The 72,089-nt window shown below is 46.3% G+C and overlaps 2 protein-coding genes across 2 annotated transcripts; both read left to right on the top strand.

Moving 5' to 3' along the window:
• Positions 1-33,986: 33,986 nt before the first annotated feature.
• On the top strand, positions 33,987-41,809 carry LOC105687860 (homeobox protein Hox-A5-like). The gene is made up of 2 exons (XM_012403771.2): positions 33,987-38,565; positions 38,703-41,809. The coding sequence occupies exons 1-2, from the start codon at positions 37,869-37,871 to the stop codon at positions 39,356-39,358; spliced, it is 1,353 nt and encodes a 450-aa protein (XP_012259194.2). The 5' UTR covers positions 33,987-37,868; the 3' UTR covers positions 39,359-41,809.
• A 5,205-nt stretch (positions 41,810-47,014) lies between these two features.
• LOC105687886 (homeotic protein Sex combs reduced) lies at positions 47,015-67,133 on the top strand. Its single transcript, XM_012403828.2, has 2 exons — positions 47,015-50,427; positions 65,261-67,133. The coding sequence occupies exons 1-2, from the start codon at positions 49,611-49,613 to the stop codon at positions 65,563-65,565; spliced, it is 1,122 nt and encodes a 373-aa protein (XP_012259251.2). The 5' UTR covers positions 47,015-49,610; the 3' UTR covers positions 65,566-67,133.
• The last annotated feature ends 4,956 nt before the right edge of the window (positions 67,134-72,089 follow it).

Here is a 72,089-nt window from a genome sequence, read left to right as displayed (position 1 = left end):
GGAGGAGGGGCCGGTGTGCCGCGGGGCGGAGGAGGAGGGAGAGAGCGAGGGCGAGAGAGAAAGAGAGGAGAGGAGAGGAGAGGAGAGCGGGTAACGAGCCGCGGCAATTAATATCACCAGGTTTCCACAATGCGCTTGCAAATGAAAGGCCTTTGTGACGTGTGATTGCGTTACCCAGTGAATAGTTGAGTAATGGCGGTCGGTGAGGCTGCCTCCGCCGCCGAACCGCGGACCTCCGAGTTTAACGTAGAGAGAGAGATGTGTATACACAGTTGTGTGCGTAATATAAACCAGCTCTGTATTATACGTGAATGTTGCGTATAACAACGTTGTGCGCCGGGATCTCTACGCAAAGGTTTTGCGGGCGAACGCGATAGATCGGTTGTACGGTATATACGGAGCCTATAGTAATAGTACAATATACCTGTTCTCCTACCTACCCCCTTCCGAAAGCTTTTTACCACCTCGAAACCCTCGCCGATGCGACCTTGTGCGACCCGCCTGGGTTTTTGTTGGCTAATAGAATTTATGCATGCATACATGTATATATAAATACGCGCGTATTATAACCGTATCGGAGAGGCGTTTTTTTTTTTTCAAAATTTTTTTTTTTCATTCAAAATTCTGCGGATGTAATGCTGGTGTAAAATCCATTTTGCTATTTGCCTCGACTTTCGCTTGAATTTTCGTAAAAGCCGCGCGTTACACGTGTGACATTGGGTGTGTACGCGGTACATGAGATAAAAATGAAAATCCAGCTGTCACGCACCTGACGCCGGTGCATCGGTGTTATACGCTGGCGCTGGCGTTGCAGCGGCGAACGACGCGACGTGACGCTGAGCAAACGTGGCTATACTGCAGTCAGCGGCATCAGTTTCTATATACGTATATACACACGAAGGTATACCGTATATTTTATCGGATTTTGAAGACAGGTGTGAAACGCATAGATTTTCATATTAAAAGCTGTACAAATGAAAAGCTGTAGCATACCGTGGATCCCTCGTCTAGCCCGCGGCTCTGCATTCGTTATTACGAATGCATTCGCGTGTGTGTGCGTGTGTACACACACAGCGTGGGAGGGGGGGAGGGGGTGTTATTCCAGTGTACTTTCACGCGTATACATGGAGATTTGATCGGGCGTTCGATGTTTTAGGGATTTTCGAAAATCCATCAATATTATACCTACACAAATTATAAATAGAGGGAGGGAGGGGGAGGGGGGCCCTCCGACATTATCCAAATAGAAATATGAATAAATAATGTCGGTACACTAGCCTCCCCGCCGATGCCTGTACTCGTACGTAGCGAAGGTATCGCATGTAGCCCGCGCGCGCATCGCGACGCGAGTAGCAGAGGCAGCAGAGGCAGCGGAGGCAGCAGCAGCAGCAACAGCGAACCTCGCGGACTATGAGTAATATCGCCGGGGTTTTCCACCCCCCGAACCACCCCTGGGCCACCCCAGGGAGGGGCCGCCGATCCATCAGCGTCCCACCACCCTCGCCTTTCCGCCACTCTCATTTTTCTCCGCAGCCCGCGCTCCATCATTCCGCGTCACATCCGCCTCTCCCTTTTCCACCCTTGAGCCGCCCCTGAACCGCCCTCTAACCGCCCCTGGCTCGCTACTGATTGCACTTTCCAAATTCATTACACCGCCGGAGTTCTCGGTGAGAGAGAGAGAGCGCCTCCCTTACACGTATTTCCTTCTCGCCGTTCCTTCCTTACTTAATTCATATGTATATATATATACACACTTGAGAATCGCCGGTGTTGAAGTTTAACGGAAAATGTTTCACCCCGTGACTTCCTTCGTAATGGCGATGGAGGATTTCGAAAAAATCAGAAATCACTTTCATCGCATCTGCGCGCTCGTGAATCTAGTTATTTTTTTTTTTTTTCTTCATTTTCTACAAATTTTTCACGAGTTCACATTTTTATTCGCGCCGCCGTTGATCGAGATGTTTCGGACAGAGAGTTAATTTCATCGATTTTACTCGGGATAAAGATCAACGACGTATTGTCGGATTATATTTATCGAGGTTGAACTTTCGAACGAGTCTGTACGGAAGAGATGTTGAAATTCAACCGGGAGTGGGGCCACTCTCGGTTTGCTTCAACTTTTAATCATTTAGAGCCAGCTTATAATTGTAAGCAATTAAATTAATAACCGAGGGCATTTGTCAATAAAATTTTGAATAACGCGCACCATCTATTCTGAGCAGCTACTGAATTGAATGTATGCAACGGTACAGCGTACGCCTTTTATACATGATATAAAATATCGATACTTCACGTTTTCATTTCGCTCTTCGCCTACCTACGGTAACATGTCCAAATAAACTCGAGTTATACCTCGCCTAACCGCTTGAACGCCGTGCGCGAATTAATTTCAAAAGAAAGTAACGCGTTCAATTAAATAATCACACAACCGTTAATCAAAGTCCTTCGATCGTTTATTCATCCTAATTGAATAAAAGAATTACAAATTATTTCTTTCTGCAGTTGTTTTCTCAAAATCAAATTGCACGTATATGTATAGGTATGTACTTAACATAAATTTATTATCACATTGGTACGCTGAGAAGTGGATGTTCTCGCTCGGGTACGACGAACAATCTATAGTAGGTAGCCGAGCTGGCTAACTAACTATAATCAAGCGAGCATCATCATCATCATTAGGTGGCGGCGGAGTGCCGCAAGCTCAACTATTAGCACCACGGACCTGACAACGGGCGCCATGATTCCCGCGGGCTGTTGGTACTATCGGCAGAAACGCGCGTATATGTATACCATCTACGAGTTTGCAACAATTAATTTCAGGGGCCCTACTTTCGGAATTTAGTCAGCAGCTAACGGAAGTCACCGCCGTTTAGCGAGCCGTGCCCTCTCACCCCGCGGTAGGGGTGTGTCGCGAGCGGGTGTATATCTTCGTCCTCGTAAAATTGACCCGTGGGTCACCGTCCGCACTCGCTGAAATTGGGATGTAATTCGATCATCATCGCGCAGACCAGACGATCGTCGTCGGACCGTTGCAATTATGAAGCGGCGATGACGTTTGATCGGTGCAACGGTGAGGATATACATATGTACATCGACTCTATGGAATTCGTTTTACGCGATCCGGTAATGATGATGTGGGTATATTTTTTTTTCATTTTATCACCCGCTTACCTTCGTGGCGGATGGTGATTTTGGCGTTTATCTTTTCTAGGTTTTAGGCGCGGGTAAATTCTAGGCAATTTCGTCAGAATTCGTCGTCCGATTGACGCGTTTGATTTATAGTAATTGTCGTCGGAGTATCTGACAGGTGGAGCTGAGCAGCTACACCGATTTCCCTGGAATCGTTGGGGATACGACGTTCGTTCGCGTACGCTCTCTTCGATATGGATGGATCGGAAGTGTTGTACGAAAATATGAGACATTGGATCGGCCGTACGTCGGTTGAAACGGCGAGCCGTGACCGATAAATTTCCCAAAATATTCCATTACTCTGTTTACTTTATTACCGGCAAAGAACTTAGCGATCGCCGCTACCTACCCCAGAAAATATAATACACCATTATTCATTGTCCGTTACATTTCGACTTCGCCTAAATCTTTGACCCGCGCAGCTTCGAATCGTATATGCGACTATCGTTTTACCGAGGAAAGTGTCGGTGAAATATAAGCTCGTAAATAATATAGTCAGACTTTCCCCCCCATGATTTTCTATCCGTGTATCGAAGTGGATAAACAAAATTTCGGGAACGTAGATCGCAGGCTAAAACCCCCGAGCGATCAAATCTGATCGTGTCAAAAGCTGCGTCATTCCTATTCGAAAAAGGTTGAGAGGGCAAAAGTTTTTTCAAAATATTTTTCGATCTTGAAACTTTTTCAAAGGTTATGGTTTTTTTAATTGAATTGAAAATTGTCAAGCTAAGAATTAGAACATTTTTTGTCCATGGTTTTCCTTGGTGTTCTTAGTTTTCTTAATCTCAGAAATCCGAATCGATCTGTCCAGAAAATTGATCGAGTCATCGCGAATTTTCCGATCCAAAAAATAACAAACCAAGAATATCTCGATGGGATTAATTTTGAATTTAATTCAATCAACGCCCATCTCACGCTTTGTTAACGAATAGGGCTTATTTTTTTCGTCCATATATAAAATATGCGGCCAGCTTCACGAGGCTGGTCAACGGTTGGTCGGATCTTCTGACTTGGGTATTTCAGACGTGCAATCAAATACGCATTACCCTATTTCAACCCCTCCTAAAAACCGGACTTTTCGTAGCCGTGCCTCCGCCGCACCCGACCTTAGGCGGTAGACAACGCGACTGTTTGCACAGAGACGTGTAGTACCTACATCAAATCGGAGCTAGGGCGACACGTACGTTTTCACGTGTGTATTCGAGGTATTCAGGTATACGCGTATATACTATACATAACGTTCCATACGATATTTGTATTTGGCGGACACGTCGGTCTTTTCGAAAGGGGTTGCGGTAACGTCGAAGTACACCGCCGCATACCGAGACACGCAACCCGGCAATCAGCGGGTTTTCTCGAGACGCTGGGGGTTACGGGCCGGTAAGGAGTATAGGACCACCTCCGGGTTTCTCGTTCTTGCGGATCCTCGAGAAACTACCGAGAGCTTCTTTGCGGTGCCCCCGGGCACTCGTGGGTTGCGCACACCGAGTGAAAAATTTGCTGATCGCTACTCGTCTCTTTGTACCACACTGCGCGGTCGTGTACGGAAGAAAAAAAAAAAAGAAAACAAAAAAAGAAGGGAACTCGATCCGACCGCTATGCACGTTGCACTGCTAGGCAAAAACTACGCGGTCGCTTTACTGCACCGAACTTCTTTCGGACACCTATGGAAAAGCTTTAGCCGCGGTTATCGGACCCGCAGACTGCCGACGTACTTTTTGATGGATTTCAATACAGACGTAGATATATCTCGAACGATTTTTCACCCATTCTTGCTAGCGTTATTACATTCTCACGCGGTGGGACATTAGGTGCCCGGCAAGCGGTTAGTTTTCGTTACCACGTTTACATTATATCGGTACATCTATTTGGGTGAACTTGTATTATTAGTAACGGTCAGCGGTTGTTCATTTATCTGTGTTTTCTCACACGCGATTTTCGTCTATATTTTTTGAGCCGGTGGAGAGAGATTGCTTTACCGGTCGACCGGCGACCCCTATTGTTGCCGTGAAAGTAAAGGGTAAGTGGAGTTGCTTGTAGTCGTGCTGGAAAAAGCGTAAAAAGTAGGAAATTTTTTTGCTCACTCCTCCAGATTTCAAAATCCCCCCTCCCCCCTCCCCCCATCCCCCACTTTCTTCTGACAACTTTATTAATCATTGCTCTCAAAATAATTTATCAAATATACCGCTCGGCCGATGAAGATATATCAAAATATATAATTTATCACTCTTTATTCGAGGATACCCTATAATGGAATGTTGTAGTAATTTTGTTTCTTTCCCAAATTTACAACGTCGCGCAACACACACGTGTCGTAGCACGCAGCTAATCAGCCCGTAATCCGATAAATATTAATCTCGCAAAAATTTCATTTCCATTTCTCCTTCGATTCAATTTTTTTTTTTTTTTTTCTTTGCTCTTTCACCCTCACGATCCCACGCGCATAACCTCGGCTACGGGTCGTCGTTCCTGAGCGAGGTTTAGCGGACGGTCGGACGAAAATCTGTGTAATCTTCGAGTAAAATATAACCATCCCGATTCCGTGCAGGACACGGAGCATTGATCTCCAGCTTTCGGATTTCAACGCGATCTCGTCGAAGATCATGGTGGAGATTTTTGTCTATCGTTGGACGATTTTTCCACCCATCGTTGATGTGAGAGAAAAAAAGGAAAAAAAAAAAAAAAAAAATGGGGAACCAGAATCGAAACGAGAGTGAGTTAGACGTGGAACGAGCGAGAGTAACAGGAAGAGAGGGACGAAGAGAGGTAATAGAAAAAGAGGGAGGGCTACAGCGAGAGCCGAGGGAATGAGAGGGGGTGTTATTAATCTGGTGTCGAGTTGAGCAACAAAGTTATATAGGAGCTCAGGAAATGAAACACGAGAAACCTCCCTGCTCCGACCTACCTCTCCCTCTCCCTCTGCCGCCGCCGCCGCCGCCGCCGCCGCTGCCCGGCCCCTGCAATTCTATATCCAAGTTTGAATGTATCGCCCCGGCAACCCTTCCTCCACCTCCGGTCAGATGAAGATATAACAATCGCCGGCTACTCCGCGCACCGGCCCGACCGTGAGACATGCATATTTATACCGTGTCCATTCTGTTCCTGTGTCACGCTCGTCCATGCTCCAAACAAAACGACGATATTCGAGTCCGATTTTTAAATACCTGGACGTACCTTTGTACCGGAGCACAATGTTCGTCGATTTGTGGGGGGGGAATTACGGGTCGACTCCGTTGAGAATTTATTTTTCATCGTCGTCAAAGATCGCAATCTCCTCACCCTAGCGCCGCGCGTTCGAATATCACGGGGAGCGCGAGGGAGGGAGACGTAAGGGAATTCGAGAAATGCGCTCTAAATCCCGTCGGCCATTACTTCGTGATTTCTCGATGGCGAGCGAACTACGTTACACCAACACCACGTTCGAATTAATTAGCCCTACACTTACGGAGGAAGGGGAGGGGGGGGGGGGGGCGCGAGCGAAAGGGGTTGGTCATCTCCCCGTGTACACGTACACAGTCGGGCGGAGGTGTACGTACAACAGAAGAAGGGAGGGTCACGGGTGACGGGGTGGCGGGGTGGCGGGAATCAGGGGGAGGAGGAAAGGGCTCGGGCCACGATTAAAATCGCATCAACCGCCGGTAGATTCTTGATGCACGAAATGCCCCGCTTGGTGTATTATTGTATATATATGTATATATCGTGTGTATCGTGTACCACGGTATTCCCTGGTTCCCTGCCAACATCCTTATACAACAGCGTTCTTTCACCCTGTTTGTTCCTTTACCCGTGAGCCGGTCCTTCCTCGTCCACGCGCGTGGCAAAAACGCGTTCCTGTTGTTACCGCCGCCGCCGCCGCCGCCGCCGCCGCCGCAGAGCTCCGCGGTTCGCCATATCCCTGATGGACTTATAATTGCGAGAATACCGATGCGGGTTGTGCGCTGCGTGCGAGTAGCTCGTTCCTGCCTCATTCTCATCTCGCGCACACGTTCCTCCTACGAGACGTAACTTGTTTTTTTAGTTATTTTTCTTCGACAAAATATGAAATTCGATGATGGTACAATTTCGCTTGTTTGAAAATATCTATCCGGTCACCCACGTGGTGGTGGTGAGTAGTAGGTAGGTGGTTTCGCGGGAGGGAATAAAAAGACGGTGGTAGCTATAGTGAATGAGGCGAGCGATAATACGGAGGAATAAGAAGCAAGGAGAACGAACAGAAGAAAGACGAATGTGGGGGGGGGGGGGCCATCAGGGTGCGGAGCCATTTCTGCCTCATTGTGGACTCCATTTGCGACTCTTAGATTGCCGGTGAAATATCTGCCGCGGTGATGGAAAAATCGCTAACGTAGGGAACTGGCAAAATAAAAGTAGCAACATTTTTCAACCGGAGTCTTGGCGCCCCGGGCCGCGCGGGGTTTCGTTGGTACAAAAACCGAAAAGCGATAGAGTGCCTCCGGGTCTCCGTCCCGAATATAGCCGAGCACCATCGCCGCCAAAAAGAAGAGCCGACCGAAAGAAACTCGGCGACGTTGATGGAGGCCCGGAGTGTTTGCTTTGCCCTCGCGACAAATGTGCCCCGATTGCCGCCTCGTTCTTTCCAACGTACCCACTTGCATCTCGCCACGCGGATACCCCCGGTGATCGCCGTGATCGCAGCGTTTCGCCGCTACTTCGTTCGACGAATTCATACGACCCCCTCGTATCCCCTCGACTCACAAAAAACTTTTACACCGAGGCGTTCGCGCATCTGATCCAGTCGAAGGGCGTCCGAGTCATTTTTTCCCCATCTCATCGCTTCGTCATTTTTGTAATGTATAAAGTATATCCGCAGGTCTCGAGTCTTTGTTCTACGATTCGAAAAACTAAGTGGAAACGCGCGTCAGTCGACGGAGGTTCAACTTTTTAGGAAGTAGTTTTTCGGATCGGTTTCGGGGGCGCCTCTTTATCACCGATACGTAGCAACCCTCACGACCGAGCGGTGGAAGTATATAGCGGAAAGCTCGACGTCGCGGTCCAAAAACAAATGCCATTTTTCCTCCCTTTATATAGAAGGATTTTTTCGCCCGAGATGGATCACTCGCAACCGGAGTGCCACCGCGGCAGGGAAGAAGAGGGTTTAAGGAAGCGGGGGTATGGAAAAAAAAAAAAGGCCGAAAGAGGAAAGAGAGAAAGAAAGAAAAAAAAAAAAAAGCAGCAGAAAAAGAGCTCGGTAGAAAGGAGCGTAGAAGAAATAAAGCACGCGCGAGCGAGCGAGCGAAGATCTCCGGAGGGACGCCTGCCGCCAGAACGCCGCGGCGTCATTAGGCCGAGCGAGAAGAGCTTCGAGAGCGGAGGAAGAAGCCCGAAGGCGAGCTAATGCACCGGTTCTCTCGGTCGGGTTCGACTGTCGAGGTTCGAACCTGCACGGCAAAAAACTGTATGAAAGATATCCGCCGCGTTTTGAAAAAAAAAAAGAAAAAAACACAAAAAAACACAAAAATCGATCTACGTCGGAAATGAATTATTTCACATGTTGCGAGCGATCCTTGGAAAAATTGTGTTTTCACGCCGGAGATTTCGCGTAGGCTCGCTTGATCACTGAAACCAATAAAATTGTCCGTTTTGAGACACCGGAAAAGTAAGAAATTCAACTCCGAGAGTTCTCATCCCACCGAACTGTCCATGTCTTTTTGGATACGGGTCGTGGGAGACTGCGGGTGCGAATTCTCCTGCCGTACAGTGTAGAGAACGATCCATCGCCATTCGCGTTTCGCCGGTATATATATTCGATCCCGCCCAATTTTCGGCTACCCTTTTTCTCGCTATTCCACAAGTTTTTTCTGAAAACTGCTTTCCTTGGAACGTTGAAAGAGAAAAAAAAAAAAAAAAATCGTCCCGCATTTATCCGCTACAGACACTCGAGTAATTCGCGATCGTTGCAAAGTTTCAATTACAAGTTTGAGCCAATTCTGGTTGACCGCTGCTGATCCAGCCAGATAAAAACTGTATATTCATACTCTCCGTTTGGAAAACGCACGTACCTACTTTTCAAACTAATTTCCAAAGTTTAAAGTGGAAATTAGTTTCAGTCGCAGGAGTATACGTATAAGAGTTCAAGAAAATAGCCTTGTTCTCGTCTAGATGCAAAAGCTGGACGCAAAAAGCATCTGGCAAAATTTCGCATCAGCGGTTCGCGAATCGCTGATGAGTCTTAGGGGTCGAAAGAAATCGCACGTTCGGTTCGCAGGTACGCGCGCCTCGGATCGCGTGACTCTCGCACTGGGTGAGTCGCAAAATTATCGGGTTTGATAAATCTCGTGCGTAACGGAGTGGCAGCTCTCAGAATCGAACCGTTCGCTCATATTTCGTATAGCCGGTCGTCTCCGAGCGAGTGCGTGTGTGTTTTTCCGTACATCGTACACAGGTATAGAGTTAGGTATGGCGTTCCTCCGCGCTTTATACGTAGGGAAAAGAAAAGAAGCTCGCGTATAGAGAGGTACGTACGCGTATACCTATGTTGTATACATACACGCGAAGCTTTGCGAGGGCGCAGGGCGGGGCGAGTTGTTGGAAAAGGAGGTAGAGCGGGGAGTGTAATCCCAGGCGATCAGTGTGCGGCAGATTCGGCCTTAATGAGCTCCGCAATGATAAATGACTTCGCGGGAGGCGCACCTCTATCTCTTTCTCCCTCCGTCTCTTCTCCGCCCCCGTCTCACCGACGCGCGAGCTCTTCCACCCCCCTCTCGCTCTCCCTCTCTCTCTCTCTCTCCCTCTTTCACGGCGCGCTTATCCTCCCCGAGAAGGAAGTGGCTGGCCGGGTATATAGGTATATACCTATGCGTATATAGATGTATGTATGTATATATGTGTATATACTCTCGCTTCTTCTGCCACCCCCTTTTTCCTCGCTTCGTCTCGACTCACGTCGACATTGACGTTGACGTCGCTTTCCAGCATCACCTACATTATACATAGCTATAGCTAGGGAGGGTACACACGTGGATGTATGTACGGTTGGTAGCTCATACGCACGTGTGCGATAAAGGATTTCTCGAGGTGCTCGCTGGTACCTATATAGGTGGGCGACGCCAGACTCCCGCGACGCTGCAGAGCTTTCATCTCCGCCTACGATTCCTCAAACTCGAACCGGCTGTCCGTCGGAGGAATTCAAAATGGCGACCTTCTAGGCCTTCGTAAGTGACACTCGTACATAATTCCTCGGGAGATACGTTTCAATCCCGCGTCGTCTCGTTCTCGGACAAGGGCCACGCGAGTCGAACCGACATCGATCAGAACGACGCAGAGACTCGACCGGAATCGCGAGTTTTGAAATGAAATTAATGAAAGCGAGCGAACGGTCATTTTTAATCATTCGTTATTTCGGGGGATCGTTTACGGCCACCTGTAACCGATCCGTTAACGATCGGTCTGCTTCGGATCGAATTGAGATGTCTTTGACGTGAGAAGTCAATTCGGTATAGTAATTTATTTGTTTAGCTTCTGGTTTAATGACTGCAGTATACGCGCGGCTTCTCCTTCGAAATGTGACTTATGGTATTTCTATTTTACTCGATTTTCTGCTTCCAATAGCTGTATAAACCTTCCGTCTCGTCAGCTATTCCAAACGTGATTGAGAACTGTCGGTCGGACCGAAATAAACGAGCGTCTCTCCCGAAGACGTTTCAATCGTTGCCAGCTAGCTCTAGCTACCTTGTTCTCGGGGTGTTCTCGAACCGCTTGCCGAGATATGAATCGATCGTCCATCGGGTGGAAGGAGTCGTGGATTTCAAGGGCGGGATAGACGACCAAAGGCCGAACAGCTCCGGTTCGGAAAACCCCGATTTTCAGGGCTGTGCTTCGAGTGGCGGGTCAAGAGGACGATGATCATTGCACCCTCTTGCGCTGTCGTAAGAAAACGATAAAAGAAATCATTATATCGGAAGAGTTCGTTGGCGGGCCAACCCTTCTATTGACCGATGTCATTTCCCACGTCGAGATATGAAAAATAAAATATGAGAAAAAAGAATCGCGGAGGGGGTGAATCGCAGTCGCGATACTCGGTCGCTGCTACCTGCCTCGTACCGTCAGTAACACGGCGTTCTTCTGGTCGCTGACGCATTGCGTTATTAATGAGGGTTTCGGAATTATTTGGGGAAATGAAAGAAGCGGCTCGAGGTTACCTCTCGGCCGAAATGACAAATGCAAGGAAACGGGGGGGCAATTTGTACGCGCCACGCTCAAGGTATAACCTCCCTCTCGTTCCTCTCTTTCCTTCCCCAAAACCTCGAACCCCTACCACCTCACCACCCTCGGTATAAAACCTCCGCGTTCCACGAGCAAACACCCCCCCCCGAGAAACTCTGACTCGCTTTCCTCGAACTAACGACTCGCCGTTACATTACCTGATCACCTGTACACGCACCCGTAAAATCTGATTCCCCTTAATTCGATGCAAAAATTCGTTGAGACGTATGCATGCGAAACGCGTTGTTCGTTTTATTGAATTTTTTTCCCCCGGCTTTCGCAGTCCGGACAATGGTGCGTTACGTGGATCTACGTACGTACGTACGTATATAGCTATAGGATGCGTATACGTCGGTAATACTCGGGAATGATCCAGTGTTGTATGGCACGGAGTACCGTGTGGCAGTGAATGCTGAACATCCATCAGACACCCCGGGTGCTCGACGTCTCAATCCCTTTGGCCCACGCACAGTTTCCTTACCTCGGCACTACCGCGTATCGTTCTCGAGGTTTTACAATACCGACCGCTAAACATCCTCGGAGACTGAGTAATTTTATTACGAGTGTCACGAGTGCGATTGGCCGATAAATAATAACGTATTCTTTTTACATTCGGCGCGACGCCGCTGCCATTCGTACAAGCGCATACACGCACGGAGACGAATGTATTTCCCTTTTTTCAGGTACGTGGTTTTTGGTCGCTATGCGTTTTTCGAAGTCTCCGCGCCAACTTTGTGTTCGACTCGCGCAAATCACCTGGTAAAATGCAACTTTGAACATTCCATGCCGAAGGGTCGAGAGTACAAAATCCAACGAGAAACGGGGAAGGATATTTAAACAGGGTCCGAAAGTTATGAAAATCCTTTGAAGTACGGATCAAAACGCTTATCCTGGTACTTTAAATCCCATTAGCTGTAATTGGTACGTCGGTAATATATACTTTGCGGTTAATGGTATCAAGGTCAATCATCCACATAAATATTCAAGCGAATGACCGGCGCTCGGGATGCGCTTACACCGTCATGGCGAAGGGTGTGATTTTGAAAATTCTCTTTCTACCCTACACACCACCGTAATTATCAGTCATTACACGACGAGGGATTTAATATTCATTCGCAGGTGGAATTTCCGCCGAGCTTGATTCTAAAAACGATCGAGTTGTTGTCAGCAGCCGCGATCGCCATAGAATCGGATCGAAGCTGTTCGGCATGGAGATCGGTAAAGTATCCGGTCGTAGCAGTCTGCTTTGAATCGTGGGTGTCAGGCTTTCACCGGGCGGCTCGGAGTAGAAGTGATTGGCTCTCGCCGAGCCCCTCCCAGAACCCATTAGGAGGTGAAACGAAAGAAACAACATTAATTTTAAAACCAATCCGAGGAGAAACCGAGCGCCGGTCGCCATTTGTATATTCGGTTTGGTCTCTCTACGTCGGGGCTGCTGTGCCGAGGAGCGTAAGCCCCGAGACAAGAAAAAAAAAAAAAAAGAAAGTGAAAAGGAGAGGAAAAAAATTAGAGGAATAAAAAAGAAGAAAAACAAAAACAAAAAAAAAAAATGTTTGAAAAAACAGCCTTAATTACCGAACCGACCGATCTGTCCGCGTCGCTCAAACACGCGACCCACTTCACCTCGGAAATTAGGAATGCCGGGGCTCTTGCCCGTTGGAAACTTATTCTTCGGTTCGCGGCGCGCATTTGGCCGCAAAGCGACCGAACGATCTGAAATATTTATTCACCACAATTTACCATCCGCAGATGTTTCAGGACGCGCGATACATAGCCATTAATAAGCGAAAGATTATCTGAATTATATCTGATCGAAAAATTCTACGGGGAAACTATATACAGAGTTGACTTCGTACGGACGACCGCGGTGCGCTTCGATCCTTCAAAACTATAACCTTGATAGACGTGTAGAGCTATAGACCGCTTCCGGTGACAGGACATACGCTTATAGACTACGCGCTCTCAAATTATTCACTGCACTATAATAGTTACCTTCTTCACGCGCACAATTATACCGCGTATCCCATTTGTAGCCGTAATTGCCGTATAGTACACGTCCTATAATTACTCCGAGGGGTAGTAGGACAGGTATATTACCCACCGTCATAATTCGCCATTCAATTATTTAGAATCTCAATAATTTATTTATTCACGAGCATTGTTTGCTACAAGTGTATTACACTATACCTGAAATTTCTACAGAATGGCCCGTTGAAATTCCTCAAGAAAGGACTCGTTTTTAATTCTACTCCACTAACGACGCGGACCGACCGCGGTATTAATGTACCCGAGATAAACCACCACCTTTTTTTTCGGTATCCCAATCAGATAGCAGCAGTCTGCCGCATGATTTTCAACAGATCGTCGTCACCTTTTTTTTTTGTTTCAAAATCATTCTTTCGAATTCAACGGAGAATTCCGAGGTGAAACGAGTGCGGTACCCATAGGTAGGTAATGTATGTATATTCGTAAAATGATAGAAACGTAGAATTACATACGGGAAAAATCGGGAAATCGCTATCGGAAATACATTTTCCCTCGTACCCTTTACACATTTACGAACATACGGCTACACACACACAGAAGGGTGAACAACGTATACGTACAGACGAAAGAAAAGCGAAGTGTACGTGAGTTGGACAGCTGTCAAAGCTTGTACCGAGAAGATGAAGTACCCATATGTGCGGTGCGCGTATAAGAGCTTAGAGACACGGAGGTTGCCAGAAACTCGGGGATGGATTTGGATGCGGAATGGAAGGAGGATCGCGCGGGGACCGGGACCGGGACCGGGACTCGAAACGGGACGGGACGGGGGTGGAGGCGGCGGCGGCGGCAGCAGCAGCTCCCTCTGATAAATACGCCACCATTTCTCTTTGCGCTCCCTGCTCCCTAGCGTAGAGCGCAAACACGAGGCAAAACCCGGGGGTTGCCTCCTCGCGGCCTCTTCTACTCACCCCCCGAGCCGCTAGATACCTAGAAAATAGCGATTCTCTATATATATCGGCACCCTTTTCTACGGAGGTTCTTCTTATCGTGCAGAAGCGAGTTGTGCAGGGTCTGCTTTTACCCGAAAAATTTCATCCCGAATACAGTCGAAGCCGATAAGTTCCCTTTTCTTTTGATTCTATTTCAGATTTTATCTCTATTTTGGTTGTTTTTTTTCTTTTTTTTTTTTGATAAAACGGCATCTCGGGGGTTTCGAGAGTCGGGTATTTTTTCGGAAAAGGGATGATTTTCGAAGGGGTTGCCAGCCGGGTATATTTCCAGGAGCTTCGTGACAGAGAAAGTTCCTCTGAGTTGTAGCGTCGCTGATTCTTATTCTTCTCGCACAAGCCTCTCATCCCCGTTACGTGTGCTACGTAGCAACCCTCATCATTGGGGACTCCTCGTTCCCCCCACACCCCCCACACCCCCCTTCCCTCGCCCTCTCTCTCTCTGCAGATCCCTCAGCCTCTCTTCACGGTCCCGTGAACCCTCGACCTCGACGTCCCGAAACCCGAAACCCCAACCCCACTCAGCGATCCGCGTTATCAGCTGCCGTTATTGTTTGTTATCAGCACTCAAGATATTTAGGGCCCGCATTGTCAAACGCGAGACCTTTCCGTTGTATGTACGGTGTTCGTGATCTCGTTTATTCAACTTAATACTTTGCGAACGGAAAATCCGACTGAAAATTTTCACTCGATCGTTATTGGAGAGAATAATTTCCTACTTTTGATGGACGTCCGATTTCACATCTGATACGATTGATGCGCTCGTATTGTTCAGCAGTCAAGCTAGATGCGATTACTGTTGAGTTTTTATAAAAATAGACTCGAAGCGCATCAAGGTGCGTACAGGGAGGTGATAAAAATGCGTCGGTAAAAATAGAACGAAAAGAAGAAGAAGAAGAAGAAGTAGAAGAAGTAGAAAAAAAAAACTAAAGTAGAAGTAGAAGCGCAAGAAGAGCAAGAAAATGACTAATAATTTCGAAATAATGTAGCGGTAATAAATGAGTGGTCATTAACGAGGCGCTCGTCGGGTGTTCCCCGAGTTCGGTCGGTCGGGGTCGAGACTCTACGAACCCATATTTTTGGTGATGCTGACTTTGACGCCGCATTACTCCAAAGTACGTTACATATCGCTACCGTGGCTAGGGGTAGGGTGGTTCTGGTACCGCAGCCTCATTGAAAGCCCCCCTTTTCTCTTCAACGTTCACCGCCTCCCGCCGCCTCCACCGTCGCCGCCGCCGTTTGTGATCTCGGTTTTTGTTGTTTACCGCACGGACAATTCACATTCGTTGAAAATAAGAGCTTTACAGTAGCGAGCGAGCGAGCGCGAGCGCGCTTTTTACCCACCCTTTACCGCTGTACGTGCTGCCGAGGAATTACTTTTATTAATTTAACGAGGCTTGGAATGCTTAGGGGGGAAAAAAAAAGTGCGAATTCAATTCGCGCTTAGAATAAGTTATAAAGATGGAGTTTCCATGGGACGAAGATTTTTTTGATTCGCCATCTTTTAACGGAGGTATATAATAATTTTAGTTGGCAACAGAATTCAATGTATATATACCAAAGAGCGAAGCGGACTTGTTTATGATTTTTTTTTTCTTCCCCTCTTTGAGCGCATTTTTTGAATAAGTTTGAAAACGTAGTTGGTTGAAGTTGAGCGTATATATATAATGTCGCGCCTCTGCAGACGCGTTGTGACAACAATTTATCACGGGAACTCATCGTGAAACAAACCGGATGACCAAAAAACTCAAAATACCCGCATCAATCTATCCGCATCGGCTTTGAAGTACAAATTAAGACAGGATTGAAACAGGATGAAGCATTTAGTATAAAATGAAATGATGGAATCGCATGGAGCTTTCGAAGACGTATTATACACCGCGGAGTTATAATTTGACGCTTATAAATTACCCCCTACGGTGTGTGAAAATAAAGTGAAATAAGAAAAAAACAAAAAAATACAAAAACCCACACGGAGTACAGTTGAATAGCCCGAACGAAAGCAGTGATTTCGTTGTCAAAATGAAACTTAAATACAGCATTAAGAAAGCGTCGTTCGCATCTCTCACGGAATCAACCTGCCGACTCGAAACAACAAACAACGCGCGGCGCATTTGCGATTTATCAAAATTTGAATATAAACACGTTAACGCTAAGGTTATCTACATTCGGCATCGAAAGATACCGCGAAACGGAATGAGAAATCATCGGTGTTTCGAATCTACTCGGATCTCCGACGAATACATTTCCGAAATCGGGAGGTGGGTACGTAATCCAGGTTCCGCAAGGGCCTCGCGTACCGTACACACCGTGTATACGTACGTATACCGCGGCCCGAGTAGGAAAAGCACGCGCTGTCTCGGCGGTGGTTGACAGGAACAAATGCTCTCGGGAGCGCTCGACGGTAAGACGACGACGACGACGACGACGACGACGGTATACAGAAAGACGGGGAGCTTGCGCCCAGAAGGACGCCGCGCCGGTTGCACGATATGTGTGCTCTAGCTTTGAGATATTGCTCGGCAGATGCGGTCGCGCGCTGATCAAAGAAACGCTTCTCTTCTCCGAGAAGGGTAGAGGGAGAGCGAGAGAGATTAAATGTATATAACGTCGGAACACCGGGGCACCACAAATAATAACCGACCAACGTGTATAAACAGATCCTCCCGCGGTATAATAAGTACGTCCCGCGATTTCACCTCCTCGGAAGATGACGCGAACCCGACGCAACGCAGGTACCATACGTACACGAACACGCGTATACACGTATACACCTGTGTATAAACGTATATTTCTCGCAGATATTCTGAATATAGTTTTTTTTTTTCCAACCGTCAATCGCGTACCCTCGTCATTTGTTAAAGCGGAGAGGAGAGGAGAGAAGTAAAATTTAACGAGATCTTCCTAGACAGCTCTCACCTAGGCGTTGATCGACGACGACAACCTCGAGACCTCCTACTACACCTCGTTATATACTCGCGTCGGAGTAACAAGGAATATTCGAGTAATTGGGGCGGAATGCTTTCGGGTTGAAAAGTTTCTGACTTCAAAACGTATATATATATATACGCGAAGAGGAGAAGAAATTTTCGTCTCGGTTTCCCCCGTCTAGCAGCTATTCGGAATCAATTCCGAGAGAACATTTGTATCAAGAAAACATCCCGCTGAGCGGCGTCTGGTCTGTACTGGATTATTAATTAATTAAGGAGCGATAGGAATCAAAGGGAATAACGAGAGAGTCTCGGCACTGTTCGAATATCGTACGAATCTCTCAGCCACCCGTGTTCGTGGAAAACTGATAACGAGGGTTGTTCCTCCTCGTTGAAGTGCGGACTGTTCCACGTTTCTCAAATAGGTATATATATATATATATATATATATACGACGTATACCTAACCGACTCTGTTCTCTTGTCGCCCGCGGAGTCTCTCATCCCCCCCCACCTGAAAGATGCAGACAAGAAGGGAACGGTAGAGAAGAGATAGGGGGCGAGATGGGGGGGGGGGTAGGGGGGGAGGGAAGGAGTCGCGGGTCGAACTAACCAATGAGAACCAACCGCTGACTCAACGGCGATGAGATATGACTGCCACATTATCACCTGATTATGTTATCACTTTGCATCGCTTGCTCCTTTACCGCTGGCTGAAAGTCGCCATTTATTACAACCCGGTAAGGCAAGACCAGAACGCTTCTCCTAGTCCTCCGGAGCTACCATAACGCTATCGTGATACTTCTCTATACCTGTACTACAATAGTAAGAGAAACGGTCGTTCGTTATACCGTCGAATCAAAAGTATCAAAGAATAAAAAAAAAGCGAATTTTCCTATTAAAAATATCAACTCGTCGCAGCAGCGACACGTGCAATTCGACGAGCGAGATTCGAGTCCGGAGTCCGAGGGGGGTCGGTCGGTCGGTCGTTCGGTCCTCCAGGAATGGGGATAGACAACGCCTCGGCTATGTCACGCGGTTAAGCGGAATGTATAATTCAAACGAGTTACCAGCTAGGTAGAGGTGGGTATTACGCTCTTGGGAAGTAGGTGCTAAGCGGTTGGATATGCTGATAGACCGTGCGGTGATATACCTACCTACGTCGGTGATCGCAGGAACCATACGGGGCGCGACGGCGATGCGGTTGTCGTCCCACGTTACACTCCGGCTACTATACGTACGGTAACGCCGTTGCGGTATTACCGGGAGTTCTCCGTACGTAACTATGAAAACCACCACCTATACGTAGTACTGGATGAGCGGGAGTCAAACGTGACTGCCGCGGTAATAGGGCGACACGATGCCGAGAGCGGTATATACGATGAGATGCGATCGCTCGGTGATGAGACGAGGGCTACGTGATGGTCCCAACGCGAGGCTACCGAGGCAATTCGTCTCCGCGCGGCGAAATCGCCTCCCTCCCTCCCGCCAGGTACGCTCGCGTCGCCCTACGACTCGACTATAGACGCGTTTTTTAAGGGCCCGAAACCTTCGACGAGATGAAATTTTTATCCGACCCGTTTTTCCTCGTATTAATATTCCCGTTGTCTCGCTATTTCGCCGGTCGGTGTGCGTCCGTTGGGTACACGATTACGACGTAACGTAACGTAACGAGGAAGCCGAGTGTAAAGGGATAACCGATCCGTGTTCTAAAAGTAACGAATGGATCGGTTACGTCGCTGTAATTAATCGTCCGAGCGGAGTAAGTTATTCGAGACGGCGAGGAGATGACTAACATTAATTGCGCCACTCGGAACAAACAAGCGAATAAACGTGACTCGATATCAACGCGGAACGCGGGAACTGGTCGGTCGGTCGGACGTATAAGCACGTGAGACGGTTCGAGTTGCGGGATACGAATTTATTAAAATACGTCGTACGATCGCCCGCGGAAATCGATCGACGATGATTTCGAGATCGAAGGAACGCGGGAGAAATCGCAGGAGTCTGCGGGAGTCGTGGATCGCGGATGTGTGCAGACGGTGAACTTCCGGTCTACAACTCCCTGGTGTCTTTCTATCCTCGGTTTTCCGAGTTCCGTGAAATACGGGCGGAGCGAGAAATCTTCAGACTTCGAGCTCCTGCTTCTGAACTCGCTAATCACCGGCCATCAAATCGCCGCTTTTCCTGCAGGACCTTTCAGCGAACGTTGGATGCCCCCCCCCCCCCCCCCTCCTACCTTAAGTCCCCCCTCTCGCTTCTAATCGCCCCCATAAAGCGAACGCGAAACTTTCCACAGCTACTTTCAAACTCGAGGAAAACAGATATTTACACCGACTATTTACTTTGATTCCAAAACGTAGGACTGTGTATATATATATATATATAACTGCGAGGCCTGCTCTCTTTTTCTAGTGATTTATCTGCACAGATTCCCCTATTAACGCTATACGTATATATAGCCAACGATTCGATAATTTTATTAAGACGTTCAACCATGCGTGCAGTGGGTAGAGGTATTGATTTACGCATTATACTCCGATAACGAAAAATGTTTTCCTCGTCGTTCGGGGATACGTTGAAAACGAAACGTCGTTGTACGATAATCGAATGAAACGAGACGAAGTAATTGTGACGAAAAAAAAGAAAAGAAAGAATAAAATAAAAAATTATGTAACTTTCGCTATGCGAAGAGTAAAAAAAATCGGAAAAGTTATCGGTGCGTAGATTGTTTTCGTAGTGTGAATAAATGAAACGAGGATCGAAAAGACGATGGTAAAAGAGAGAGGCGGGGCTGAAGAGGGAGGGAGAATAAGAAGGGAATAGTGGCGATTAGCGGCGCCGTGAAGACGCGAGAGCGTCGCGTCGCGACGGTGAATCCGAAGTCTGGTGTATCTGTGCTCTATACACGTGTACGTAAGCATCTGCGGACGACCCTCGGAGGCTCAAAGTCCTGAGAATATGACTTTACTTACTTCGCTCTGATTACCCTCGTTACGTTGAAGATCGCGTCGGAAGAGAGAAAGAGAGAGAGAGAGAGAGAGGAGCCCGCAGATTATCCAGAAACTGAGAAAATATCGCATTAAGAAATTGCCGGCGGTGGTTGAGAGTTTCGACGATGAAAGGTACGAGGATCCCACGTCGAAGGCGCATATCCTTGCCGAAGGAATAAGAACCGGGGTCGAATAGTCCAAAAGGGGTGGATGAGATACGTATATATACGTATATATATTACGTGGAAGAACGCAATTTCCAACGGCAAGAATTTCCCTAATTATTATTAGCCATTAATCTAATGAACGTTATTATATTAATGTGCATCACGCCGGCAACCGACTAATTTGCCGGCGTGAAATCGATTGTAACGCTCGCATTTACACATTCATAAATAATCAGAGCACGGTGTTTATTCGACGAAAAATAGAACGGCCGAACGCCTCGACGCGTTATACGTACGTATATCTAGATCTATAACAAAGTCGCACTCAACGCACCCGATCTTACGTTTTGCATATAATCTAATGAATATTAATTACCCGATCGTACCCGTCGTCGTCGTGGTTATTGATCCGATAATATCGTTGAATCGCGGGGGTTGGAACGCTTTTTATAATCAAACCTTCCACGCACTCGCGTTACACGTAGCAGCTTTTCACTTTATACATATATACATATATTCTATACCGCGGCCTGCAAAATTGATTGTTAACATCGAATTGATTTGACTCATCCGCGGTTCGGTACGATCCCCTTTTCTCGTACCGACCCGCGGTTCGTTCATTTGGTGAAAAAAAATTTAATCAGAATCCGGTTTTTATGATCAACCCCAGCTATCCCTTTTCCCCTCCTCGTGCAATATAACCGTAAATAATCGGCGAACAAACTCCGGGAATTAAACTATACACGCCAGAAGAGAAATTCGGAACGTTGTAATATGGAGGAAAAATGAAAAAAAGCTCACAAAATATGGGAAATCATCGCGGCGAGAGAAAAATCACCCCTCCCCCACCCCCAACGATTACCTTTGGTTTTTTTTTTTTCTTTCCTATTTTCGATGAAAAAATCGAAATTTCCGAGACAATCGATCGGCGAACGCCGATTGACACGATTACGGGGGAACGGACGTGGCTGAGGGGTTTCGCTAAAGGGGTTGAAAGATGGTTATTGATTGTTTTAAGGTGAGGCCCAATTTGCTGGCGGTTACCACCGACGAACCACCGCCGATACACAACGGTTCGTTTACCGGCTACGAGGTGCCTGGTGCTGACAAGAGTTTCCAGATACTTCCAATAGATGGCCGTGGTTCAGACGTCGTTTTCATCCCCTAAATCCCGGTCTCTCCTGCGGGAGCTTCGGTAGAGTGGATGAATTACCGACGCGCCGTCAGAACGAGGGGATCAGCTTTATAGGCTCGTATAAATAAGTGGCTGCTAACTCTCGGCTTATCTACAGGCCGTATAACATCCGACCAGATGCAACCCCCCGAATCATACCGGGAAGTTTCGAATGTCGTTCGTTTGATTGCGAATAAATAATTTCACCGATCGTAAAATTAAATGATTTTTGGAGGTAGATGTAATTTCAGTCCAAAGTTTGTCCGTCCGATGAAAAAAATTACTCTCAAACGCGTCGATGTCGGTCCGGTCTTTTAAACTTGTATTATATCTCCGTTAGCGGTATCGACGAAATAAGGATTTTTATGAACCGCAGCGGGCGCGGCAAATGAAATTAACCGTTAAAATCATTATTTTCAGATGTCACGTATATACGCGGTACCCTGACTTATCGCTTCGGCAAAGGAAATACCTCTCGGGCCGTGTTCCGTTTCTATTAATTGATGCGTACGGCGTGAGTTTTTCGTTATATACCTGGTATATACGCTATGTATAATCGGAAGAGATATCTCGGTGATATTTTATAAAATTTAATAGCGAAGCAATAAAATACGAATGTGTTTTAATGTCATCTAGTGTAGCTCTGTGCCGTGAATAAATTATTACAATCTAGAAACTATAAACTTGTTATAAACTTTTCGAAAGAACTTTTCGACCGTCTGTAATGTAATCGTGATTTTAGCCGACGCCCGTAACGCTATTCGTCTAGTCGGTGTCTATGTGTTACGCAATCAATTGAAAATACAAAATTTTCGAAATTTCGTTTCTCCGATTTTTAAGACGCCATTAACTTCTTTGAAACTTCTGAATATACGTGTATTCGAGACGCAGGAAAGACAATCCTTTCCCGAAAGTTCTTCTTCTTCCTCGGAACTTAAAGTCAAACCCTTCTTGCGGCAGCGGGCCGGATGATTGCCGTGTAATTTAGGCTCATTACGATTACGTTAATATCCAGTCATTAATTAGCCGGGCCTAAAGAGCTTCGCATTAAACAGGTAATGTCTCGCTACTACCGCCAGCCGCTTGTCTGTCTGCGAAGCTTTGGAACGTAATACCGCGGGCTACCTGAAATGTAAAATACATCGACCGGAAATTATCAATTTCGGATACGAAATGAGTTTTCCTACTTTTTTCCACACGTTACGCGCGCGCTTTCGAAACGCTGTCATTTTTTTTTTGTCAATTTTTTTTTTTTTTTCTCTCGTTTTACGAATGTGATAAATTCTGATCCGACGTAATTCATTTGCTTCGTGCGAACCGTCGGTCGTCGTCATGTTCAATTAGTCGACCGAGGTGGAATATCGATGTCAGCGATAACGGGAACGAAATACATCCGAATCCGAATCGGTTTGTACAACGTGGGTACGTACGTACGAGTACCGAGTGGAGACGAAACGAGGAGAGGAAGAAATAAATCTATTGGCAGAAGTTCGTCAGTGTTCACGAGCGGCACCGCAGGTATACGGGAGGAGGACGCGGCGGTATTTCTGCTGCCACCGAAACTGGACAGCTTTCTGTGTGGTCCGACTTCCCCTTTGTCTCCGCGCCGCTCTCGTCGCCTCGATAATTACATGATTGACGCTACGTATCGCTCAATAAAAACGTGATCGATTCTCTCAATGCTCATCTTTCGTCACCTGGTCGCAGTCTACCTCGCGTAGATACGTATAGCTATACGCGTCGCACATTTCTCTCTGATTTTTCCACGTCTGTCAACAAAAAAAGAAAAAAAAAAAAAAGATCCATTTGATATCCTTATTTTCTTACGGGGATTTTTCGTCTACGCAGGGCGCTGAATTTCTCATGGTAAATTCAGGATTAAGGTGTACGCGCGGAGATACGCGCGGGAACCGGAGTAACATTGTACAGAATCATTGCTCGGAGTATCGGCGGTTACTTCCAGGAACTCTTCCGTTTCTACCGGTCACAAATACACCGGCTATTCCAGTCGTAACTCGGCTCTCATTTTACCGGAGCCACTGGACCGAGCCATCGGATGCTGGCTCAAAAACGCCCGTCATCTACGTACCTTAATTTCAGGTACGGCTCGCTCAAGAGTCCGAAAAGTCCTCCTTCGGATTCCCGTATCGCTTCCCTCGCACCCGGTAAATAAAATTTTCACAGATCCGGAAAAACGTGCGGAAGATAGTCCGGTGAAGGATTTGTTGCGGGGGGTAGGGGGGGAGGGGGGAAATCCCATCGCAAATATTTAGGAAACGTGTAAAGGATCGTCCCGCGGGACTCGCCGTCCGTTCGATCGCTGGGTGGAGAGTCTCGCGGACGCGAAGTTCGGGGGCCCCGAGAATTTCCTGTTCGCCGTTGGCGATCGTTGGCGTCCTCCGACGCGTATATACGACGCCCGTGCAGAGTAAAAGATCGAGCGTGAATAGTACTTGTCATGTTTCCCTGAATTTTAATCAAGGCGCCTACGACACACTACGTTTATATGCTTCTGTCTATTATTCCGAGCTCCGCTATATCTACAGAACCATTTTCATCCTAATCGTTTTACGCTCATTGTCTTTCAATTAAGGTTTTCTACCAACTTGTAGTACGTACGTACGGTAGTGTTACTTACAACAACTTGGATAAAGCTGTATAATAACACAGAGCGTGCAGCGGCGGTATAATAGCGTCAGCAGCAATAGCAGCAGCAGCAGCAACTCACTGAGCCAGCCAGTCAGTTATGCAAAGTTCTGGGTGGCCTCAGCATTTATTTATCGAATAAGTAGCCGAGAAAATGAGCCAATCTCCTCGGGATTCATTCGGGTGATATTTTAAACGTCGCGTTATACGACGTTGACATTCGCGGCGAATTTTTAATACCGTCTATACCGTATCGTTAAAATATTATCCGATCCGCGGTAAAGCCTGGATTTTATCACACGGCGATCTCTGATACGGTGGACCAACGGGGGGCGGTCTACGCGAACGGATAAGTGGGCAATCAATAGACGCGATGATTGTAAATAATTATACCTCGTGATACGTCAGCTAAATCTGGAAGAACTATTTACTTGTTTTTTTTTTTTTTTGTTTTTTTTTCTGTCCGCGATAAAATTGCGAGACTTAATAATGCCTGCGGTTTTTATTTTTTCGGTTTTTTCTTTTCTCTTTCGCGACGTAAGGTCGACACCTAATAACAGAGGAAATCAAACGTGAACACCATGTAAATATGCGGATACCGCGTACCTAAAATTTGTAACGGGGGTTCGGGGGCGCGCGGATACCCAGAGGAAGTACATAGGCCGTCCCGTCCCGCACCGCCAAGAGACCCCGTCAGTTCGAAGTCAGCTTTGACGCGCCAGGGTCCAACGATTTATCAGCATAACGCACACGCCATTACCCCCGCGCCCTCAAATACTCCAGCCGCGCCGCTCCCTCCGAGGTCTTGATTTCGTGCGAAATCCCAAATAAAACTCCGACTACCAACACTTTTGTTAAAGTTGCGGCTGTTTAACGATTTTCTTTCGACATTCCAATTTCGTTCCGATTTTTCTAATTTCTTTTTGTTTTTTTTTTTTCTTTTGTTTTAAACGAAAGTTGACGGTATTTCGTTCGTTCGACAAACGCGTTGGATAAAGATATGGAATAGCGTGGGACGGGATGACCGAGAATCGAGAGAAGGATGTAACGTTCGTTTGGGGCGTACAGGACGCGGTTTTGTTATAATTAAGCACTCGGGGAAAAACCGGGGTGGGTAAGACTCCGGGAATAAGACAGCGACGCGGCTGCAACCGGCTCCCGTATAGGTAGGTAAGCTCTCCGTTCCATGACAGCATCATATTAATCCGAGCCTAATGAGCAGCCCTGATCGTGGTAAAGTGTGCTCGACCAACGTGCCCTCGTTATACCCACCTTAGAGCGGCTTTCTCGGCTGACTCGATATTTAACGCGTCTCGGGTCGTTCCATCACAGCTCTTCGATATCTCCCCGAGGGTGGCATTAAAACGTACAACGTTCCTCAAAAGTTTCCAACCACACGTACGTATTTTTTTTTTTTTATTTTTTTTTTCCTTTTATTTCATTCTCGCTGTTTCACTCCACCTCGCCTCCCGTCCGCAGATCTATAAAGTGAATGATTTCGCGGTGCGGTCGAACTTCGTGTACAAACCGAAGAGACAGAAAAATCGCTTTTGATACCGAGGCTTGTGGACGGCAAATGCGGAAACTTGAGGATGAATCACTTTTCCTTTTTTATTTTTTCATTGGTTTTTCTTCAACCCACGTGTTACGTGTACGCGGAACGAAGGAGAGGGCTGCACCTCGCATCCTCGGTTGTTCTGTACGCACGAGGTACGAAATGTTTTATGGTGATACTCGCGGCGGGCTCTCTCGGATAGTGCGGTGTGCGACCGCCCGGCCGATAATTAGTCAATCGGTCAAAGTGACTCGTTTATTCGAATGCACCGGAGGACCGCGGGACTAACAAGCTCCTACACGAGCCCCCTCCTTTATATACCCCTATTTTTAAATTTACAGAATCATTAATCGTTCGATTAAGCCAACTGATAACCGGAGCTCCGCACCGACCGATGGAATTATTCTCCGAGATATAGAGAGGAGGAGGAGGAGGACGACGCGTGTGGAGCTTCGCCTCGCGCACGGGGATCTGGAAGTGCTCATTTATTTATTTTTTTTCATCGATTTCGTTCGCTGAAAACGGTGAAAATTACAACGACCGCGAAACGTTGTGATCCCTTGATCCGCGGTGTCTACCGCGACCTGCGGATATAACTTAACTCGCGAAAGAGACTCGCGTACAACACGATAATCTCGGCTCGGCCGGTCGTCAGTGTTACAGTTTTAAGACGAAGGACATTGTTGAAAATAGACCATGGAACGGAAGCAACAAATAATGATACGAGGTGCGGATGCAAACCGAGCGTGTCTCTCCGATGGGCGCACATGTACGAATCCGAGGCAAGCCGGAGCGGGATAATTTCTTCGTGTGAGTCGTCGCGCCCCATATAATCCCGACGATGCCTCTCAAGTCTCCTCCGCCTCGAAGATCTCGCTCTAACCAAAACCGAAGCGGCACTCGTACTCGTATTTTTTTGGAAACCGCGCTAGGCGAAGTAAACGTGCGGTAAATATCGTCGCCGTGGACCGAATACGCCCCGGTGAATTTATAAAATTGTTATACGCCCGTTTCGAACCCATCTTCGGGCTATTTGCCACGCGATATCTTCTCACCCTCCCGAATCGCTTCCTCGGAGGAAAAAAAACGTTCGTTCGATTTTCCGCTCTCGGATCACCCGGTTTTACTCGATCCAACGTGTTTTGTTACAGATATCCTTCTCGCACTCCGTAAATTCAACCGCGGCAACTCAGGAGCTGAAAAATCCATTGATCATCGACTCGGAGCTATTGCGCCATGCGTAATTGTACAGCGTCCATAGAAATAAAATAGGCCAAGTCAGAGTGGCTCTTTCATGAGACCGGAGGATGAACGATATGTATTTTTGTCGGACGTCGTTACCGGATAATATTCAACAATAAACTCATTCACCGACCCAAAATCTCATCACATGGCTCCCGTGTAATTCTTACAATATTCTAATCGAGCCGGGTTTCCGTACACACGACGGAAAATTCTGCGCTAATTATTTAATCGCGAAGAATCATCTCGACGGGGGTCGATGAACTCGTAGGAGGGGGGAAATTTTTTCCGCGCCCATTTTGCTGTGGAGAATTTTTTCATGCGCGGAAATAAATTGCGGAAACCGTGACGCGTTCCGTACACACTTGCGCGTACGTGCAATTTGTAGCGGCCGCCGCCGCGCGATTCGCTCCGACATCCGGGGTGAGTTTGATCGAGCTCGTTTTGAAAAATTTCTGCATAATTTCAGCATATAAAAGCCAATTATCAACGGCTGGTTAACCCGATGATTTTAGCACTTTCGTTAATCGTCCTTTTTACCTTTACAACTCGTCGGTTATCTGGCGAAAAGATCGAAAATGCGGTGCGAAGCAGGCTGCGGTGCAGCGGTTTTTTCGAACTTTTCGAGATCCGGCTATCGCGCGCCTTACGACGACGATGAATATGGAAGTTGTACGTACGCGAGGCTATAAAGTCATCGCTCTAATTAGCCTAATTTTTATGCGCGTTGCAACGCATTATGATGCATGAATCGCTTCGGCAGTGAAGGAACGGGGTCGTCGTCATTAGCTCGGTATACTCTGAAAGTACGTGAATACCTACCGCGCGTACGTACCATTATAATTAAGTGTTTCACCGACGATCTAGAGTTCATTTTTTTTTTTCCATACGGAAATTCCGCAACACCTCGTAAAAAACGAGCTTTGTACTCTCCCGATGAAAAATGGCCGATTGGAAAGTTCAACGAAAGCCGAGGGTTGAGGTAGGGCGAGAAGATTTTCCGGCTCCGTGTCAAGCTGCTCCTCTAGCCGCTGCCGTAATCGCGCTTTGTCAGAAAGATGATTTTTATTCACAGCGGGGTTACAAAAATACGCGAACAAGAAGAAAGGACAAACAAGTAAATGAGTGTAAGTGGGTCCGGAAAAGTAATTAATGGCAAGTTTGGCGGTCGGCTAGACAGCTGTCCCCTTTTTTTTTTCCATTGCGTCCGACGGATCCGACGAATGTTGTTGCCACCGCCGTTGCTACTCTCAACCTACCGACCCGAACGTCGTCGTCGTCGTCGTCGCGACTAGTACGACGCGGACGCGGACGCGGACGCCGCGACGCGACGCGACGCGACGCGGGGACGCCCGCGGTAGACGCGGACCCCCAGACCTCGGGGGTAGAAGGAACAAGATAGATTGCCCGACACTGCTGGACACGATAAATTGAATTTCTATTTGGGCATGGCTGCGCTCGTGCGTACCCCCCCTTTCTCTCGCTTCCCCGCCGTCGTTGTGTTGCACCTTTCGGTTTTATTGTTAGACCCCCCCCCCGAAATCACGCTCCTGACTATAACCCCCTCGCAATATTTCGGGTATTCGAAATCACGAGGTTACTCCCACCTCAATCTTCCTTTTCGAAACAATCTCCATCGGTGTAATAATAAAGTCACGACTTGACTCCGGTTTCCCATAATACCTAGTAGAGAACTGGAACACCTGGTTTCCGTCGGTATTTCTATATTTTTCTCCTGAAATTTTTTCAAACATTAATTGTACCGCGCGCGTTGAGGAATCATATTTTTAGTCGACTCGTTTGTCGCCGCAAGACTGCCGGTGCGTGGTTTTTTTTTTTTTTTTTTTTTTTTTTTTTTTTTTGTTTGGATCGGGTTATAATCTAGTCAAAGTTAACAAATTACTTTCGAAGTACATAATTACCCTGTAGCTTCCGTGCGCGGATCGACCGCATGTCTCGCACTTTTTAACGACTTAACAGTTTGAAACGGAAGCGCAATTTGCTTGATTAAAAAGTGTAAACTGACGCGGCAGCTTATAACGCAAAAAATATATACATATATATAAGTGTGCGAATAAAAGATAATACGGGTTACACCTTATGCGGAAATAATATAAATTTTTTGCTCACCTGCATTTCAAACAAAGAAAACAAACAAAAGAAAAGAAGAAGAAAAGAAAAAAAAAAAAAAAACAACAACAACCATTTAAAACCCATTTTGTAGTCCGAGCAAAAAATCGCGAGGAAAATCGATCGCGCGACGAATTTCTTCTCTCGATCGGACTTTTTTTTTCACCTCCTCGAAGTAATTTCGGTCCCGGTGAGGCCGGGTTACCTAATTAATTGAATCGCGTAGGTGCATATAAATTACGGGGGCCGCGCGTCGGTAGTGTTCAATATATCATTAGGCAGTTATTGCGACCGCTGTGGGGCCGGTGTGGCGTGGCGTAGGCCATGTAGGCAAGCCGTCCCGGCTTCATTCACGTCAGATGTGAGGCGACTGCGTCATTTATCTGTTGGCCAGGCCCCGCTAACGATGCATTGCCATGGCTTCTCCGTGGGCCCCCGGTGGACTGCCCGCGATATACTCGCATCGACTCTTGAATAAACTAACTTCCAGGGATCCCGACCGTACCGAGGAATTTACTTTGAATGCGGTTCATCAGGACACACGATCGCGCGCGCATCCCCCCCATCCCCCCACCCCCTCTGATTATCTTATATTCTTTCAATTACCGTGTGCCCGCCCGGTCGCCAAAAAAAAAAAAAAAAACATTTGGGAACGAAAAGGCATTTTTTTTCGCGATTATTTTTCGCACGCCAAAAAAAGGACCGACGCGAGATATCTTGATTTCGGATAGATCGAAACGACGCGATGACACGGGCGACGGCACGTCAGCGTCTCGTGTTTTATTGCGCACGGCGTTTTCACCGAGCGTAAACAAATTTTATCGCGGTGTACTTTTTATAATTGAAAATAGAGTGGATCGCGAATATGCAGCAGGTTGCGGACGAGTTTGTATGAAAAGGTGCGAGCGAAGGTGTACGGGGAGTGCCTCGTGTGCAACCGTCTATCCTTTCGCCGAGGTGTGTAATTCCACGGAGGGCGGCAGGGGTTGCGGTCGCCCTTTCTTCCGCACCTCGTTTTACTACCGCCGTTTCTTCGTCTCCTTCTTATCCACTTTTCTCTTTCTTTCTTTCTTTCTTTCGAGTCAGACGAACCGGGAGGCTTCCGGCGCACGCGATACGCGCATTAACTTCGTTTGCTCCACGCGCTCGGCACTTCACCTATTTTATCCTCGTTCCGAGGATAACCGCAAAACCCGCGTTGCAGCCTCGCTCAATTCGCGCTTCGTTCTCCGTCGAATGGAACAAGCGTTTTGTCGCGCTTTTGAAAATTCGACGAAAAATTCCCGACGGACGTTGAAAAATTTTTCACGATTAGACAAAAAGTCATAAATGTATCGGGGAGAGACGAGGATACTCGGGTCACATATCTCGATGGTTTCCCGTTGATCTTCTCGTTCGCGGTCGTAGAAATTTTTGCGATTGCCGCGAACGTGTCATGAAAGAGTCATGGAGTTGAAATCGGCGAAGTTTTGTCGATTTACCCGCGTTTGATACAGCGATGTTATCGCCGCGCAATGGCAGAGAACCGCTGAAAAAGGATTAAAATAAGCTCATCCATCGGGTTCGCTCCTCCGACTCGAGTCACTTCGCCGATCGTTTCGTTCGCTTCAAAGTCTACTTATTGATCCCGGATTCGTTCGTGTAACGTGTTTACTTCTCACCGCGGAACACCGTTCCTCTCCCCCTCTCTCTCTCTCTCTCTCTCTCTCTCTTCGTCTCTTCCGCCCTTTTTCCTTCTTCCTCTCGCCGTCCTCCTCGAATATAGAGTAGGTGGTGGTCCCTAGCCGTACGCCCCGGGTCTGCACCGTTGTGCAGCTTCTACGCCAGAATTCACTGTGAAAATGTGTAAGCAAGGGAACGGGATCGGAACGGAGCTCCGATCCGAAGCGAGGAAAGGAGAGAAAAGGAGAGGAGAGGAGAGGCGAGGCGAGGCGAGGCTGAGGCAGCAGTCGAAGGGAGTTCGGCATCGTTAATCATCGCTCGCCCTGTCAATCTCCACCGCATTGATACGGAGACGATCCCGCCGCCGTCGCCGCCGGCATCCCGAACCCCGCGCCCACTTCTCGCCCTACCGACCTCCAGACGCGATACTGCGATGGAACCGAAACCTCCGACTACCTCCGTCCTCGACCTATTCAGAATGCTCGGAGAACTGGAAGACCGAATAGGTATAGACAGCTGACGCGAACTATGCAGAGGTATACCTCGCTATACCTCCGCCTACCCACACCCCTTCACTCTTCCGATATCAACCCTCCCGCAACGAGCCGCGCTTCCAACGAAATTCTTCGACGAACGACGGGATCCCGTCCAACTGGGTCAAGCATAGGTACCGTCCGTCTAACGAACGACCTCTGACCTGGAGATACGCTTCAGAACGAGGGAAAACGACTTACGGGGTGCGAGAGTTGCGGAAAATCAGCGGCTAATTTCGAGACTTATCCCTCGGACTTGTCGCTTTCAATAACATCGCCGCAAAACACGTGACAAGTTGTCAAAATATTTTCCAATCCGTCGAAGCGCCACGCGTTTCGCCGGTGATCCTTTCTAAGTAGTCCCGAGGGAATTCGCGGGGACGTTGCCTAGCCGCAACGTGAATTTTTCGGCTCACTTTTCCGTTACCGTTGGAGCGAACGCCGCTACCTGAAGAGCCCGGTGGAGTGGAGGAACGACGGATAATCCTTTATTTGGGTTTCGACTGGTCGAAGCAAATGATTCCCAAGGCTCGCCTGTCACTAAGACGGGACCCCCGCGGTGCCGTCGTCTCTCGTCTCTGTGTTATTGTACCCGCCCATCCGACGCGAGACAATTCGACGATTCTCTACCGCTTTGTAAGCCATATCCACGTACCGTATGCCCGTCGTTGTCCGGACACCGCTTCGGACCACATATCGAAGACGTCGAAGTGACGAAAAATTTCTCCCATCGTCATTCGCGAATGTTTAATGATATTGTTATTACAGGTACGAGCGAATTAAGCGGAGTGACCCGTAAGATTCGAGCTTCTCCGATGGTCCGAGCGAGGTATGATGAAAAAAAAAAAACTACGGAAAGGAAACGTTGACTGTATTCTTATGTCATTAGCTACGACGATTAATGAATTGTTGACTGCTCCACGCGGCGAACGTACATATATATAAGACTCCGCACAGGATGAAAGAGGAGTACCAGCCTTTTGACTTCGCTCAAAGAAACGGCACGAACAATCCAAAAAACAACCAACTCGCTAACTGAGATTGATTACGGATCACGCTTTATACTCTAAAACCCACCGCTGTGGTGGTGTGCGGCTCGCTCGTCGGACGATGCGTCTCATATCTCTCCTGGGCCGAAAATTCGCACCGAAAAATTTCTCACCTCTCAATATCGAGAAACGTCGTCGTCGTCGTCGTCCGTACAACCTTCCGAGAAAATCGGAGCGGATCGGCGAATCGTCGGTTGTCGATATCGTCGCGTTAGTTGGATGGGAATTTTCGAAACCCCGTCTACGACGGCATCACCGCGGGCCAGCGGGTATTAATTTTCCGTCGTTCTCGTCGCACGAACTTCTATGTAGGAAGATGTCTCGCTCAACCGCAGTAGGAGGCAATGGGAGATTGACACGTACCCGCTGCCAAGAGAAAGATACACATGTTCGGTTACTCGGGGATCGCGACAGGAGAGAGAAGAGATACGTCAGCGTTGCCCCACGACTTCAACTGAAAGTCTACGGGTCTGACGCGTTACGCCTCACGTCTCACGCACACCGCGTTCTTTATCAATGCTTCTTCGGTCGTACGTGCGTAGGCGAGTCGTTTTCACGCAACCCGTAAGCGTCAAAACGTCCGGGACTCCGAGGGATTTGAGAAACGAGGAACATCGTCGATTGAACAGCTGAAAACACCTGCGCGATTGAGCGGGTATATACACACGTTATTGCACGCGAGGTTCCTCGATTTGCCATCAAGTTTCGAATTTTTCGTCCACGGATTCAACGACCTTCGCCGGTATGTGAACCAGAAAATTCGTGGTCTGGAACCAGTTAGGGAACAGTCTGCCTCCGAACGATTGCTCAGCACTTTTTGCGCTCCGCCCCGAAACGCCCGTTTCCATACCCACTTACGCCGCTCCTGCTTAAGCGGAAACGCTACTCCCCTCGTACGTATGTCGGAGTTTGAGAAAACCGCTCTTTCAATTTTTGCATTTTTTTTTCTTTTTTTTTTTCTATCCCACTCGATCACATCTTCCAACCGTGACCTTTGTACGGCGACTGTATTTTCAATTTTTGCTGCAGATTTCGTTTCCATCTTTTTTGCGGTTGCTTCGAAATAACGGATATCGGGTCTGCCGATTCTTTACCGTTCAAAGTTCAGAGGTGATTTCTGACCCCGTAAGCTCCGGCGGCCTCGGAATCGCGGTACCATTACGATCGTTAATATGCCGACATGGCGAGGCACGCGATGATGCCTGTGTCTACCCGGCGTTGAGCGTCCGTTCTTCTACCGGATCGGACTTTTGTACTCGATTCGATTTTTTTAAATTTGTTTATTCGCTTTTTGTCTATTTTTATGTATACTATACATATATGCATCGCGTTGTACAGAATGGCTAAAAAAAAGAAGAAGGGAACGATCGCTGCGGTTTCAAACTGCGTAAGGGAAAGTAAAGTAAATAAAATAAAATTGAAAGTATATTTTTCGGGTGACAAATGAATCGTACATCGGCAAATAAATGAACACATATAGTACACGGTACGTATATAGGTAGAATAAACGAAGTACGGGCCTTATGGCGGCTCGAAGAGAGGTACAACGTACATCAGCCGGTATACCGTACACCACAAACAAAATATAAATCAATCGTAGATACAATAATAGCGAACGCGTCGCGCCTGCACAGAGGTATAGCTGGATCTACACCCGCCGCCCGCTCCTGATCCCGATATTCCCAATTTTCCCAAATGGCTCCAAAAGGCCACCCCCGATCGCACGGAATCACCGAATACCGCGCCTCCCTTTGAGGGGCGCATATGTCGCTGACCCCACACCACAGCGACTACCGCTACACCGGGGAAACCCCCCCATCCCCCTTTTTCAAAACCATTTCACGCAATGCTACTGCGGAACCGCCGTCGAAAGTTGATTCATACACGGTGAATAAGAACCGCTCTAATTATGCCCACCATTTTATATGTGTATATAAATCGTGGCTCGAATAAATCAGCCGTTGTAATCGAAGGAATTTTTTCATTCACGAGAGGAAACGTGTCAGCAAATTAAGAGGTATATACGCGTCAATTATTTTTTGCCCCAGCTGACAATGAGAAGACTTCAACGCGTCAACTAACATAGGTATAATAATTCCGGTCTCGGAGAAAGTTTTATGACCATTTTTGCTTTGCCTCAAGAAAATTGTACAAGGGATTTTCCTAGGGGCGGGGGGAGTTATTAAGGTAGGTAACTTACTACCTGGATAAAATGTTTTTGTATGATGTATTTCCATAGCTTATACAACCATCAATAATTTTGTTTTCAACGTATGTACGTATACATGCGACTGCACGTTCGTACCTCCATATTTGTACATGTATTGTACATGTACATACATACAACCAGGTAAGGTAGTATAAAAATTAATATATTATAGGTCGCGCGGTGCGCAGAGAGACAAGCGAACGAAAGTGGAAGAGACAATTTTTAGACGGGTGGTTAGAGGTGGGGGTTAGGTGTGCAGGGGGGGTGAAGGGGGGGTAGGGGAGCACGTGCCCGCGCGTGTCTCTTGGCCGCTTCGTGTTTTACGAGCTTCCCTCATAAAGTATATAACCGAACTTACTTTGCCTGTAATACATCACCACCGCTGCTCCTCGTCATCCAGGTAGTTTTCTCCGTTTTACTTTCCTCGTACTCTCTGCACTCGTTCTACGAGTATACAACGGCGTTGCAGGAGCAATAGAAAAGCACCGAGGTATAGAGCAGCGTTGACGCGTCTCTCTCAAGTTTGCCAACGACGTTATCTACCCCACTATATCTTTGACAGTGACATAAATTTTATCCGAAAACTTCAACCGCGAGGATGAATTTTCAACGGAGTTTCAGGATATCGTTCTCTCGTCGCACACCGCGGCATTACGTTTTCACTATCGTATTAATAAAGCTCTCTCCTCGGATTCGGTCGTCGTCGTTTAGTCGTCGAAAAATTTTCAAAAAAAAAAACCGACATCGACGGACGATCGAGATGAAAAGCAAAAAAAAAAAAGGCCGCGGTATAACGACGTGGAAAATTTCATTCAGTGCAAACTGAACACTGAATCAGTTTTAACGACTAAATGAAGTCAGTAGCTGGAATCATTTATGGTTTGATGCTTTGCCGGAGCGACTGTAACGTAGTGGACCCCAAAAGCATTTTTTTTTTCTTCCTTCCCCCCCTCATCGCATATCCCGGCGCCCTATAGCGTCGCTGCACCCATCGCGTCGCCCTACACCAAAATTATTATTTATTATCGGTCTGGTTCGTCAGACCTGCACGTAGAGGAGGTTACACGGAAATACGGGCATTATGTATGCCTCGTGTGTATATACCGTAATACGTATACGTATACGTATATATATACATAAGTAAGAATATATCTGTGCCGGTGTGTTGCATTTGCGCGTATAAATGGAACTCCTATTGAATATGTTCACGCGTCTCCTCGTGCGTCCACCACCTCCTAGGGCACCGCATCGATGTGGCCGCTGGTCGGCTGGCTGGCTGACTGGCTCGCCTGTCGCTGTGCGCTCCCCGTCATTAATCACTTTTTCGGAACTGTTTTACTATTTATAGTTTTTCACGCGGGAAAACCTCTGCCTTTCCCACTATATATACATATATGTATACCGTTATCGCGCGTTGGCGGCCGGTAATAATTGTTTGAACGATAGCGTTCATTAAAAATAAGAAGAAGAAAAAAAAATAGAAAACTAAAAAAATAGAAAACACGTGAAGAAAAATGAGAGAAAGGAAGGTGCGAGGTGTGTGTGCGCGTGTGTGTCCGTGTAGTCGAATTTCTTCGGGTTTGATATACACGTGTCCGCGACCCAAATGGATTAATACGTCTCACTTAGCAGCGGCGAGAACCGTGCAAGGGAGCTCGAAGCGTTTTTTCGATGGAATCGCGGTAGGGTATACAGATACGTTATAGCGTAGCGTATATAACGATGGAAAAGCAAACAGGCAACGAAAACTTGGATTAATGAAAATCCAGAGGAGTGGTGCCTCGAGTAGGTATATGGGAGAAACGCGCTAACTATGTACGCGTATACCTCGCATATACATACATATATATGTATATAATGTATACCCACCTCTACACCACGCGCTCGCCTACCTAGGAAACTATCTACCGATGGCAAACCCGAAACCGAAACCCCGAGTCTCTATACCGGTCCGTGATTAATCGACCCCGCGAACTCGGTGGGTGCTCCGGAGAAGACGTCACTTGCAAGACTGCCCTTGCCCGGGGGTATATATATAGCTACCCCCGGCTGCATCACGCACGACGCCTTAGACGTAATTTCACTTCGTTCCCACTGTACCGCTCGTTGGATTTTGTTAACAGCGTACTAGTGAGGAAAAAAAAAAAAAAAAAGAAACGGAAATAAAATGGGGAAAAGGGATGAAGGAATCGCGTTTTTAAACCACCCTCGAGGGGTCGGCCATTAGTCAGCGATACATGAGCCGAAAAAAAAAAGTGCGGAATCCGTATCAAGATTTTGCCGGAGATATTTCCCGGAGATCGGGAAATCGGTCCCCGAAATCTGAACGTCCGCCGGTTGCCGCTGCGAGAGGATCACCGACGGTTCGTTCTCCTATAGGCGGAAAGGCCGCCGTATAATAAGGTCCCGGGTATCTGGCGAGGGGTACACACATGGCGCATTGTGTCAAAAGCCGAGGGGGGATTCCAATATGGGTTTTTGGAGAATGGCGTTAATAGTGGGAGGGGATACGCGCCGCTAGGGGGGTGTACACACGGCATCGAACGGTATCGAGTGAATATATATATCGGGGGTGGGTCTCCCGTGTTCCCGGTCGCCCTCGGCTCCCTCGTCGAGGGACAGCTGATGCGAGGAAAAGGGAGAGAGCGAGACGGGTAGATTTTTGACCCCCGGGGGGAGGCGAGCGGGGACAGAAATCCGTCGCCCCCACCACCCCTCGCCGCTCTCCCATGGTCCGTCTCTACTCTTGTACGTTGTGCGGTAATAAACCGGTGAAAGTTTTTCGGGGGTGGGGGCACATTGGCACGCGCGAACCCCCGGGTGGTGCCCAGTAGAGACGGACCCCGAGCCTCCGTAGAGCCCGAAATCGTCGTCACGGGGTCGAACTACGGGGCACAAATCATTTTCGTTCATTGTACGAAAGGTCGCCCAGCTTACTCTCCGAAGCGCGTACGTTTCCTCGCGCTCGAACACTGCGCTACGGACGTTCGTCGTCTGAACAGTTTTTACGAATTTTCGCTCCACGGAATTCGACGCGTCATGTTTGGCAAAAAGTGAAATTGAATTTTCGAAAAAGTGGGTCCACGCGTCAGAAACGAGATACTCATTTGTGCGGTGAGAGTGTGCAGTGTTCCCGTGTGGATTGTGCGCCGTTACGACGATTGAATTGCGAAGGTCATGGCGAGTTCGGCGTACTTTTCGAACAACGAACCCGGATATTGGCCGTACCAACCGACACTCGCCGAGGCGGTGTCGAGCATCCAAAATCCTTTCTCGAGTGCCGATTTTCAGTTTCATCCCCAAGGACCCGCGGTCTACCCTACCAAGTCTTCGTCGAATTCGGATCCAAATTCCGCGCAATCGTCCAGTCTCCTCGAGACGCTATTGCGACACGGTAAGAACGCCCTCGTCGACGGTTACGCGGCCGCGACGCCTTCGAACTATGGGAAAATCGTGACGTCACCCGTCGTCACGTCTCAGACTCCCCCCTACACACCGTCGACGAACGAGAGGACTTCGCCGATGAGCGGAAACCCCCTTCTGAACGACGTTGTTCCGGTACAGGAAAGATATCGTCACTCCCGAGGAACACCCCTGCAATCGGATGTCGCGAACGTCGGATACCCGCAAAATTATCATCCCTATCGAGCGCAGGCGCAAAACGATAGCTGCACCACCACCGCCACAACCACCATGATCGAGTCCGCGTCTCCTCAGGGTTTTGAAAATATCCAACAAAGTTCGGCCTACCAGAATTACGCGAGCAATAACAACAACGTGGGAAAAGCGAGTCCTACCGACACCAGCGACTACGGAGAGGATCAGACGCAACGTCAAGTCGATTATCCTTGGATGAAATCTGGCTACGGGAATGGTTTGTTTCGAGTTTAGATGAATTTTGTAAATTTTTCCAATAAATCGTTCGGACGTGTGAATTTTTTTCATGACTCCCGTTCCCATGTCGTTACAGCATTGCGAAAATTATTGAATAAGTGACTTTACTTGTTGCAGCGGACGTGAGCGGTTCGGGTCACAAGCGTACGCGTCAGACGTACACGCGTTTCCAAACCCTGGAACTGGAGAAGGAGTTTCACTTCAACCGTTACCTAACGCGACGTCGTCGAATCGAGATAGCTCACGCTCTGTGTCTGACGGAACGGCAAATTAAAATTTGGTTCCAGAACAGACGCATGAAGGCCAAAAAAGACGGAAAGGTTGGCTACAGCCCCCTCGAAAACGGGGCCACCGAAGACCTACCTTCGGTACAAGGTCAAGGGGCTGACGCCCTCCTAATGACCAGTACCACGACGACAACTATGATGCTCCATCGCTCGCAGGATTTGAATAATTCCTCACCCAATTCCGCTAACCAACAACAACAACAGCAGAATTTGATCCACCAACAAAGTCCGGTGACCGGCGCTATACCTCTCCAACAACAACAACAACAGCAGCAGCAGCAGCAGCAACAGCAAAATTTGCACGCCGCTTACTTGAGCTATCATCATCAGCATCAGCACCACAGTCAACACGATCGACACCAGGGCTCGTACGGAAATCAGCAAACTATTCAGCAACAACAACATTCGCGGCAGGACTTTGCCGCGGGGCAACAACGGCAGATCTACGGGCAGCCGAACGGACTGGATCTTCACGCTGCAACGTGAACGGGAAAAAGAAGGCCGCCCGGCCGGCTAAGATCGGGCAGCTGACCCTGCAACGCCCGATGATTTATGGCTAAGCGAGCTAAACAGCCGAGTATCCAGCTACGGGGGCCGGTCAGGTAAAGACGGGCCAAAAGTTTTCTGCCTTACTTCGTTCGCCCGCGCGGCACGTTGTACCAGCTCCTTTGAATCCTTCGGGGATCTTCGAGATCCTCGCGCCCGGTAGTCACCACGACTTTGTTGCTCCGTGCGCGATTTCCTTCACGGGCAAATTTTCCGGACAACCTCGACGGTATGGCCGTTTAAACTTTTACGCTACCTTTGCCGTTTTCGTGAAAATATTTTGACGCAGACTCCGAAGGTAAAAATTTATACTCTCGCGATGATATCGCATTTTTTCATTTTTCTCAAATACACTTTCCTTCTTACTTTTTCATTAACACTGGAGAGCTCCAACCCGTTTTTGCAAGGATAACAGCGAATTAGCTCTTGTTTAATTTTCGTTTTTAGTCCGATAAAAAAAAGATCTTTGTACTTTCGTGGAATTTTTTGTTTTGAGGGAAAGACTGTGTCGGAAATACTCGTCATCCATTTTTTTGCGGGGGTGTAGGGTCGAAAGATCGCCAATGCTGTATTGAATTGAGATTGAGCGTAAAATCGGAATCGGGTTATTATATTCGTACGATGACGTCGGTTGCGTAGCTCCGGGTCGTAAAGTCGAAAGATCGGCCCGATGGCAAGCGTAGGTCTAAGGGAGCCATTCGGTGTAGCTAAGGGGTAGGGGTTGTAACGCAGCTGCGCGCAGCGTTGAAAAATAAGATGGCCGAACGCATCGGCTGCAAGTGATACTGCACGGTTGTAATATTGGCATTTTTCATAGGTACGAAGTTCGTTTTTTTAGCGATTCTTTTTCACTTGGAAATCATAAGGTGTTGTTTGTGTTTTGTGAACCCGTTCGGGGACACCGGTGTTCTAGGAAGCCCTCGAGTCTGCGCGAAAAACTTTTGAAAATTACATCCGCCACAGATTTGGCGGTTGCAGACGTTCGACGATCGCTAGCGCGTTTTTGAATGTTTTCTCAGGTAACTCCGTTGAAAAATGGCTACCGAAAATTTTCTATCATCGCGGCAACGACGGTTTATATTTAGTACAATTTATTCCGTGCTTTGTGCTTCGATATTTTCGAGATTTCAGTCGGTCCGAAGTATCGGCGTAAAGTAAAGTTTCAAAAGCGTGTCAAATACCTGCGACGAAGCTAACGCGAAAAGTGAAAGTTATCCTACGAACTTACGACAGCGAATATCTACCTGTGAAAATATGTATAGAAGCTAGAACTGTACAACTTGTTGGACTTGCTGGTACAAAGGCTAGTCGATATCGTCAAATTGTTCCTGTGAAACGTTACCGAACCTGTCACTCGCGCCGTCTGATTCTCACCCCTCTGCCCACGTGAATAATATCTTCCCAATTACAAGTTTATACTTTTGTACGATCATCGAAGCATTCGATTTTTTTCCCCCGAAGATGCAACAACGATACAGAATTTCGATTCGAACATCTGGAACGCCATTTGCATTTCCGTTCAGATATCCTTGCGTATAGTTTCGTCGAAAATTAATTTGAAAAAATCAATAAACTTGGCTGTAAACTTTCGAATTTGCATCGGATCGTACGACGTTTATCGTGTCAAGGCGTAACAGCGGAGCAGTCGAAATTTTTGTGTCAAAAGCATCGCGCGTGTTATCTCGGCGTGTCCTAAAAATTTCTTTCTAGTTTTCGTAACAAAGTTCTGGCGTCGTCTGTATTATAAGATTACCGGAGAGCAGCTGCAGCGCTCGGTGATTTCAACGCATTTGGAATAAATTATAGTTCGTGATGAATGATACCAACTTTTTAGTTACTTTCACCGAATAAGATAAACCGAAGGATTTTCTACACTTACTCTATCATCGAGTAGCTACAGTTCATTCCAACGACGTTTTATACGTTAAATTATACCTGAGAGTTTCTATGAAACATGCTCATATTCGAACTGCTTTCGGGCGGCCTTTCCTGTTCAAGCTCAAAGAAAAAATAATAATAATAATAACAATAATAATGTAACGTTCCTATTAACATTTAAGCCATAGTGTAAATAATAGTTAGAGTTTATTTATATTTATATATACATATAACATTAAAATTAAACTACAATTTTAAGCTACGTAACATTAAGCTCTTATACATTATTATTCCGTGAAGTGCCAACAGAAACTCTGCGCAGTTACTGAGATGAGAAGAAAAAAAAACCAAAAAAACCAAAATTGAGAAAATATCAAACAATATCCGGTGCTCAGAGATCTCTTCGCCTCTGTTCGTCGATTCGGTGGAAAAAACATTGTGAAAAAACTAATTTCAGGAAACGAAAAGAGAAGGTAATAGGTATAGAATGTTGAAAAAAAAAAAAACTGCGCACCTCAATAAAGGTATTATCATACTAGTCGAATCGCATATTATACATAATATACGTGCGTGGATAGCGTAAATTATTGACGAAAGAAGTATTATATTTTGTATTGAAAATTACCGTATGAAAAATAAATTATTTGAAAATTAATACAGCCGAACACGCCCAATATCAAAAAAAAAAAAAAAAAACTTGAAGAAACCGAGCGTGCCGATGCGCAATTAGAATCCCAATGACATATAGCGTGCGTCGTACAATCTACATGTGTGGCGTCGAACGCGCAAGATCCCCAAAGACGTTTCCTTTTTGCCTTGAATTCCATCTATCGTGTAACGAATACTTTATTCTCGCAGGAAATGAAATACGATCTTAAAACCGTGAAATAAAGGTTGAGCACGCGTATAGTCTCGCCGCTCGAAGACCGCCCCGCGTGCACTCCGTGACGTCATACCCTCTGCACGTGCTGTTCGAAGCCGGCCTCCGCAACTCGCCACTCGTTCGTTTTTCCTCAAACTGACTTCAAGATCCTCTCATTCGTTACATCGGTCGATATTAAAAAAAAATTACCGAAACGAATCTCGACACTCGAGTCAAATAATTGGATCTTTTTTCTTCCTGTGATCTCGGTCGCGGAAATCTCCACCGTCGAAGCAAGATCTGTCAAATTTTTTTTGTTTGAGAAACAATTGCGAAAAAAAAAATGATTGAAAAAAAAAAAAAAAAAAAGGAAATCGGAAAAATGGTTGCCAAAGTAGGTGCGAGTCGGTTTTAAGTAGAATCTAAGCTATAATAGGTTGGGCTGCAGCGGGAGCGCCGGCGGGACGGACCGAGTCGTCGGACTTAGCAGGGGTTGGAACGTTGGCCGAAGGGGGCGAGGGTCGATATTGTGCTTGACAGATAGTTTCCCATGGCTCCAGCAATCCATCATGGCGGCTGAGGAGATGTATTGGTTTTCCTGTTACATATACGTCGCTCTCAACTGTGTATAGGCTCGAATTGAATATTTTTTACATTCGATTACGTTCGATAGCCACACGCGGCTGAGAATTATCACCGAAACGCGTTTCACGAAACGAACGTTCCGAAGCGAAGTATTTTTAATCCTCACTCGCGGAGAAGAGAAAAAAATTTCATAAATCAGGGAAATAATCAAACAAAGGATGGAAGAAAAGGTTTGAATCAATAATCGTGAAACTGTACGTACGCAACGCGTCGTCGGTTAAATTTGTTGAAAATTAATCGAGGATCCATTTGCGATTGCTCAGGGAAAAGTCGAACGTATATACATATGGTACATATTTCTAAATTCACCCGATGTCCAGATCCAGCGACCGTCCACATGTCTGTGAACGTGTGTAGTACCTAGAGGCCAAGCATACCGGACTGACTCACAATCGGTGAAAAGACGTTCGAAAAGTAGCACACAGCAGGTAAGTAGGTACCACTTAAATTAAACTAACATTTATCATCGGTAATACCTATATGTACGAGGACGTGTGTTGCCCGTCACTATCGAACAAGTAACGTTTATTCACTCCTCCGGGTTATTTGTTACATAATGAATTATCCAGCTAATTGAAAACTGTAATATATATATACCGTTTAGAAACGAATATATGTATATGTATATAGTAAGGCAGGACGTGCCGACCCACCCTTGTATAAAAATAAATAATTAGCTGCGAAGTTGGTGGGATAACAAAAAAAAAAAACAAAACATAAATGCATATTGTATCGCGTTGAATCCAATAAATTAAATCTTTGTTATTCGAAGATGAATTATATTACAATATTTAGCGGTATACGTTATAATGGGAGGTATCCGTTGTACGAGTATCTCTATACATATGCTAACAAACGATCTACTACGGGCCAAATCTATTAGCGGACACTTTAGTTCAAACATCGTTGTAATTTTTCAAGAGCTGTCGTCACGGGGTCAAACGTAAAAACACAACCCCTCCCGCTCGCAGCCAGTTTTCCCTCCGATACTATATAGCTGCTTTTGACCCTCTCGTTTATATATATACGAACGTGCCCGGGGCGCCGCTCTCTAACGTTGCATAGGTAGAAGCGTAGAGTGGAAGTTTGGTGTGGATGATAACCGTTCGCTCCTAAATATCAAAACAAAAAGCTTCACGTGTACGACAGTTGCCTGTCGATTTTTTTTTTATTTTTCATTTTTACTCCGACGCATCTTTCAAATTTTACTCAACGCGGACGAAGATATGACGTAAAAACCTCAATGCAGCGCGGACGCCGCTACTGGATTTTAACACCGCAAAGGTATATCCCATTTCATAACACGAGTTACCAACAATTCGACGTCTGGATGCCAACAACTAAATCTAAACATCTCTCTCACGTATCTATAGCGAATGTATAAAACGGGCGTATAGGTAGGTACGTAGTATAATTTACGACATACCAGCTGTTTTCAGTAGTTTAATTTAGTATCTAGAACGCCGGGGCATCAGCCACTGCCGGGCGTCATCGTCGTACGAGAAAAAGAAGCCACATCTTTTAACGGACAAAGATCGACTCACGAAGAATTTATTAACGCGCCAATAATTGACAGGTGGCCCGATCCAGCGCCACCGGACCATCGTCTCAATTACCCTTTAAACTGCAAATTTCAGATACGAACGAAGGTGAAAAATTTTCTCGTCTTTTCCGGCGAGGGGATGAACAACTTCTTCCGTTCCTCTTTTCTTTCTAATTCTTCGCGTCGCAATTCGAAAATCATTTCGGAGACGAATCGCGAGTAGGTACTACGAGACACGGAGTCATCGTGGGTGGTACGTAACGCCGTGCGCTTTTCGAGCGCGTATCGCAGCGAATACTTGTACGATACAATACCTGGTCGGATCTACACGTGTACTCGGTCGACGGTGTACGACGTCTCCGCTTACCGCGTGATTCATGGGGACACGAGGACTGACCGCGATGCATTTTTTACACCTGCAACGGCTTTATTAGAAATTCTAATGAACGATGGAGGAGCGAGCTCGTATTGTGTGTACGTGTGCGGCTTCGTATATCTTCGCGGAGGTTTGCCGCGAGATACGCTGAGCATCTTTAAGCAGTCGCGATCGCTGTACTGTTGCTGCTGTTGCCGCTTGTCGCAACCGATCGGCGCGACGACGAACCGCAACGGGAAACGAATTCGAACGTGTACACAGTTTCTTGTTCTCCGTTCGGCGGCTTACAAACCGGAGCGCTCCCCAAATATATCGGCGGACTCTCAAAAGTCCGAGTCAAAGTCAAAGTGACTTGATGACTTCGTCCAGGTTATAAGACGCACGCCGTTACACGATATAAAGGGAGGGTGGGGGGAGGGGAGGTCCGTTTCGAACGCGGTAGCCGCTGCTCTGCACGGCCAACGACTCGCGGGATCCGCTTCTCGTTCTTTTCTCTCGTTTCGTGTGGATTCCGGCGTGGGGTATACGCACGCTCGTATTTATACATCCATTCAGGTGCTCGCTGGGGTAAGACGGTAAAAACTTATCGACTTAAATAGGCCATTTATCGTATACGAACGGAAAACCGAAGACTCCGGGGTTTTGTTGCCAAGACAAGAGATCCACCGGTACAAAAATCTTATTTTTAGATACACGTGACTTCTTGTACACCGCAACCACCCCAATCTCATGGACGGATATAGGCATCGAAACGTAGGCCGTAATTAAATCTTTAACTATATCTCGTCACTTGGAGAATCGATCTTTCTTTTTTAGAATCTTAGATATTTTTTTGGTTTTTATACCTGTGGCAATTCTCGTCATAAGCTGCGATTACGGGGGTTGCAAAAATTCGATGACTTCTGACTTGGATCAAATCGAAATCTGATTGGTACGGAGGATACGTGGAATCGATTTCTTTCAATTTGGGCAGCCGATCGAACGAATACACGAATTTCCGTCTCATCGACGGAAGACGTCATAAATTAAACCGCGCGACGGTTTCGAGACTCAAAATCATTGAACATGCTCGCCTCCCGTGCTCCGAGAACGTCAGCCTCTCTATCTATACAGCCGTCCCGTAATAACACCTGTTGCACTTAACGCTTATTCAAAGGTCACCGTATAATAGTGGACTGCTGCTGAATTTACCCCTGCAATTAACTAATTGCCCCGGCCAAAATCAAACTGACCAACTATCGGTACTATACAGTCGTCCAATTATTACTGTCGATATAATTTCTGCAATCGGTCAATCCCGTACTTATGAATTCGTCAGAAATATAACCAAGCACGATTTTTTTTTCTTTCTCGCCATCAAAATCGATCCACCCCCGTTGCTCCCGCGAAGATTGAACGCGTAATCGTTGTCCTCAAATTATAGAAAAGCGAAATTTTGCTCATGACGGATGAAAAGTGCAACAGCAACAACGGTCATCTCGTGTGATCTCCGCGGAGCAGCTTCCGAATGCGTCGGGCACACTTGTCGCGTCGCAGTCTGGAATGGAAATGCGTTATTACGTTATTCTTGTTGGACGGTTTTCTGGGGTGGTAGGGGCACGAAGGATAGCGTCATAGGAGCGTTTATGACCGCGAGAGGCGAACTAGCGTCGGCGTCGGCGTCGTGTGAGTCGATTGGTGGGGATATGGCCGTGGTATAAGCGAACGCCGGGTATCGGTTCAAAGTCGAAAGGAAGGGGGTCTGGGGGCGGGTGTGCTTCTTCAATTCACCAGGAACGGCCACGCTCGCCACATCTGGTGAGCAAATGCCGCACTACCTTCAAAGGGCGCGGACCGGGAAGGGTGTAGGGGTGAGACGCTCTAGAAAAAAAAAAAAAATGCAAACTCCGCAAGGGCCTCGAGCAAACGTTGCCCGAGATTCCGTTCGGTAAACCGATCGATCGATTCCGTTGGCCACAGATCGTTGAAAAACAAGGGGTGGTTTTTTTTGTTTCAATCTCATTTTTCTTCCCCCCACCCGAGTCGAACGATTAACCCGATCCACCCACAAAAAATTTTTTTCCACCCAAATCGAGGGATACGCACTTCCCGTTTTGTTTCACATGTGAGAAAAAAATCACGCCACACGAGAGTTATGCGAGAGCGAGGATCAGCCGGAGAGAGACTACAGCCCTACCGAGGCCTGGTTGTGCTCAAAGAGCCCCGCCTCCTCGCAGCGACTTTCCCCCCCTTGACCAACTGGCTACTACGTCACACGTGGGCTTCTGCGGTGCGGACCGCCAAGACCAAGAAGACGTCCGGACGAGTTCGGTCGTTCAGTGAGTTACGAGAGTTGTAACCGCGGGTCTCTCTCTCTGTTAGTTAAACCGAAGATACGCGTACGTTATAAGTCGATTCGGTCGGTCGAACGGCGTCATTGACAAGAACGCGGCTAGCAGTAAAAAGGAATCCCCCTTTTATCGTTCGGCCCTATACGGAACGCGGGGGTGGCGCCGAAACGCCGATCGTTCTTCGCGGGAATACCCTGTCCAACCCCCGATTTTGCTACCTTGCACGGCTAGCTGCGCTCCCCGGGTCCGCAACAGGTTCGAATTTATGGGACAATAAGGAGTGTGCTGTGCGTAGTGCGCGTGTATATCTCTCTTCATCTCTCTCTCTGTTCCTCTTACCTCTTCATCCCCGCACACCCTCCCGCCCCCCCCTCGATTTCTTGCCCTCCGCCTTTCGCTCTCTCTCTCTTTCTCTTGTTGTCGGTCCATTCCGCCACTCGAGAGAACAGAGAAAAAAAAACAAAAAGAAGAAGAAGAAGAAGAGGAAGAGCGCAAAGAGAGGGACGAGAGAAGGAGAGAACTGTAGTCGGGGCCGGGCTATCAAACTCTCATAAAACTGTCAGCCGCCCGACCGCCGAGCTGACTTATGCGCGCCCCTTCTCCCGCACGAGACACGAAAGTTTGCGGGGCCGTCCCGTAACCGGCTGTACACCGTCTTCGAACATCCCCCGTGTGGACGAAACGATAGCGGCTGCGTATACGTCGGATCGCACCCCTTTACGGCAAAGGAAAAATTGAAGCGAACCTCTGACCCCTTGACGCGCTACGAGGCGTGCGTGGGATATCGGAACGGCGGCACTTCTCGTTCGGGGGTCGAAATTAAAGCCTTCAATATTTAGATCGCCGTACAAGAGAGTCCGGTGGGCAAAACCTATGCCCTCCCGATCCATCCCCCGTATTATAATAAAAAACGAATAGGGGGGGGGAGGGGGGCGCGTGCGCGAGTATCCCCCGAATATCGCGGGACGAAAGAGGTTTCGCCGTACGGTTTCTCCGCGGTTGACGTCGCAGTCGTCGGTAGTTCTTCTCTCCTTGGTGGGACCCCCACTACCAGAAGCTCCCAAATATCTCTCCATTAGCCCCCCTGGCGGGCTACCCCCACCCAGAGGCGAACCGATGCTGCGCACCCCTCTCCACCCTTGTCACTACGGGCAGCAGCAGCAGCAGCAGCAGCACCACCAGCACCCAGCGGCAACGACAGCGGCGGCAGCAGCGGCAGCAGCAGCAGAAGCAAAAGCGGAGAACGGGGTTGAAGAATCCTCGTCGTCGGCAAGAGAGACCAATCAAGGTTTGACGGACGACTGGGATTGGTCGCTGCCTCTGACACGCAGCGCGGCACGTGACACCGCTACCGCACCGGCCCCCGAGATCACGGCTCAGTACGATACGACCGCCCTTCGCGCACGCAACGCATTGCGGAACCCGACGAAACACTGGTGTACGAAAACGCACTAGTGTCTCCGACTGCCGTTCGAAGGAAAGATTGTTATAAAACAAACAAACGAAAGATATAAAAAAAAAAAAAAAACAAACAAAAAACAAGAAAACAATCCGGAGCGGTACCACAACGGAAACCGAACGCACGTTACCGTCAGCGAACACCTCGAACGAGGTGCTGGCGACGGCGTCGTCGTCGTCGTCGTTGTCATCGTCATCGTCGTCGTTGTCATCAGCGTCGTTCGATTGCATCTTCGCATTTAGAAACAGGGACGTTTGTCCCGTTCCCTTCGTCCTGGGAAGGTCGTCGCGACGCTCCTTGCCCGGGGGAGTCTTCGGGGGGGTTCTCCGACAGATCTCGCTGCGTTAATTCATTCATTTTGTGTTGTTTTTTGTCGATATTCGTCGTTTTGAAAAAAAAAAGCAAAAAACAAAAAAAAAAAAAAATAAGAAACAAGTGTACGTACATGAAGACAGTGTCGAATTCGCACCACCGATTATATCCGCGCGCGGGACCCTATGGACCGGATTTCAATGGATCTTACGACGTGTCGTTGCCGTTGCCGCCGATGCTGTTGGCTGCACCCCGTAGGCAATTGCGCCTCGTAAGGTCGTAAAGAAACGGAAGACAGTTTTATAGCCTCGGCCACGTGGCGCTCGTAAACCAACTTGACTTTGGGCTGCTTGCCTGCCTGCCTGCCTTGCCTGCCTTTCCTGCGGGCCGCCTCGTACCGGCAGGAGCAACACTCTCTATTAGCCGGGTGACCCTTGTTCATTATCGAATCGTTAATCGTGTTTAAGTCAACAGACACCTTACCCCATCCCCAATGTGTAAACGTCGATTTACTAAGTGTGAATCGTAAAGAGAATTCGCCCGCTTAAATCAAGAGTGAAGTGCTCAGAGGACACCGGCTCGCTACCACGTGAAAAACCGATTGAATAAAAAAAACCAAAAGAAAAAAAAAACAACGATGTACCCGATAAAAGTGTTCGAATCCAAATCCCTAATGTGTTGCGAGTGAAGGTACTGATACGGGGAAAAGTATTAAAATAAAATCAGATCGACAAAAAAAATCGCGCATCTCTGACAAGAACCGTCGACTGCTCATCACCTATCGAAGATGAGTTCTTATCAGTTCGTGAATTCGTTGGCGTCTTGCTACGCCGGACAACAGCCCCAGCAGCCTCCGAGGCCGACACCCAATTCGCCCGGAGAGCCTATGCAGGCCGCTTCGCCGGCCGGCGGCGATTATTACAATCCGAATGCCGCTGCTACCAGTTATCCGCCCACGTGTTACTCTCCGCAGCAACATTATCCGCAGCATCCTTACGCTACGCCCGCCGCCACCATGCAGCATCCGGCGCCAACGGGGATGATAGACTACACGCAACTTCAGCCTCAACCTCGTTTGAACGCGACCGCGACGTCGCAACAGCAGCACATGCACCCCCAGCAGCAACAATCGCATCACACGCAACAGCATCATCCCCAACAACTCCACCCCGATCCGACGTCGCCGCTTCTCCAGGGCGCTCCCGCCACCGCGGTACCGTCGTCGGCCAGTTGCAAGTACGCGGATTCGACATCGTCGACCAGTGTAGCGTCACCCCAGGATTTAACCACTTCCACGTCGAGGAATAGCCCGACACCGCTGGTGGCGCCCGGTTCGAGTAAAACCTCCGGGCTGACCTCGCCACCGGGTAGTTCGTCGAGGTCCTCGGTAGCCGCCTCCGCTGCTTCTCCGCCCGGTGGAAGTTCGAGGGGTGTCGGTGGCGAGGGTACGTCAACGCTGACGACAGCCTCGTCGGCTTCGTCGCCGGCTTCCTCGACGTCGAGCACGTCGAGCACCGGCAACAATTCGTCGAACAAGGGAAACGCGAGCGGCGGAAATCCGCCGCAGATCTACCCGTGGATGAAGAGGGTTCACATCGGACAGAGTAAGTAGCGAGAAAATTTTTTACGGGTTTTGTGGCGATTTTTATTGGGTCGTAGAGTGGTAACGACGAGACATCGAATCTCACGCCTCGCGCGATGCATGTGAAAAGGGTTGAGGAGGAGGTACAGAGAAAAAAAAAAGAAATGGGAAAAAAATCAAATTGAAAGGAAGAGAGAAAAAGACGGGGAAAAGAATTATCGGGGGGAACCGCCTCGAATACAGCGCTATTGAGTTAATTTAAAGACCGTTATCTCAGTTAGCTCGCTCTGAAACAATAATTGCAGCTGTTTGTTCGAACGAGATTAAACGTGATTTACGGAAGGTGGTTAGGTCGATGCGAGGATTCAATAAACGTGTCTTCCTGGAATCGTACTGTATGTTATACACACTTATGTAACATATATACATATATATATGCGTGTATATTTCTATATGCGAAATTAATTTCTGACCCTCTGCAAGAGCTTGTTTCATGAGAAGTTTCATACGAAAATTATCTGGCTTGTCTCTACAACCACTACAACCATAAATTAGGAACGTTTCTCGGTAATGACTAAGATAATTTCGAGAATACTGTGCTCCTTTTCCCATATTTATAAATTCCGGTTTATATTAGAAACCGGCGAAATTTTTTCCTCTCGGCAGGTAATCGAATTTAAATAATATATTACCTCAAGAGCGTGCCCGATCGGGTTATGCAATCGTTCGAGGTACGTTAAAACTATTTTCGATTATATGTTTGGAAAGAAAAAAAACCGTACAGTTAATCTCGACGAATTCCCGTACCAGCGGCGATAGGCGAAAACCTGGCAAAAATCGGGCGTCGAAAAAAAATCACCACATTTTTCAATCGCGGTTTTCGTTCGTTTTCGTGTAAGATACGTAACGCGATGTGCGCGCTTTATTAAAAGCTCGAATTGCAGGCGTGCGAGTCGTCGCCGGTCCTCCCTGCGGTCTCCAGACTTACACGGCCGTTGACAGGATGCGTTAGAAACGGAACGGATAGCTGTACACGTGGGGAGTTCAATTAGTAGCTCGGTGGTACGCGATTACACGGCGGAATGATTGGTGGATATTATTCGTGCGTTCGTTTGCGCGAACCGCGATACGGGAAGATGGGTTACGGAGGCGGCCGTGGCGAAAAACGTCGCGGCGTCGCGGGCGCGTATTAACGGCGATACACGCGGTGATTTCGTTCGGCGGAGTTGTGCAGAGAGACGGAAATTAAAAGCGTTGAGGAATTATGGCTAGAGAGAGGAATATAAACGGCAAAATTTAACTGAGCTGCTGCCGCTGCCGCTGCTATTGCTGCTGCCGGGCTGTCGCTTTTGCCGTTCGCTGGCAAGAGGACGGTCCACCTGCCCCCGCGGGTCAAAGGAGATAAGACAGCGCGAGTCGCGTTCGCATTAGTCGCCGCGTGATTTACTGAGCCGGGGCCAGTATGATTCAGTCAGCGGGGAATTTGACGAAGAATTAATGGTATTATGATATCGTGTGTAACTCTATGTATGTGCGCCAGGCCATAAATCAGGCCGCATTGTAAGGCGGGGGGCTTCTTTGCCCTTCCTTAGCCCTTGCTGCAGCTACGATCGCCACGCTGCCGCTGTTGCTGTTGCTGTTGCTCCGTCCTTCGGCTCTTTGCAGGCCCTCCGTCCTACGGCCTCAGCCTCTTTCTTTCTTATTTTTATTTAGTTTCATTTTTATTTCTATTTTTTTTTTTTATCTCTCCTTTCTATTATATTATTCTTATACTCTCGCAGGAGCACTGTCCGTCACCCCGCGCGTTACGATCGGAGTGAATTCCACCTACGATAGAATCGTTTCCTTCTGTTCGACAGACGCACGTTTCCCCGAAATCGTTTTTTTCCCGAGTAGTCCGAGCTTTCGAAACAGCGTTTTCGACGAGCTTAATGATCGCAAGCTGCATTGTTCTACGAAATAATCAGAGTGATTTTCATTCGTTTGGTTCGTTACACTCTGGAATGATCGAGATTTTCTTTGTGCTCGGAGTGGGTATCATCGTAGCTAGTGCAGAGATAAAAGTGTTTCTATTTAAAATATACAAATCGAACAAAGCCCTTGGCGTCACGTGTACAATAGCTCTGACCGTGCATATCAACTGACTCACATGAAATTGTGAGCGAAGCATGCAAACGCAAAACTCGAGACATCTGCTCGGTCTGATATCTTCCGTTTGATTGGTTAGCCGGTACCAAGCTTTCAATTGTATAATGATTAATGGGCTTAAGCTGTTAACAGCATTACGTTATATACCGTCGTACCGGCTATAACCACGGCGGGAAGATATCTACGTGCACCTTTTCCATAAGGTATTGTAAATGAAACCGTGTAGTCCAAATCCTGTTCAACATATCCGCGGATAAGTGTGTGGCAATAATTCTTTCACAAGCTCCGCTGAGCGAAAATAGAAGAGAACAAAACCAAAAAAAGAAAAAATTAAAAAAATTAAAAAGTAACATTTTTACGTATAATAACGATGTTTAAAATTTTTTATCGCGTTCCAGCTGAGTCGTTCTCGCAGTCTAGGTATATATACATATGTATATGTATCGGAGTGCAATTTCGTCTCGGGCTTACGTACGGTATAAGTACGGTAGATTTTTTGGCCTTGTGCGTTGGCCATGCAGGTTAATTGAGAGTCCGGCACACGCTGCGATACAAAACAAGGCATTATAGTATACGGCGTATGTAAGCGGTTAAGACATAAATAATGTGATTAGCCGTTCGAGTCAGGGGAACCGGGCGGAAGGTGCTCTGCAGCCTCGTCGGGGAAGCATAATTACAGCCTGATCATTCCGCAATAAATAAGGCTGAACACGTTGAACGGTGGATGAGGCCTAGGCTCGCTGCGGCACGACGGTACGTGGCTGAGGCAACGATACGAAAGGGAGAGGAAAACACGGGAAGGTGGCGAGGGTGACTTTGAATATACAATTCCCAAGACACGTATTTCGTAGTGTACGGTTTGTACGGGGGTGAGTAGCGGCGGAGGGAGAGCCCCCTCCCCCCCCCCCCCCCCCGTGCAAGGGTCAAACGTTAAGAACTGGTTTTCCGTTACCGTACGAGACAGACAAAGATGGCGTGCCCAGGAATTACGTCATTTTGTTCATTAATATCGAGCATTTAGCCGTATTTGAATCAAATTCGTGGGTCACCGTCCGGGGGAGGGGTAACAAAAAATATCCAGCCGCCTTACAGCGCGACAGGATAGTCGGAGATGAAGGGTACCTACCTACCTTCGGATTTAAGGAAGCTGAATTAGGATTCAACTTGTGTCCCATTCAATCTTTCGGCAAAACTTTAACAAGAAATACGGTATATAATCCATAAATGTATAAACCCGACGTATATGAAGACGTTCCACACTGACTTTTGTACAACCGCATCGAAATTGGACGAGGAAAGGGGGGAAAAAGAAGTGACGAGACCAGATCCGACGGCAAGTTACAATTCTATCGGACGTTCCGCACTTTTCGATCGTCTTCTCTTCTCATCTCCTTTACCGGCCGTCTCTCTCTCTCTCTCTCTCTCTCTCTCTCTCGTTCATGACTTCTTCACGAGTCGGAAAAACAAGTCTCTTCTTTTCATAGAAACGATACGAAATCGGGGCGACTAACTTCGGAAAATGTGTCTACGATGTAATCGGACAGCGCTTCCGATGGCGCGGTGTTGCGTCTACGTACGTTCACGTGGCTCCGGATACCTTCGCGAGATACGCATCGGGGATATTGGAATATAAATTTTGATCGAAACCGCGGAGTGCAAACGGGATGAGCAGCACCGACACACATACACATATATACACGCGCATCGGGGAGAGAAGTGGGCAGCCTGTTGCTGGCAGGCGGTGTGGTACCGCCACCATACATACCATGGCGGAGAAGTGGGTCCTGGGGCGCGATAGGGATCCTTGAGCCCGTAGCTATGCTCCTGCCGAGTTTTCCCCCATGGGTTTTCGCCAACGACTCGATCTCCGGGATCGGAAACAGAAAACAGTGACAAGGGCAAGGGCAAGGGCAAGGGCAACAACGGCAAGAGAGTGGGGCCCCCCCAACGCGGAGGATCGGCCCGGAAGGGAAATTTACGAGCTCGCAGTGAATGGCTCCCGGTCCGCGGTTTTTTTTTCGACGGTACACATATAGAGAATCACCGCAGCCGACACGACATTACAATAATAATTATATTGTTGTAGAAGTCGATTCGTTGCCCCATTATGCGGATTCTCCTAGCGTAACATTGGGTCCTTACACGGCCCACCGAATGGCGGTGGAGAGCAGGAGAGAAGAATGAAAAAAAAATAAATAAATAGAAAAAAAAAAAAAAAAAAAGTAGTAATAGAGGATAAAAGTGGATGAAAAAAGCCAAATGAAACGAGAGGAGGAGAAAATAATGGAGGAACGAGAAACCGTATCGCCGGAGGCGATATACCGGTAAAGGACAATACGTGAACGTCTTCGTTTAAAAGAGCATTCATCGCTTCGAAGTGAACCACTTACATCTCCATCTTTGCTAGTTCGTAGCCTCTGATGCAGGGTCCAAAAATATACTGTACTGTACTATAGACGGTCGCGTCCTCTTTCGTGACAACATCGTCGTCACGTTCTCACCCGAATGTCTCTTCTCCTCGAAAGTTGAAAGACAGACCGAATAACACGCGTCGTACGTTCGGTTCGAGCTTTCAGACTTTCGTTTCACCTTCTCTTATACGTACCGCGGAATAGGTCGACTCTTGTATCGCGCGATTCGCCGTCACCTTTGATCTCATTAATTCGCGATCGGTTCTTCGCCGCCGATTAACGAACGAACGAGCGAAACGTCGACGCGAAATGATAACGGTCTGCCCAAAAATTTATTATACAGATAAAATGTAGCGTCGCCCAGCTAACGGACCGGCGAACCGAAGGGAATAATCTCCACGCCGTATAGCGAGGTACAACTCCATTCCGAAGGTGGTGCAGAGTGCAAAGTGCTCCGTGTCGGGGCGGTCCTGGGTGTACCCCGGCGACCCGGATGACCCCGGGCCATAAATAAATGCTAGCGAGGCTTACGGTACCGGCTGTGTATATACCTACTTCACGTTTTCTCTGGTAGCGAACGCGTAACCAGGAGGAACTTTGTGGCCGATCAAAACGGACAGTCTCCGCTCTTCTAGGTGGAGCATGATACAGCGAGTAAAGAAGAAGAGGAGGAAGAAGAAGAAGAAGAAGAAGAAGAGTCGAGCGCAGAGCGTCGATGTTGTAACCGCGTGATTCATGCGCGTCTCGAAGCACCGAGATTTTTCTCTCTTTCGAATCGGAAGACGGACGGACGGACCACCGGGGAAATAGGGATTTTCAAATTAAACACGTATATATATATATACATGTATTCCCCGACGTTGGAAATATTCTTCGTCGCGTTAACAAGAGTCGCAGGATTACAGGGACGCGCGTTAAAGCGATTTTAATTTTGTTGGTCCTCGTCGGTCGAAACGTGGACGCGTATCGTTGCGAGCTTCACCGCGAATCCGATTCCCGTGTGAAACGGGAAGAAACGGAGTAAAACGCATTAACACCTCAATGGAGAGTTAAGATACATGCAGTGACACGAGTACGAGGTGTGCTGTCCACAGAAAATTTGGACGTACCAAAAAAAAGCCGCGAGCTATGTAGGGACTTCATCTGCATACCGAATGTATACGTATAATAATAAGCGTACAGAGACCGAACTGATGAACAAATGATGAAGTCGCGAGGTCTTTAAAAGACGGCCAAAACGACTCGTGTGTCACTCTTCTTGATTGTACGAAGAAACAAGTTCCGTCACTCCGATCATTTTCTCATCATCGTTCGGACGATGAGAGAAGTGGGGATTTTCATTGTATATAAGCGCGTGGTAGGTAAGGTAGTCGGGTCAGCGACGACGTCTTTCGTAATAAACTATACCGTATATATACATATAAGTTACCTAAATACAAAACGAAAAGAGAAAACGAGAAATAAAGAGAGAAGAAGAAAAACAGAAAAAATATCGAACGAAAGAAAAATTGAAAAATTGTCCGCCGATTCTGGGTGGTACAGTTTAATTAATCCGTGACTTACGGAACGCGGTATATACCGCGGGAATTTAATGATTCCCGTAAGCGGAACTCGGTACCAAGCGGCTCGCGGTGCATGGAAATTCTAGGATCGCATATTTAGCTCGGTAGCGACGTACATGCGTAATACATCGATCTATTTTATAGTTAAAGAATGAATGCCACTCGCGGCAGTCCTGCGGTAAAATATACGCGGCGCGTCTGTGACGTGTATGTTTTGTTTGCCTTGCATACTTATACACACGTTATATACGTATACCCGCGGAGTTCCGCAGGTATAATGTTAACGTGCCACCAGGTCGCATCTATACCTCGCGCTTGTATGTATGTGCATTCTGGTATATATACAAATGTAGCGTAGCAGGGATATATGTACGGTATATATGTATAACGAAGGTACACCAATATACACGCGCGCGCACACACACGCTCACATCTCGCAGCTGACTGTATTGTTCCCACCGAAGGTAAATCATTAATTTTCCCGCACGAGCACAACGACCGCATTTACTCGTGTTCGCGAACCCCCCCACCCCCCTCCCCCTCGTATATATCCTCATACGGGAATATAATGTACACGCGTACTCATACATCGAAGGGATCGGAAAGATAGGTGGTCAGCTGATCACCGGCTAACTCGGTATACGTATATCGTCGTTGAATTAATTTTTCAAATATTAAACACCGGCCCATTAACGAGACCGCTGCGGGCCTGAGGGTGAATCGTATCAAAAGCTACACAATTTCCTCGTTCGTTTGTCGAAACTTGCTTCCTTCATTTATTTATTTTTTTTCTCTGAATCGAAAAAATTTCGAAGTCCGTTCGTCGCGATTTTTACTTTTCTTTCGCGGAGCGTAGCGCGGGGTTTCCGGATGTCGAGGGGTGAAATAGTGTAGCGGGGGTTTGTGGGGGAGGGGGGGGGGGGGGGGGGACGGTGGTGGTGGATGGGACGGATGGTAATGCATTCCGAGCTTGTTGCCTGTTGGTTGGTACGCTCGAGTCTCGCGTGTGTGTCGGCTGATCGGACCGCCGTGTGATGGATGGAGACGCGCTGCCTCTGCCTCCGTCCCTCCGTCCCTCTCGCCCTTTCTTCATCCCGCGTTCCTCTGGCCCTCGCGCCCTCTTCCCCTCCCGCGCCCGATCCGAAGGGCCGTTCCATCCCCGATTCCCTCCCCCCCCCCAGCTCGACTCGCCTCACCTCACCTCGTTCTCACCCTACCGTTGTCTCTTTCTCTCCGGTTGTAGTATAGCGGCGAGCAACCCTCCCGATCCCGACAGTTCTTTGAGGGCGAAGTCCGGAGAGCGGCAAACTCCCGGCGTACACCTATATATACTTCGAAACCTCGCGAACGAGGGTTGATGCCGTTGGAAAGCAGCACGTCGCGCTGATGGTTGAACGTGTGTACCTGCGTACCGCGAGAGATCGGTGGTACAGAGGTATACATATATGTATACATAGATGGGAAAACGTGCTCTTGCAGTTTAACCCGCGCGTGTGGTGTATAACTGACACAGCCGAGACCAGGGGTAATACGAAAATACCCACATGACGGAATTGGAATCCCCCAAGTATTTTGCACATCATCAACATCTGCGTGATAAACAAATTGCCTTGTTACGCCATACGAATCGGTGTATATGGTGTACGTGTAGTGTGCACAGTTCGTCATAACGGACACTTCGGTTACGCGTTCGCGGCCGAAGACCGCGGCAATTTCTCCTCCGAACTTAAAAGCGTATAGTAACGCAACGAATGTGGACGGGTCGTTTTAGAAACCTCAATCATCGGTATATTACGCTAACATATTCGCCTCGACGTACATACGTACGTACCTACTCCACCGACGACGCGCGAACCAGGTATACTTTACGTTCTTTCGTTGGGGGGGGGGGGGGGGAATGGTCGCGTCGACGTCTCGCGTTAACGACGCTAGAAAACCACGTGGTCCGCTTGTTCCACCACGTGGTCAATGCCCGCCACGTACACCGTATGCCGTATACCTACCCTACGTGTCAGACAATGAAGAACGGGTATGCTGCGTCTCAGCAATCGTGATCGAGAAAATTTTCAAATTTCTCATTCGTCGGTCTGCCTGACCGAAGCGGAAATCAGCGAATCGTGCGTCAAAAATTGATCCACTGTCGACAGTTTTGTCGAATAGATAATCAAATCTAACACGCCCTTAGGTGTGCAGATTTTTTGCATCGAGATAACGGTGGAATCGTTCGAGCCGTCGGTACTAGGTGGATGTATCCCATGGATTCGGGGGTGGTTCGAGCGAAGGGGAGTAAAGTGTAGCGAGTAGCTGTTCGTCAGCGAAAGGGGGGGATAGAGGAGGGGCGGCGAAAAAGGAGGGTAAAGTAGAGCGAGAGAGAGGTAGAGGAGAAATAGAGAGAGAGAGAGAGAGAGAGAGAAATAGAGAGACGGGGGAGAGCCGCAGCTCTCAACGAAGCTTTTATGCCGAAGTTTGTGTGGCGGGCGCCACCATCATTTGTTATCTCCCGAGAAAGCTCCCTGACGCAAATAGGTTTGTTTCTGGCCGCTTTAAACGCTTCACAATAATCCAGCGAGAACCGAAATTCAATTAACGCCTCTTCTCCGGTTTTCTTCGGGGTGTTTTAACGCGGCGTGTATACCACACACACCACTTCCACTTGATCCCCGAGGGAATAATCGGCAGGACGATCGGTATACGCCGATAAAAATCACCGGCGCAATTTCGACAAGCATCACCAATTATACAACAACCGGACGACGTTAACGCACCAGATTTTGCACCTGCCCATTTCTGAGAGCGCGCGCGGAAGCGGCCGTAACCGAAAATTTTCGCCACGCTTTGAGATCGTGCGCAAAAGTTGGACGGGATAAATTTAAGCTTGCGGTAGCAGAGCCACGTTTTGGCCAATCTTCCCGTTTCGCCGTGCACATATATAGGAGATTTTCCGCGCGTTGTTCAAAAATCTTGGGTAAACTCGAGCTAGAGTTTCTACCGTATACCGACTGATCTGGCCCCGAGCCAGAGATCCACGTTAACCGTGTACTCCCGCATTATCCCAACGGATCCGGTGACGGTTTTTTCAGGGGAAAAATAAACCGTCTTACGCCTCCCATTCGCGATTCTCGGTATACAACTCTATACGATTTCGTTCGTCGTCCGTACGCGTAACGTACGAGATCCGGGAACTTCGGAGTCCCGGAAAAATGTGGAACCGTGAAATCGCGGATCGGTGACGGCGAAAATCCATTCCATCGATTAAATTATGGGAAAAAAATCGGACGATCGCGCGTAGATGTTTGTGACAAAAAATATGAGACACCGATCTTCGTCGAGCGGCGTAACGAGTTTGCATACCTATGTAAACGTGCGTTCGTGTGGCGATCGGGTCGTGAAACAAAACGATCGTTCTCCGGGTGCAGCGCGGGGTATCTCGAGTCTCGTTTTCCGTGAGGGTTCGGACCACCTAGAGGACCAGATGTAATCATAATTGTATAATAGCTCTGTAAACTGGTCAGGTTATTTATGAGCACTCGGTCGCTCGGTGATGTCAATGTGCTCTCCATTTCGAGCTCTGTTTCTACCCGTGTATGTATGTATATACCATACCACACCGCGCTGTACCGGGTATACATTTTCTCGTCGGCGTGCTCGCGTGTCCCCTTGCGTGTCTTCTGTCGCGTCGGCGTGTTCCTCGGCTCCCAAAGGATCCTCGAGGTATCACCCTATCACCTGTGATCCACTCGGCCTCTCCGACTTTTATTTTTACCTTTTTTTTTCCCGCCCCGCCGCGCCGCGCCGCGCACCCCGCACCCCGGTACTTATCAACGGGGTTATACGGGCAACGCGTGCGACGAAAAGAGATGAAAAATTCGAAGCGAAAATGAGAATGCATGTATATATATATAGGTATATGTAGAGGAGGGTTTGTCGACCCTTCCGTTTGCCTCACAGGCAAAAGATTTTCCTATGGGTTTCGCTGCATTTAACGCTATCACATTTAATTCGCTGAGTTAGTTTTTTCAACGTAGACGTACATCAAAAACTCCCTAGGATAAGATAGGGCTTTCCACGCGGGGATTATAGCGGTTAATTAACCCGCAAAAAATTGGCTCGATAATTGAGAATTTTTTAATAATTTTCTCGCGGTCGACTTCTTCCGGTGTATCGTATCTCGTGTGTGTGTCTATCGAAAAGCTCCTCGGTCCGTAGCATGCTGACGATTCTTCTTATTTCCAATCGGTTCAATCAACCGTCTACTCTTAGATGCTGAGAAGCGATAAAACTTACTTCAAACTTCCATCGAACGAGAGACCCCTCTAAACGCGAACCAGAGACTCCGTATCGTTTATGTATTTATATTTATATTCTAGTTGCGCGGATGTGTGCGTGTTCCTTTGCCGTATCCGTACAACAACCGGCGTATACCTACCGATGGCGTACGTACGCATGTCACGCTACGTGTAAACGAGGGCGCGTAAAGAACACGCGTCCACTAACACGCCGTGAAATATATACCGTGAGTAAAATCGTACGTATATATATATATATATATAGATATACAACAACAGTTTTTTGGAATGCGACACATAACGGAGATCAGCTCCTCCGATCGTTGCTCTCCTATATAATATCCTCTCTCTACTACGTTTGAATATCCCACGTAGTTCGATACAAGTTTGCCGGATCTATGCGGGTCGAATAGCAAATTTCAAACTATCGTCGAATTTTATAATTTGCTTTTTTTTTTCTCTTTTTCTTCTCTTTTTTCTTTTAATGATTTAGAATGTATTCTGGACACCGCCGATTTTCATGATTTGAAAATCCATAAAATTAGCGTCTTATCTTTCGTCCGAAAAAATCATCGTTCGGCCAGACTTCGACTTACGAAATATTTGTGTTTATTTAATGGTTCGAAGTACCGGGTATATCCCGTGACTATACGATACCGCTCTTCTGGCTATAATTTATAGGTAATAAATATTAAATAGCTGTGAATATATGCGGTTTGTAATGAATTATTAATAAGAATTCAATTAACTATTTCGCAGCTCGATTTAACTCCGAGACGGTGGTGGCAATCTTATTTATATTTAACCACATAATTTATTTCACGTTGCTCCTAAATCTCGTTTTATAAACCCTCGACTCAGCGTCGATCTTCCGAAGAATAGGCGCTGTAACAACGTCGATTCGCCTCGTCGATGAGAAAAAAAAAAAAAAATCCGTGTTAATGAAAATCGACACCATCAACAATCATCGTGGGATAGATTCGGTCAAAGATTCACGATCTATAATAGGACGTGAAAATTTACCTATAAGCGTCGATTCTCCCCCATTCGTACGGTACATCAGCAGCCGTGATGTAGTTATATCTTTCGCTTTCCGCGTGAGTTAAGTCGTGCAGTTAAATTCCGTGGATTTTTAACGTAGCAGCGAACGCTGTTCAACATACAGAGTTGAGTTACGTTGGAAAAAAATTCTTAAGAGTCCCTCGTCGGTTTGGTGACAGACGGACCGACGGCCGGACCGACGTATGCGACGGAGCAAGAGGCTGAGGGGCAGAGGTGTTCGACTCCCGTACCCGAGACTAAAGCGCGCGATCGTGTCACCCATCCCGATGTCACTCCACGCGGAGACGGGCGAAGAAGAAGAAGATGAAGAAGAAGAAGAAGAAGAAGAAGAAGAATAACAATAAGAACGAGAAGAAGAAGCAGCAGCAACGGTCGCATCGCCTCGTCTCGTCTTCAACTTCCTCCTCGTTCTCCCTACTTTGTCTGTTTGCTCTTAATAGAACCGCACCGCGCGTGTATTTGCACGGTTTTCTCTTTAGAAGTTCGTTCTGCTGAGTGACGCGTGACCCTCGTGACCTTGGAAAATCGCGACCGACGATCCCGACGCGGTCAACCGATCGAATTCTACGCGAAGAATTTGCGATCGGGTTTGCGAGAAGACCCCCCCCGTGAAATTCGAAATCATCCGTACCGAGAAATTCGATTTGTCCGACGATTGGCTAGCCACTCGGTCATTCATAAAATTCGTTGTACTTGCGGCCGACATTGGAGAAAAGTCCTGCACTTCGTATACCGCGATTCATTGAGAGAATCGTACGGAGTGCATAGTGAGTGAGAATTATTTTTTTTTCCTCAATCGAACTCCATCGCGTGCCGGATTATAAACTCCGGTAAAAATAGCTGTAGGTGAAGCTGGAAAAAAAAAGAGAAGAAGTAAGGGAAAAAAAGTTATCGAAACGTGCGATTGATAAATGGAAATCCCGACTGCGTATCCCATGGTACGATCAACAATGTGTACGTCGATATTTGACGATGCGTGAAAATAAAATCTCTATCCAAAGTTCGAAACGAAAAAAACCGAAAAAAAAGGAATGATATGAAAAATTCACAATGCACGAATACCGTTGTAGAAAAATTTTCGCCAAAATCATACCTCAATTCTCATAGAAGGAAAATCATTCCACGATTTATTTGCACACATGATCGACAATTAACGCTGCACACACTTGTAAAAATATTATTCAATTCCCCCGACTGCATCGGAGACTCGTACGAGCCAACGTATAAATAATTAATTAATTAACCGCGGTTCGTTAGCGTAGATATACGTGAAAATAATAACGATCATTATAATAATAATAATAATGAGAACGGTAAGCGAGCTACAATTCATAATCCGAACGTTATGTATACGTGTGTATAATTTATAACAAATAGTGTAATATGTACCATGTGGTTTGACGCGTGTACGTATAGAAAAGCGATGCAACATTAGCGTTCCGGGGGTATACGGAGTGTACGCGTTGTATGTACATGTAGATCGAGAAGTCGCGCAAGCGATCTCAAATGTATATCGATGTCGGTAAAACATGGTTAATAATTAATCATGATAATATCAGGGATTCAACAATACGGCTGAATCTGATAGCGTGCGAACCGCACGTTTTACATCCACCGCTGCAGGAGCTTGAGATAATACAACGATGATTCGAAGTAGAGAAAAAAAAAAAAAAAAGAAAAAGAAAAAGGAAAACAAAAAAAAAGCGGAAAACAAAAATTTAAATACAATAAAACGAACGCGAAGAGACGGTAATAAGAAGGTATAAACGAAATGGGAAAATGTTTTTATTTCTTGCGAAACGCGCGTACAGGTATAGCCGGTCGAAATAAGTGTCAGGGTGCCGGAGAGCTCGCGACCACAGGCGATCCGATGCGCCGCGTCCCGTCTACCCGTTCGGATCCAACATCCGCGACTACTATTTATTAAAAAGTCAGCGTCGGCGTCGCGGTCGGCGTGCCACATCGGGGGGAAAGCGATAACGCAAACGGAACAGTCATTAGCGTAGAACCCCGTTGCCACCTACTATGTACCTTCGCTGCATTCATACTTCATATTACAGCTGCGTATACATGTATAGTAAATTACCTATATTACTCGTTTCATATACGTATATGTATGTATGTATACGTATGTATGTATGTAGATACGCGTGCACGAGTCGCGAGGACTGGTTTTGCACCCCATTCGACGCATAACGTCTACCTGTTCGTACGTTTGTTTTATTTTCATTTTAATTTGAATTTTTTTTTGTTGTTTTTTTTTTTGAATACACTCCGTATCCGCAGTTCGTCCCGCGCGAAAGCGCCCAAAATTTGAATGCAAGAAACCGGATCAATTGGAAACTAAATTACGGCAGTCCTCGTGCACCTGATCAGGCGTCAGGTTTATTTGTGTTTTATTGCGATATCCGCAATTAATTTTTTTTCCGACTCAGCAGACCCAGGTAACATGTGCAATTTCTGCGCGTTGTATAGCTACTCTAATTTCTACACCCTTGTACAGTTTATCGCGAGAATGTATTGTTATATTTGGTCGTTCTGTACACACCAATACCACTTCGCGAAACTATAAAGACTCCTTTTTTCTTTCACCTCAGCTATTAATAGCGCAGTATTCATTATTGCCGTAAATGAGCCGCCGCTTTAATATCCGCATTGGTCTTAGGGGCCCCCGTTACGCGTCTGCCCTATTCCCATTCCCGTTCCTATCTCTACTCTGACGTTATACGACGTGCCACAATCGGTAGACGCGAAAAGCACCCCGTCGACAAACACCTGCTTCCATTTCTCTCGTATTTTCTCCTCTTTCTTCTCCACTGTACGTATGAATAATTGTATAGACTATTAGTTAAGCGAACAATAAGGGCCGATCTCGTAAACCAGAGAAAACTGCGGACTACGATGATCTTCTGAACACCAGAAATTGTTGAATATTTTGAAAATTCTACGAGTGTAAAAAATTCCTTTCCATCGAAATCATGAATATTTCTGAAACTTCGCGATTCCGACTTTTTCCGAGTATATTAATTTTTTCGTTATGCAATTCGAAAAATTCTCAACGACAATAACAGCTGCCAACTGACCAACTGACCAACGGTTTTATTGCGATCTCTGCATATTATACGTAAGATGTATATTAACTCGTTACAATAATTATAACGAGGCCAAAATGTAAATGTGCCGGAGTAGCGCGATCCTTGACGAAAATCAGCGGTCATACATACGTCATTTCTTACGCAGCGCCAAAATACCACCCTATTAATAACCGTATATCGTATGAAAATTTGAAGTATATCATTCGGTATTACGAGGATGAAATTATGACAATTATCTCTATGTTTGACAAATTTTTAATCAAATTGTTCTTTTTTTTTTTTTTTGTCCAGGTACGGTGAACGCTAACGGTGAGACTAAACGACAGAGGACATCGTACACCAGGTATCAGACGTTGGAGCTTGAGAAGGAGTTCCATTTCAATCGGTACCTGACCAGAAGACGACGTATCGAGATCGCTCACGCGTTGTGTCTTACGGAACGACAGATAAAAATATGGTTTCAAAATAGGCGAATGAAATGGAAGAAGGAGCATAAAATGGCTAGTATGAACATAGTACCCTACCATATGTCACCGTACGGTCATCCCTATCAATTCGCTCCGCACCCCGGTCAGTTCGCGCATTTGGCCACATAGGACGAATTCTCGCCCGCCGAGCTTGGAGCGCACGCGGTCCGGTTTCCCGGAATGTACGGCGAACAGAATTTTTAAGCTTCACGTTAACAACGACGAGAAAAACTTACGAATCGGACGAACGATAACGGTGTAGAAAATTAAGCTGATTCCAGACGAAAGACTACAATTCCTAGACAGTTTTATCGTATTCAAAGCAGCTTAATTTTCCACCGAAACGTACATCTGAAGTAAAAAATTCTGCATCATCATCTTGGAAGAAAACAAAATGAAGAAAAAAAAAAAAAAGAAATTTATTGCCGTGTTTCCGAAATTTGAACAGACTGGACGTGCTCCGAGTAATTCTCGCGTTACGAAAGAACAAGAACAAGAACAAAAAAAAAAAATTAAATAAAAGAGAAAAAGAACAATGATACAAATTCTTACAAAATTTATTGGTAAGAAATTTGAAGAAACGTGACGAATTTATTCTCAGCGGGCGAGGTAATCGAATATACATAATTATAATTGTAGCTTGTCTAGACATCTGGTTAAATAATTACCCAAAACTTTATACAGTTGCAGCTGATCTAATATTTATTTGTCATAAGCCGGATGCGTTCAATTCCTTATTTGAATCCTGTTCAATTTATTCTATTTTAATTTTTTTTTTCTTTTTTTTTTTTTAACTAAATTACCTCATATTCTCTTCATCCTTGCGGGCGAGGTCCGAAAGTTTATAATTTTTACAACACCTGTACAGTATTTTCAACTTAAATTAATTTTCGCCAACACCACCATTATGCATATACGTATATGAGTACAAGAACACAATTAGAAGGAAAAAAAAAACACAATATAGAAAAATTACAAATTTTATTTCGAATGAAATATATTTGACAAAATATTCGTCAGCTGCATCTGAAGGTAGAATAATTAATAATGCTCTCTGTAAATATATTATACATAGTGTGCACCGCACAATTATTGTATAACGCGTATATGTATATTACAATAATTATATTGAGCTGCTGCAGGTCTCCAAGGAGCAGATAAATTTCTGCAGTTTTTCTGTTTCCTAAAAAGTCTGTATAATAATAATAATATTATTAATAACAATAATAACAATAATAGTAATAATAGTAATAACGATAACAATATTATTAATAATGATTGTAACAAAAATACGATGTCCTGCATGATAAGTATGTGTGTATAATGGTGTTGATGATACGAAGATGCAGGTGATGAAGATGTGACGACGATGTGACGGTGATGAGGAGAAATGCGGAGTTTATAGAGAAATTTAGTTCACATACACGTACGTAAACCGGCTTACACGCGGGATATTTATATGTATAAAATTATTGAACAAAAAAAAAAAAAACTAAATAATCAACGTGTCGCTATGGGTATCTACTGTCGTAGGCCATTTGATAAAGAAAAGTAAAAAGAAAAAAAAATGACAAAAAAAAAAAAAACGAAAAAACGAAACAAAAATAATACCAATATAATGTACCTACACGTTCGCCACAGATAATAATTATTGAAGAGGAGAGAATAAACGATAAAAAAAAAAAAAAAAAAAAAAACGAAAAGAAATCACACAAACAAAGAAGAATTATCAATAAAAAGAAAAAAAAATTATAAATAAAAGCTAAAAGTAAAATAAATAAGTATAATTATTCACCCGTTATGAAAGCTGTACGCTGCTAAACGGCCCCGCAGGTGCGTGAAAATTTATAGTGAAAAATGTCGAATGAATGTGTAGAGGCTGCATGAACGACTGGATTGATTATGACCTAATATATATGTACATATATATATTTATATATATAGTTACATATGTGTATAAATATATATTATAATTGTGCGAGTGGAATGATCGTATTAATAATTTAATATTCGACGCGCACGCGTTCGCGTATTAAGTATAAAGAATAATTGGATCTTGTGATACGAAAACCGTCGCTCTGTGTTTAGTATAATACCTCGTGTTTATATAATAATAGTTTCGAAGACGACGACGACGATGACGAGGACGAGGAGGAGGAGTAGGAGTAGGAAGATGTGGAGGGTTATGCGATACGAGAAGCAAATTCGGAAGCATACAGGGATCTAATACGTATATACCGATGAGAAAAGAAAATTATATATATATACATATATATATATATATACATATATCTATCAAAATTGTACATAATTATTGGATGAACAAACAGATGGAAATCGAAGAAATGGAAAACCAGTAAAATTGAATAACGATAAAGAATAGTAATGTTACTTGTGGATAAAAAAAAAAAAAAAAAAAAGGTAAAAATTAAAAGCGGAAAACAAATTATATGAAAATACGATAACGCGATATTGATAATGTTGTTATCATACTCGGGATAATCACGAGGCGAATTCATTTTCTGATTACCCTAATAGTCCTGGTATTACTGACGAAATCCTCGCCCATTTCAACCTCTCTTTCGTTCACCGTATAAAGAAATCAGTACAAGCGAACGGAAATCCAAAAATTTTCTAACACCGTTTGAAAAAAGTTTGATCGTAAAAAAACGAAGTTGACGGTAAAAAAGTTCATTCGGAACCTCGTGGATATCCCTAGTATATCATAGACATGTTTGAATAACTAAATAATAGTAATTATTATATAATTATATCGAGAGTGAGTCTGTTGCTAGTGACTTGGTCCAGTGTTAATATTGTATTTTATTTGTTTCGTTATATGAAAAATTTTTTCTAAAAATTATTGTAAAGTTTTTTTTTTCTCTCATTTTTGTTTCATTATCTTTGTTGTTTTCGCCGCGTGTCGTACACGCTCCGTACCTATGAACGCCCGAATAGATGTGCAAAGTTATTGTCAACGCACACCCCTCTGTCGAATGATGAGTTTTCCCACTGCAATCCTATGTGTAAAGAATCTTTTTTATTATACACGTTGATATCTGTAATGTATATGTACAATTTGCCACGAATGTATTTAGTAATTGTATCCTATTTTTTATCGTTTGCTACAATATTTTTTTTTTTCTTTTTATATGTCGTTTTTTAATTTTTGTTATTCGTTAATGAATGTGGAAGAAAAAAAAAAGAAAAAAAAAGAAAAAACAATTTGTAATTATTGATTACCGACGAAGTGATCGGAAACTCCCCGTTTGAGAGGCGTGCGCGCGGTGGCGTTCACTTACTTAAGTTAAGCTCAAGTATTACGTTCGCGTAGCGTTTGCAAATGTTACTTCATTCCATGTAATATACGTAATAGACTAACTAAAATACCTACCTACTACATCTACGTAACCTAGAGCACCGTACGTGTAAGATCATATGATTATATAACTTAAATTGTAATTATTAAATGGTATGACGTAAAAAAAAAACAAAAAATAATACTAAAAAAGTGAAAAAAAAAACCCAACAAAACATCGTTGAAATTCAATCGTCCTCAATTCTTTAATATCGTAAGACCAATCTTTACGCAATTAAGTAATTAATTAGGAATTACCGATCCGTTTGATTTCCATTTCTTGGCTTCGTTTTGTCTTTTGTTTTTTCAATCGAATCTTCACCTTCGATTATCTTGACTCTAATTTTTTTTCAACGTCCTTTCGATCTCATCGCTGCTACGCTATATGTATATAATTCTGAATTAAATATCCACGCCACATGATCAGGTGTGTGTGCGCCTGTGTTGATATTTAATAATCTTGTAGAGATATTCGAACGTGTGCTCGTTTCGGGGTCTCACGCGTGTGATAAGATCACGTGACAACTGCGGGGGGTCGTTCCAGTGACACCCCCGCTCCCCCGACTCATGTGGAAGGATGAACGAGAGAAAAAAAAAAAAGCGCAAAGAAACTACGTGGCTGACGTGAAGTTATAAGAAGCAACAGTCATCGTGCTTGTTCGTCCGCAAGCTGCAGGCTTACAAGGTAGTAACTAAAACTGGTCGTTCGAGCTACCGCTGCAGATGATGATTTGGCATATTAGAAAAATTATCGGTACCCGCAGTCGGCATTTCACATCGTATTATCGAAGATGGAAAATAGCAGCGCAATCGTGACTCGGTGGATCGGTAACGTTGAGGAGCCAACGTCCGTAGTGCAGAAGGTGTTCGTCCTTTTCTGTTTTTTTTTTTTTTTTCTTTCGTTTTATCATTTTCGTGGCAACCCGGGGACACACGGGATTTCTTTCGGCTCGTTACATAAGCCAGGGTTTCGAGCTTTTTGTCCCAAGCGCTTTTATCGGGTCTTTAATTCTTAGCGTTGAAGCGCATCAGGAAGCTGCAGTATGCGATCCTCGATTAAAAGAGTCGGGCGTCTTTTTAAAAGCGTATATACGCTATCTACGTATTTCTAACTACCTGTTATTTTAGAGCCTCTTAAATCACTCGGCGTCCACACTCGAGATTCGCCTGGTAGCCCGACACGGACGCGGACGGTGTTGAATTTTGTTATATCAAATAAATGTGTGGCTCGCGTATAGCTGCACCAAAAGCATTCCATCCTATCCGGTAAAGCGATGTGCATCGTCGCAAGGAATACATACGAATCGAGATTATACGTACACACGTGTTATATGGGTCGGTGAGAAGTATTATTCAGAATTAGTTTTTAGGAAGTAGGTATTTTGTCGTGTTTTTTTTGTTTTACTTTTTCAACGTATGGGATAAATTTTTTTTTTTTCCCCGTTGATCAAACGAGCTGATGCTGGTGCAGCTTTTACAACCACTACACGGATAGTTTAAATAATTATAATTCGGGTTGCCCTCCTAAATCAAGAGTGGCTGGCACGTTTTTAACCGGCGAAAGAATCTTCGAACGTTACAGCTGGGAAGCTCGCGCCATCCATCTGGACCGGCAGCACTAGCTCTCGGTATATTATGCTGTAGAGAGGAGAGGAGAGGAGAGAAGGAGAGGAGAGGAGAGGAGAGGAGGAGAGGAGGAGATGAGATGAGAAGCGCAGTGCTGCGCGTAGGTCCGACGAAGCTACCTGTGATCATTCGGAGAGTTCGGCCGGCGGGCCAGAAACCTCCGGTCCTCAGATAACGCAATCTTGAGTTATTTACGGCCCCACGGTGTCGGAGACGCGCTGCGCCCCGCTGACCGTCCTACGCACTTGCCGCCCGGATTTAGCATGTAATGCGCTGTTCACCAAGTGTCATACGTAATTCTATAAATATTAATAATAATTTATCGCCCGTTTCAGTCACAGCTGTATATATATATACCCGAACCGCCAGTACCTACGTTATACACCACCTCGGGCGCAAAGCGGATATTAGCATTCATTCTACCTATACATATATACGATATCGCTTCGGCTGGGTAACTTCTTTTCTTTTCTTTTCATTTATTTTTCACCGTTATACGGCAATTAATACCGATTTAACGAATATCCTCGTACGATGCGGCCACTGTGTCTACAACCCGGACCAGGTTCTTTCGGATTAATATTTTACTCCCATTATTATATCATCTCAAAATATTACCAGCGAATTTATATTTCACAAATTGACGTCGTACACTTCGGGTATACGTAGCTGAGAATTCCGAAAGATATTCGGGAAACAGATGGCGTGTTACCAAAAACAACCTGCCAGATTTGTAAACACATATCGGGTACAGCTGATTGGGGAATTGGCTTCAGTCTACGTGTCAAATTCGAAGCGAGTGGACGCGTTCGTATATTACGAAGAGTCGAGTGACGAGCGAGAATCCCCCAGTCTCTGTACATTCGCCGATATTAGTTAACCGGGAAGACAAAAAAAAAAAATAAAATAAAAAATAACGGCAATGATAATAAATGGAATAAATCTGTTCCCGGTTTAGCCGATATAATAATAACGATGTACGATCGACGAGAAAGTTGGCGTCGGGTGGTCGGTCGAAAGCTCCTCGTAATAATAGCGTTGATCGCGTATCGCGTGTACAGGTATATATGTATATACGTATACGTATATACGCGTGATCGGAATAAAGCTTCATTTGCAAAATTGTGCTAATTCAAAAGAAGTGAATAAAATTTATACTCGGTAAGTTAAAGTGGTCGGTGGTTGCTGCAGTTACGAGGTCTCTTCGTGTCAATAGGTGTATATAATACCTCTCGCCCGCCGCCAGTCACTCAAGTCAGTCATTGATACCGCCGGGTGATTAATGAAGAGTCAGGGTGTGGGGCTACGCCAGGGACGGCTTCACTCTAGAAACGAACCCCCTTTCGCGTTTGATCGCTCCACACCGTATCAAGTGGAGCAAGTCTCTCGATTTTCGTTGAAAAAAAAAAAAATACAAAAATTACCAAAAATCATTTTTTCGCGCCAGCTCCGAGCTTATACGGGAATTTCTCGCGTCGAAACTATCAACGCTCCTCGGAGCGGAGTCAGCACTCCCTTATAACAATTTGCATAACTAGCCTTTCGCCGTGAATTCCTCGGTACGTCAACGTTTGTGCGCGCTTGCAAAAATTCAAGGTGACAGCCGAGGAAGAGCGCGCTGGATGCTGCGGGAGGGACGGGCGGGTCTGCGTGTACGTGAAACTGGAGT

The sequence above is a fragment of the Athalia rosae genome, chromosome 6 (assembly GCF_917208135.1).
Source record: "Athalia rosae chromosome 6, iyAthRosa1.1, whole genome shotgun sequence".
In the NCBI taxonomy this organism is placed as follows: Eukaryota; Metazoa; Arthropoda; class Insecta; order Hymenoptera; family Athaliidae; genus Athalia; species Athalia rosae.
The sequence above is the reverse complement of the archived record's forward strand: the minus strand, read 5'-3'. Positions and strand labels throughout refer to the sequence as shown.

Excerpts from the sequence above, each read along its gene's own strand:
- LOC105687886 (XM_012403828.2), top strand. The coding sequence starts at position 49,611 with ATGAGTTCTTATCAGTTCGTGAATTCGTTGGCGTCTTGCTACGCCGGA. Across the intron at positions 50,428-65,260 it reads GAGGGTTCACATCGGACAGA|GTACGGTGAACGCTAACGGT; the intron begins GTAAGTAGCGAG and ends TTTTTTGTCCAG.
- LOC105687860 (XM_012403771.2), top strand. The coding sequence starts at position 37,869 with ATGGCGAGTTCGGCGTACTTTTCGAACAACGAACCCGGATATTGGCCG. Across the intron at positions 38,566-38,702 it reads GAAATCTGGCTACGGGAATG|CGGACGTGAGCGGTTCGGGT; the intron begins GTTTGTTTCGAG and ends TACTTGTTGCAG.